General features: G+C 46.8%; 1 pseudogene; it reads right to left on the bottom strand.

The window, feature by feature from the left end:
- Positions 1 to 39,206: 39,206 nt before the first annotated feature.
- On the bottom strand, positions 39,207 to 44,905 carry LOC149342496 (uncharacterized; annotated as a pseudogene).
- Between the last annotated feature and the right edge of the window lie 27,184 nt (positions 44,906 to 72,089).

Consider the following 72,089-nt stretch of genomic DNA (forward strand, 5'->3'; position numbering starts at 1 on the left):
TTTTAATGAGATGGCCTTCACTTCCCTCCCTCTTCTTCCCTCTCTTCCCAGCGTACCAAGGTCCTTACGCTTCTTACGCGTTCTTGTCGCCACCGCGGATGGTTGGATGGTTTCGGCGTTGTTCCCCTCGTTTGACCGCGCACGGCCCTCGCCTAATTAAACTGACCGCGCCGTTGAAAGGCGAGCACTTCGATGGAGAACAATTTACGGAGCGCTTTGGAGGAGGAGCGCTAGGCACTCCTCTGGGAGCTCGTTCTCGCGTCTTTCAGGTAGCGGGTGTTGGCTGGCTCTCTGTGGACATCGAACTAGGTTGATTTTCACGTAAACAAAGATTGTCATTAGAGTGTAAAGAGACTACAACCACACGCTTAGCGAAAGCAGCGCACATAGGAACACAAGGACGAAAGAGATGGACTGTTGTTCAAGTATTGTAATTGCATCCTCCTGTTCTTTACGCTTTGCCTATGTATGTGCAATACTAAGTTTACGAGTATGCTGTGCCAACTAGCTCGGCAGTACGTGTTAAACTAAAGCAGCTTCTGCTATATTCTGGTTTGAGCTATTTTATTCATGCTTTTGGACCTTGAAGAAGCAGCATAAAGGTGGTGGTGAAAACTTTTGGTGCGAAAGCACTACGGCAGACGTACCAACCCTGAGCAAGGATCTTGTCTTGTGCGGAGGATAGGCGTCGCGCCACCGAGGTCACGTAACCCTGTGGCGTCCCGCCAACAGGATTCTGAGAAAACTGGCCACCGCAGCAGGTGCCAGATAAAATAATGATTGGGAGCGAGAGTCTGCTCGCGAAGAGCAGCACGGGTCGCACAATTCGTACCCGTGGATGTGATAGAAATGGCCATTTTCCAGTAGGACAACAGTACCGCTGCGCCACAGCGCTGGCAGTGGTATGAGGACTCGCCGCGACGTATGAATGTTAAGTAGAGAATGTAGCACTGGATCAAAATATTTTGCGAGCAGAATGTATCGATAAAAGTGGGCCGAATGCGCCCACTGCGAGATGATTGCTTGAGCCGCCAATAACATAAAACTATTTTTTCCCATTTGTAAGCCTAAGCGTTTGCCATTGTGCAGTGCTTACCACTGCAGTTGCTGCCATAAGTCACAAAAAACAGAACTGCGTTCAATTGCTCTCGTCATTACGGGACCCTTGTAGCAAGGTAATAAAAAAGAAAGAGAGAAGAGAACAAAAGAGCGATAGAGAAAAACAAAAGATAGAGGTCTCCGTTGGCGGGGCCCCAACCGACGGCCACGAGGTCACTCCTGAATGCTGATTCCCAGCCGTCCGCTTTTTCGACCCTTGGGCTTTCAGAGCTTCGATTCCAAATCATGCTCCCCCGCTCATCCCCAAAGAGGCATTGCAGCTCTGTATTAGCTCCCCCTCCCCTTCTTTTTATGCTTCATGTCCGAGTTGTATGTCTCCAAATGCCGCGCTTTTTAGCGCTCATTTTTTGCTCCGATAAGATTTGCCCCGCAGAGAGCGGGTGCTGCGGATGCCCGGACGAAATGAAAGAACCTTTCGAAAGAGTAGACGGAATTGAGCGAAAAAAAAAAACAATATAAAAAAGGGATCCAGTGACGACGGCAAGACGGAAGAAAATTTATGCTCACAATGTCCTCCTTTTTTTTATTTCATTCAGTTCTCTGCTGCGAGTATTTTGAAACTCGCTGCTGGACGGAGGAAACGAAGTTAAGTCAATCGAGCACTTGATGCGACATTTCTGCGCTGACCGAACAAACCGGTTCTTCCAACGTCCATTTCAATACCCTATACAGTCGCTCACTTTGCTTTTTTGCTGAAGTATTATCTTGAAATTTACCCGCTCTCCAAAGGGCCCTCTACTTTTCTATCTTCTGTTCCCTCCTCTCTTAACCCATAGGAAGCCAGGAACACCATGAATATAGTAAAAGAACGACCGCGAAGAACTGAACTCCATCGCTGTACACGCAATGAAAATCTGGAGGATAATCAGCACCGCAGAGAAGACCTACACAACAAAGGAAGCGGAGAGAGAGTGGGGGGAGGGGGTGAATAGAGGAAGAGGAAGGGAAGACTCCAGTGGCAAATCGGCGCCCAAGGTTAGGGGTGAAACATCCCGAACGCTCCTCACGTCTTACAAGCTCTCTTGAATTGCCTCACGCCGTCATTGGAGCGTGTGCCCTTGTTTTGCTGTATATGCTGGATGACGGATGAAGAAAAAAACTTTCGAAAACGTGGCGGCCGCGTTTTCTATTCGATGTCTGTGTCTCTATTTCGCTCGCAAATAACTTCTGTATTGGACCGCTGCCCTTTGAATCGCATTATGGCCGGTCCGCCACTCTCGGTGATCTCCTACCGTAATTCTTTGCAGAACGCCTAAAACGAACACCGTCAGGGTCCTATGGGGAAGATGGAGACACACTCATATGTAGACAAACAAAAGAACGCACGGATGGGCTCATCAAAGCAGAAGAGGCAAAAGAAAAAGATATCTATGTACGCTGAGCGTCCGTAGAAACCAGAAGCCTTGATGTATGCAGCTTCAAATTTGTTTTCTCTTTGGTAAGAGGATGCGTGAATGCGTAGCGGTACAAGCGGGACTGCTAGAAAAGTCAGCGTGGAAAAAATAGAACCGGTTAGCTTTGACGGCGATTACACTGAGTTGCGCCAGGAAGTTGGCCGCCGTAATGATCTCGTCGCGGACTTTTGTGCGCCATGAAGAAAGAACAAGAAAGGAGAGCCTGCGACGTCCCCGAGTGGTAAGCACATTCTGGTCATAAAAAGAACATATATGAAAATTTGATCAGTATGTAATTTTTCATCACAGAAAGGCGCCAAAGGCTTGCGGTTTGTTGTGCCCAGAAGCAGAAAAAAAAAACAGAACACCAGAACAAGGTAAGAAATGTGGCTTATCATCATAGACATCTTAAGGAAAAAGGCTTTTTTGTAATTGTTAGAGAATTTTTCTCGAGTTTAAATTTGTCACACTGGTTTTATAATCGTTAACTTGGCTTCACCTGAACGCTTCGTGCCCATCTAGTGGAAGAGGAGAATACTTTTTTAAAGCGGAATTTTAGGCGGAACATTTTGGAGATAATAATTGTGACAACGCCACTATCGCCTGTCGAGCTTTAGCATGCCAGTTCACAATTTTATCCACGCCTTGCTGGCCTCAAGTGAAAAAAAAAAAAAGATAACACACGCAGCTTTTCAGAGATGCAGCAAGACAGAATTATTCCTAGGTTTTATTGCTTCTAAAATCTGAAGATAAACAACCCCAGTCAGACAACCAAATAAATACACGACAGTATCGCGCATGCAGTGAGGCTGCACAGCAGTTGCAAGTATCGACGACTAAGAAATTATGCACAGAAGACAAAAGCAAAATAGTATAAAGGCGGCCATGTCAATTCTGGGGGAGGTTCTGTGTAGCAGAACCAGTTATTTCCGTGGAAAAAATAGCAGAAAATACCAGGTCCAGCTGCTGAAGGGGCATTTTCAATAAAGAGAAATGGCAGTAGAACTGCTGGGACCTGTATGTCTCACCATTTTTTGATTATTTCAAGTGAGTGGCACTAGGCTGCATAAATTACAGCTTCTGCAAAGGTGAGTATTTGGTAGCCAAATTTGCTGGCAAAAATTCGTCAGTGCCAAGTGACTGGTTTGGCGTAGTGCAGCTAGAACCTCTTGGCATTTAACTTGGCTCCCAGTCCCATAGAATTCAGCTGGTAGAGCAACAGCAATAAATTTGTCTTCGTTCCGATTCTTCCGTTGTCTTGGAACGAATTTGTCTTCGTTCCAGGTCATTATGGGCAGGTGAGAGAGGAGAGAAAGCTGTGCTTTTAGCTATCGGGATCGACTTTACAGGGCGAGTTACTCGTATTATACTGACCGACATTACAGACAAAGCGATTGTCTATCTTTTTTCCGCCACGTGCCGCACAACCCTGGCGTTTCAGATAATGCGAAAGGCTTTGCTTAGAGAGGTAAACGTATTCATTTTACGCTTTCATGAAACGGCTAAACCTGAAACTGGAAGGCAAAAAATTCGTGTTTCACCATGGTACGGGTTTATGTTGACGTCTTTACCTTCCGTAAAGGTTTGGTTTCGTTTATGGGGTTTAACGTCCCAAAGCGACTGAGGCTATGAGAGACGCCGTAGTGGAGGGCTCCGGAAATTTCGACCACCTGGGGTTCTTTAACGTGCACTGACATCGCACAGTACACGGGCCTCTAGCATTTCTCCTCCAAAGAAATTCAACTGCCGCGGCCGGAATCGAACCCGCGTCTTTCGGACCAGCAGCCGAGCACCATAACCACTTAGCCACCGCGGCGGCTCCGGAAAGGGGTGAAAGGGTTAGTGTGTGGAACCCCCTCCTGGCTGCAGGTGCGTATAGTTGTCGGGACATTCATGTGTGTGCATTGCGCGGGCTCATGTTGTAGTTTTGAGTAATCCCGAGCATATTATTTGCTTGGGCAAAAAAAAGAGATAATTGATGGCCGAGCACCCAGCATGCTTTCATCTCGGTCCATACCTTGCCTCTCCGCTTGTCTACGTGCCTTGACTTTGCCTGCCGCCAAGCACGCCATATCACTCTCTGCCCTCCCCAACCCTCTGTCCCGCTTGGACTACCTCAGCCCCGTCTGAAGTCGAAAATAAATCTGCAGAAACGTCGCTCGGCGCAAAATTGGAAGTGAACGCCGATTTAGCGACGCGATGTCGGCCTCAACAAGCGTGCGCCGATTATGAAAACAGGGACCGCCGAGGGCCAGTATGCCGAGGTATAAATTAGCAAAGACTGAAAGCGAGAGTCAAAAAATGTTGGAAAGAAAATTTTTCGTCGCAAAAGAAAAAAAGAGATCCTTGCCACAACCTCCAATAAATCTGTACTTGCCCTTATTGTCATTTATGATTCTAATCAAGCTTAAATTTGTAAGTAGACTTTCACTAGAGCAGGCGATTATCCTACAGGCCCCAATTAGCTGGGTAAAATACAAAGAGAAGTTGAGAAAATGTACATTGGAAACACTGCACTTGTATACGGACAGGTGGGAACACGGAAGGGAAAACAAGAGCGACGAATAAATGAAAAAAAAAAACGAATGAAATTGGCTCTCTCTTCACTGTTTCTATTTGTTGAGTACTTACGTGTGTCGCGTGACGCGCGTAATGGTGTAGTACATCCGTAGCACCGCATTTTTATTCTGAAAAAAATAGTTTTATACTGTAGCGCCGCTTTCTTTTCAGTTTAATTACATTTATAACGGAGTGAACTTCGAACCCCCGGACCCTGCACAAAGATTGCATATACGCGAAAAGGCATCATGTGACGATTTTCATCGAGATTTGCGACAGCACCTGTGAGAGGTCGCCAGCTGAGAACTATTTAGATAGCAATATAGAACAACAGAGCCTGCGCCCGGTGCTCTAAACGTGTTCTTGAAAATTATGGTTAGTTTGTTGGTGCCGTGGGTGCAGGCCAATCGTGACAATCTTGTCAACTGGCTCCGGCCAATTTCTTGTGTGCCTTTCTTAGCATTGTTTTGGTTCCCACTGGCTCACTGTCGCTCACATTTTTAAGATATTCAATTGTATTGAGACTAAACTTTTTACGAACTGCAAACAATATTCTATGGAACTGACAATTTATTTTGACAAGAAATTATGCATTTGAAAAAAAAAAGCATTTTCTTAAGCTTTCAGCTGCAACTTATACCAATCCAGCCAGAGTAATCCTGTAATTTCCGTTGTCGGTCACGGGAAAATCCGCGTCGGTACGTTTCTAAAATAACTCCAAAGAGCTCCATTCCGCACAGTTCGCAGGGAAGGTGCGATAGGCGTATCGCAGGCATCGCATGCTCGTATGATGTCGCAGCGCTTTCGGGTTGGACTGAGTGCGCTAGCCACGGAAAGCTGGCAACCTAGCCCACGCGCAATCATCCATAGAGCCGTGCCTGCTCTTTTAACGCTGGATCCATACAGTGGCAAATAGGAGAACGAGATGGGTTATCCACAGCGAGAGAGAGAGGCAAAGAAAGCATGCGAACATAGTGCAACGACGAATAAAGACGTCAACGTGAATCAGCGCATTCTGTCGGCAGTTTTCTGCATTATAGTTTCATTTTTTGGTCTCCTTCCAGCCTTCCCAGTCAGTATAATCCACGCCTCATGACTGCGACGACAGGAGGCACGCGGGGTCGTTTAATTGCGCAGTCGCGCAGACGCGGAGAGGCGCCAGCGCTAACAGCTCTCCTGGCGACCGCGCCGCTGCGGTCGTTTCCTATTATCGCCGCCTGTCGCGCTTTAGCAGCGGCAGCCAACACCCGCCGAACAGCGCGTCGCGAAGCTCCACACCCGCTTCACCCTTGGACGGTATACCGGCGAAGCAGGTCGCGTGTAATGCGTGCGCGACCTCTTCGTTGTCGGGGTAGAATGCCGGGACTCTAGACACCTCTCACCATCACCGGCCTCCCTCTCTACTCCCACCTTGCCTGGCGCTCCTTCTCCTCTCCGTAACCGTTACCCGCCGCACAGCAGCACCTCTCCACGGATACCGGCAGCGCCATATTTCACGAGGGAAGGCAATTATGATCGGCACCAGGAAGGGGACGCGGTGATGGTGCCTCAAATTGTCGAGCGACAAGGCGGAAAAGAAAGATGGGAGGAACGCGAGAAAGGATGGGGAAATGAGGAAAAGCGAGCGCTTCAGCAAACCTGCGAAAGAGTTTGTTCACCCCTTTGTGTGGCCCCGGGGCTTTCTTTCGGCTGCTCGAGCACTGCCCTCGATATGGGAACAATAAAGAGGGCCATTGATATATGTTCGCCCATCGCCGAAGTGTCTCCAGCCATCCTCTTTCTATGAAGTTCCGGTGTGTATTAAAGCGCCCTTTGTGTGCGAGTGTGTGCATAGTGAAACGGGCAGGAGGGGTGCCGCGTTTAAATCTGTAATGTACTGGTCTCCGTGTAGCCGTTTTTTGTCGATTTATGGAGCAGTATGCTGAGGCTTTCCGAATAACCAAGCGCATCTCACTTTCTCGCTTACTTGAGTGGAAACGGCTTTTCAGAGACGTTCACGCATATCGGTGGTTGTCACAAAATTCGGCGCAATTTTGGAAACAAAGAAGAAAAAACAGCGCAGCGCGGACGCTTCACGCCGGCGCGGGCCGAACGGGAGAGGAGGAAACCCCCGCGGAGCGCCTAGCCTGTGTGCGTGTGCTCCCTCTCCCCTCCACCACCGCTCACCGACGCGGCGTGCGCCGAGGAAATGAGTCATCCACGCCGAAGATTGCTCTCGAACATGCGAGTTGTTTCTACTGTTAACCGGGTTAGAGGGGGAAGCCTTGCGTGCGCTAAGACATGTCCCCCTCCTCTGCACTCGGACATCGGCTACGCCGCCACGACGGCGCCACGCTAGAACACGCTGGAACCTTCGCGAAACGACTCCTGACTTTAACCAATGAGGACGCGCGGCCGGCGAGAGAAAGGAAGGGAACCTGCACGGGAGACGATGCGTGTATTTGCGCGCCTACTCCGGCGCGTAGAACAAACAGACGTGCAAGCGCGGCTATAAAAAGGGCGTTGGCCGCTACCAGTCAGTCGTTCTCTGGAGAGTATCTGTTCTCGCTTCGGCGAGCGCGGCTTCGGCCGCTTCTTTTTGAGCAGCGTCCGCTCCGGCGGACGCAGTTGTTGCTGCGACGCGCGTCTTTTCTTTCCTTTTTCTCTTTCCTCTGATCTTTTAACTCTCCTCTATCTGCACGTGGCAGCGGTGGTGGCTTGGCTCGAGCCAGTAGCAGGCCGTGCAACTTCCTCTTCATCCTTCTCTCAGTCACAACAACAACAGTCCGGACCGCCGTTTAAGCTTCATCGAAGCGCGCCCGTTCGACTCCCGGGAAAACACCACTCGGCCAGCATCGGACCAACGAGGCAACGGTCGCCAGTCTGTGGGACGGCATCGTCGTGGAACTCTGGTCGTCGGACTGCCGCAGTGCCCGGTGAACAAATTGCGTTTTGTTTGTTTACCTCTCTCTCGTGTTAGTGCACTTTAGGTGCAATATTGCTTTTTTCTCGTATTCTCTCTCGAGTTTAACTTTGCACGAGTTGCATTGTGTTGTTAATCACTTTGTATGCGTCTGTACTAGTGATTGTGAAACCCTCTGTATCGTCTCAATTGCTGTATAAACTTTGTTTTGTTTGTGAACCTTTGGCTCCGACCCATTTTCTGGCTTGCGACCGGCGAAAGCTGGGCACCAAGCGCCCAAAAGCCTCTTGTCACTTGGTAGCTGGTCTCCGCTGAGCTTGCCACGCTGAGTCGAGGGCATCTCCTTTGAGTCCGAGACCGCTACCCCCACACGCTCTAAGGGTGTCTGGGAGCTTCCCACGTAAAAGTGCGCGAAGTGTGGGTGACAGTGGTAGCGAATGCAATGGCGAAGGCGTCAGTTTTCGCTCAGCGTGGCGTCAAAGAAAAATGGACAAACAGGCAACGAGCGGAGTTCTTCGTAATGAATTCTGTATCAGTACAGTTAGTCATGCAGGTTGGCAACGATTCATAATGAAAAACAGCGCAGGGGAAGAACGACTACAAGAAAAGCACACCTGACAACCCTGTCCTGTATTGACTTTTTTTCCACTGCTTCACCCTCAGCGCTGTTTGGCATTATTAATCAGTTTCTGCTAAGAAAAAAAACTAAAAGAAAAAGAAAAGATTTTTGCCTGCCGTCAAACAATCAGAACAAGCCTCTGGACTTGTTTAGTGGGAGCGGGTGGCCGGTGATACCGCAGCCTGTTTATAACGTTACTGTTTGACCATCGAATACAATATGTTAAGCGAAGCGGCGTGGTATTGAAGGTGATGACAAACGGATGTGAAATGCTAGCCACCGAGCAACTTTTAGATAAAGATTACGTTTCTAAACACTTACGGTTTCCGTAATGACATTTGTTTCATAAGCCGTGTGTTCAGCGGAGGATTTCAGGGGGGAGGAGCTTTCCCCAAGCGAGAAATTTTGCAAAGCAAAACAGTCCTGAATGCCATTTTTTCGATGAAAGAAGTCGGAGAAGTACATGGTTGCAATCGGATCACACCCCCTACCTTCCTCTCCAACAGCTACCCATAAACCCGGCATTGCGTGTGTAAACGAGTTCCTTATGCTGAAACGTTATATTGTCGTATATTTGGGCCGTTATTTCCATTTCGCTTTCTTTAGACACGTGTCCTGAGAAGACAGATTCCGCTGACCACTTGGATACTATACGAGGTAGCTTTCCTGCTTGGAAACCGAAAGGGAAAGCAAGCCAACCGTGGCGAATGTGTGTCTTATCATCTCCTCCGCAACTGGCATGCGGAAGCAATCGACTTGGCTTTTTCTCGGCTAGAGGGAATGAGTTTTGCCGTAACTCGGTATTGCGCAACGTGTTGTGGGGGAATTTGACTTAGAAAAATACACTTTGACCGATCGCACTTTCGCGAGTCAATCAGCATCCAGCATGGTATCACAGCTTGAATACAGTATAGCAACTTTGCGCTATACGCAGGCGAGCTGAAAGGAAAGCTCTGCGCACAAAAAGCCTCGATGACCTACGTGCATGCCGATGGGCACAACGTCACATTCGACGCTACATGGATAAACTGAGTCGGCAAAAGTGGCGTGACTTTTGTTCTACGCTGGATGTGCGCCAACCAGTAACCAACATTTGGCGGATAGTTAGAGGTATGCGCACGCCATTTCAACAACTCCACCCCTTCGCTGCACTCTCCCTTCACGAACAAAAATCTATAAAAGAAGTCTCAGAAGAATACTGCAGGCTACTGTCGACAGGGTCAGGGCATTCGACACTCTCCGCAGATGGTCAAACAGGCATCCCAAAGGCGGCAGTGCCAGCGTTAGACCTGCCTTTCACAATGGAAGAACTATCCACAGCTATCGAGGAGACAAACAGACACACGTCTCCGGGTCATGATGAGGTGACCTATGACGCTATTGCTAAGCTACCCCACACCTCCCGTCTTCGACTCCTGGAGTGTTACAATTCTTCCTGGATGGCTGGTGAGGTCCCCACGGAATGGAAGCTGGCAAAAATTGTGCCCGTTTTGAAGCCCTGTAAGCAGCCAACAAGCTACGCATCATTCCGGCCCATTGCCCTACTGAGCTGCGTAGGTAAGCTCACGGAGCGCATGATCTCCAAGCGCATAATTTGGTTCCTAGAAAGCCGAAATGAGTTCCCCCAAGAAATGAACGGGTTCCGTCAAAACAGGTCGGCGACTGACAATATCATCGCCCTCGTCTCATCACTTGAGGAGTACCTTCATGCTGGGTACATCCCGACAGCCGTTTTCCTAGACATCAAGGCCGCCTTTGACTCTGTCTTTCACCATGCAATTCTCGCAGCCTTTGGCAGTCTTGGCCTTGGAGGAAGGCTATACAGGTGGATTGGGCATTATTTAAAAGAACGGCAAATTTTTATGACCACTCCAGACGGTCCAACACGCTTTCACGCAGTGGAGAGGGGCGTACCACAGGGAGCGGTGCTCAGCCCTCTCTTGTTCAATATTGTCCTTATTCACATAACAAGAAACCTTCCGCGAGGGATCCGCATAACAATTTATGCTGATGATATCTGCATCTGGACCGCATCACGTTCGCGCTATATTACCCAGCAACGTCTTCAGAGAGCGCTATTGCACGTTTCGATGTACCTGGCTTCCAGAGGTCTTCGTCTATCGCCAGAAAAGAGTGTTGCAATGGCGTTTACAAGAAAAATGATGACCCGATATCCGCTGCTCCTAGGCGGACGATCGCTGCGATATGTACGATCTCAGCGATTCCTGGGTGTTGTAATCGACTACAATCTGTCATGGTCACCTCAGATCAAAAAACTCCGCCAGAGGATTACTGCAGCATCGCAAGTGTTCAGGTTCATGGCGGGAACAAGGTGGGGTAGCAACTGCCGATCAATGCTTCTGCTTGAAAAAGCCTACGTTGAAGGAACCTTGCGCTACTGTCTACCAGTGCTTCAAAGATTATCTACATCAAGCAATAAGACTCTCAATGCCGCACGGAACAACTGCCTGCGAATATGTCTTGGCCTCCCAAAAGGTTCCTCTGCGTCAGGAACAGTAGCGGAGGCAGGATGTCTCCCACTAGAGGTGATTGCCGCCCAGGAAACTATGCGTACCCATCTCCGCCATGTCCTGCAAGGGAAGAAGCACTTCCTACACCGCGTCCATCTAACTCACAGCAACTCTAGCTTTGGCCAGGCAGTACAGCTCCTGCCCCTTCCTACTATTAATCAGCCACAGAAGCTACTACCTCTGGCCTTTCCTCCATGGACACTCTCTCCTCTAAAGGTGAAGAAGTCTGTTCCAGGTGTGAATGCAAAGAGCCGCATGCCACAGGCAGCGCTTCTGCAAACTACTCTCGCCTACTTAACGGAGGAATATACGCAGCACATCCATATCTTCACCGATGGTTCAACTACTAAAGAAACCTCTTCTTGTGGCCTTTATGTGCCCTCAACAGACCATGCCCTTTCTTACCGGCTGCAGCGGAGGACATCCTCTACGACAGCTGAGCTTCACGGCATTAAGGAAGCTGTTTCTTACATCCTGCGCCGAACCGCCGGCCGTTGGGTTATCTTCACCGATTCAAAAGCATCTCAGCAGATCCTGGCCAACCTGCTGAAGAAAACGAATCACCAGCCAGTTTCCCTCGACATCGGGTATATACATCATTTAGCTATTGCCGCAGGCCACTGCATAACATTTCAGTGGGTACCTGCTCACTGTGGCATTCTGGCTAATGAAAAAGCAGATGAAGCGGCCCGTAAGGGCCATCAACATCGGAGATACATTCGAACTTTTTTCACGAAATCGGATGCGTCCCAAATGGCTAAAAGTTTTGCTTACGAAGAAACGTATCGGCTTTGGAGTTTGCCGACACATCAGTACCAATTTCTTCACTCAATCGACCCACATCTCAGATCAAGACTCTCACCCAGAATTCCTCGACAACTGGAAACACTTTATCACCGACTTCGTCTGAATTCTGCATATACAAACCGCTTGCGATACCGTTTTGGACAAACGAACAGTCCGCATTGTGACAATTGTGCCTCGATAGAAACTGTGGAACATATCCTACTTGTGTGCCCTGCGTATGCTAACGAGCGTGCGTACTATGAACATTGCATGCAGAAGCTATGCCCAGTGCCCCTAACAATGGACAAAGTTTTAGGTCCCTTAGCCTGCTTCAGGCAACAGAGACTTGCAATGAACTTTCTTTTTACATATTTAAAAGACATTGGACATCTAGATAAGCTCTAAATTCACTTGCACGTTACCTTCATGCATTCTTCATGCAGTGAACTTCGTCAGCCCATTTGTCGGACTATGCGCTCCATCATTCCATAGGTTACATCAATACTCGCTATTGCATCCTTAGTACCCATTTCATGGCCGCATTTTATCTTCGTTTTTTTTTTCTTTTACCTCTTTCACGCGGCTCTCCTTCTGTCTTTTTTCTCCCAAATACCCCTTCCTACGCAGAGTAGCATGCCAGCGATTTTTAAACGCCGGATAAATTCTCTGCATTTCATTAAAGAGTCTCTCTCTCTCTCTCTCAACATTTAACTAATACCTCTCGAGCCACCGTGCTCAGAATGGGGCTAATGAGAAGACACGGAGAAACTGGAACTTTGACCGGGTGAAAATATCGTGCTGCCGACGAGCCGAGTTGGTAGCCCATTTCTAGCTCCTTGTATGACGTCACGCTATAATGTCACTAGCGCCTCTAGCTGGAGGAGCGCGGCGCACCGTGGCTACCGGCCGCCGCTGCACCACGAGCCGAGTTGGTAGCCCGCCTCTCACTCCTGGTATGAAGTAACGCTGTGACGTCACTAGGCATGGTATGATGTCTGACGTCATTCTAAATGTTACGCGTGGCTACCGGCCACCGCTGCACGACGACTCGTCTTGGTAGCCCATCTCTCACCATGGTATAACGTCACAGGTCATTCTAAAAGTCAAACGTGGCTGCCGGCCGCCGCTACGCGAAAGGCCGTTCATGAGCGTAGTATTGCTTTCGCAGTAATAAATATACTCAATAACATGCCGCTTTCTTCGTTGTATGCCTCATCTATGTTTCATTTGTGTTTAATCCCTGTGGTAAACGCTATGCTCTGCGTAGTGCAGTGTTGACAGAATGCAACAGAATGATTGTCAACATAGCCGGATTAGCATAGAATCAGTGCATACAGAACCAATTCTTCGACGTTAGTTATCTCATTAACTGTCACACTCAGGGCTCAGAGCGAAAAACAGTTCGACGTTACTCGTGCAATGGCACTAAAGCCGCGTTCATGAGTAAATAATACGCTTCAGAGTATCATATGAAAAAAAAAACAGTTACCAAACTTTCTAAACAAAAATGTCAACCGGCATTGCGGGCTGATTCCGAGCGCCCTGCGCATGCAAGTGGCCATACATATTTCATTCCACATGATTTACCGCCGCGTCAGCTGCGAGTTTCTCTTTGTACAGGACACACCGAAAGCAAAAAAAATCGGCACGATTCTGGCGACACTTCTTCCTGGCTCGACCGAATCGCCTAAAAGAAAGACGGTGTTAAAGAAGGCGGTGTTAAGCGGCGCACCATTTGCATTCTAAATATATATTCTGCCCCTAACCTCCCATGCCCCAGCTAAATTAATTAAAAGCGCACTTGTGAATTCTGAGCGCGCTCTCTCTGGCCAGCTCCTGTCCAGCTGCTCTGAAGGCGACCCCTCATTGAGCGGAGTAGAAGCAAAAACAAAGGGTGCTCGTAAAACTTGGTGATAAATTATCTTTAGTGCGGTACATGACTGGCCGCCTCTTTTCCCTCCCATTCTTATATCTGCGCTCTGGCTGTCCGTTCTCGGGCTGTCCGCTGTCCCCGCAAAAACAGGTCAAATAATAGCGGGCATGGCGAAACTGGAATTGAATAGACCCGCGGCGCAGCCATAATATGGCAGCTGATAGAGAATGATCGCGGTGACGGTGGCTGTACTTGGGAAATTTATCATGCGTTCCTCAAGCGTACTTCAGATTATAACTAGACACGCTGCTTTTTTGTCCGAAGTAATGGCTTACAAAACAGTGGCAATGAACTGCGTGTGATGCAACAATAAACGCGCCTGTGAGCAATCTCCTATTGCCACAGCTTATCTGTAGTATCCAGCATGCTGGACGGCTGCCACGTTTGCGACATTGAGTGTGCCATTTCGGGATGAAATTGGCTTATTGCTAAGCCTTAAGAACACATCATCAAATAGCCCTGGAGGGCCCTTGTCGATTTTGCTTTACTAATATAATTCTGGTTAATGGCTGCAGTTGTAGGTCAGTGAAATATGTTCTTGCCGCTCTTGATAGCTTCGAGCTCGCTATGGTGCGAGCAGAAGCACGGTTGGTTACAGACAGAATTGCTCTACATTGCGTGTTGCAAAAGAGGTAGAAGTGCAGGGTGTATTTCGCTAAAAAATTATGCGTTGTTTTTTTATGCCACTTATCTAGACGAAATGCGGTCACCCTGTCACGTAGGTAAGTAGCCTTGCGGATGAGCCAAGGACGAAGCTCGAAGAACTAGGCGCCGCAGCGTTAGGGAAGAACAGCCGAGGAACCACGAGCCGCTTACTTCTTTTTTCTCAGAAATCTTCGTTGCCCTCTTCAGCGCTGGCAGCAATATTTTCAAATCGAGAATGCCGGAAATAAGAGTGAAAACATGCGACCACATTCCTTCGCCAAACGACAAGGCAAACACAAAAGATAAAACGATCAACTATTGCATATTAAGCTTTTGTTAGTCTAATACTTATTGCTATGTTTTGCGAAGTGTTAAGAATGTGCTGAATTCTGGAAGACAGGTTCTTCCAGCTTACTCAGTCCGGAAATCTTACTCACGTCATCCAATAAATTCCCTGCACGAGCGAAATATTCTCAACGCCGTGCTTCTGACGAGCAAAGATGCTAATTTTGCTAAAAGCCTTTATGCGCCTAGTGGAGCGTTGACGCATTCGACAGGCATTCCTAGAAAACAGCCAGGACTACCTCGCACGAAAAAAGGCAAATGGAGCTATGGCCGCTGACCCCATACGTTCCCATTAGCCCAACCGCAAACATTCGCGCCATAGAAAGAACACGTAAATATTGGATTAAATTTTGCACTTAAAGTGAATGAAGACCCCACCATCCCTGCCTCCACTCTCCTTCTATTTCACTTTTTGAAGAGAACAACGTAGCACGCGATTTACGAAATTCACACGGACCGGCACTTTGAAAGGAACACAGGGAGTGCAATGCTGGCAGCGGTGGCGTTCGCAGTCATGTGTTATGCCAAGCTGACCGGAGCTTCATGAAATTCAAATGCAAGCGGTCTAGACGCCGATAGGGGCGAAACGCTCCAGGAGATTATACGCGCTCTCACATATGCACGTGGGCAAGCGGGGCGAAGTGCATAAAGGAGGCGCTTTGTAGGAATCTGTAAGTCGCCATGGCACGTGCGACCGAACCAATGTTTCTTCGATTTGTTACCTGAACGCTGCGGTCGTTGAGCAAACACTGTTACAGGCTCTGCGATAGCGGCCGCGAACAGCGACAATGCTTCCACGCTGGGCGGCGGAGCAACGTATAGCCTACGAGTGCTGTATGTACGCGCGGACTACCGACCATCGACTTTGGGAGAGTTTTTATGCGCACTATAACACGATTCCCCTTTTTTTCGCTCTCAAACAACAGAGAGTAGTTCGATGTTCGCGATCAATTTCGAATTAGAGAAAACTGGTTACTTTCATGCCTTGAAATTTGTCTTTTTTTTTCAATGTTGAAGCTTTCTCTCCTCATTGGTTGCGTTAAACTCGGGAAGGCAGTGAGTTTTACACATTTACGGACATACTCGGGAATTGTTTTGCGCATGCGTTCGCGCATTCGATTCTTTAGTGAGCGCGCGTGCGTTTTCCTGCCTGTCGGTGTGCGTGCGTGCAAGCTATTCGGGAGCCCTTCGATATTCCCCGAAACTAGACCTATCCCTAGAAGCTACCTGGCCCGTGCGTAGGCCGACGAGGCAAAAAGGCAGCGCTCTATATTTCAACTAATGCTTTCCGGGGCGTGGCTCCAGAAGCCGGCGTTTTCCAAGAGCAAGGCGGCGCAGTGCTAATGATGGCAATGGCGCAGCTATGTGGCTCCCTCCAGTAGATATTAAACATGAATGAGCGAAAAAGAAAAAAAATGATATGAAAAGGACAGTACGATGACAATGAGTGCAAGGGCGGAATGGATTCTTCGTTTTTTAAGCTGGGATCTAGGAGCTCTCGCTCCATGTCATGCCGGCATGTGTTGTCAAAGCCGACGTCGTCGCTTTTGCGACGCTGTTGTTGCGATGCTCATATCTTCTTTCAATTTTTTCTTTCATATCTCTTTCAGCTCTCCTCTCTCTGGACGTGGCAGCGACTGCCTCAGCTGGAGCCGGTGCACAGTCCCGCGCACTTTTCTTTTCATTCTGCAAAAAAGTTCATTGCAAAAAAGTTGTGCCCAAGAAGCACAAGTGGGTGCGCGAGATTCTGCGGAGGTGAACAGGAGCACACAGGGCTGTTCCTGGGGCCATGCTTCCGTAAATAATTGAGGGCGCTAGTTGATGAGAGGTGGTGATGAGACCCTAGTGGTGGTAGGGTCAAATGGTACCCAATGGAAAACTTCGGCGCTCAGAGCTGAGTGCGTTGCAACTAGTCCGATAAGGAGACGATGACAGTGCAGTGAAGGCAGCATGGCAGGCTCGGTGCTTTCGCCGATGGAACGCTGAGTGCCGTCGATCATGGGGAAGAGGAATGGCGCGGTGTGGCGTCACCACCGAAGCAATCGCAGCCGAGCTGGCAAGTAGCGGATGTTCGGCGGGGGACAAGACACACACGTGACAGAGGCACCCATGAACGTCGTTGAAGGCGGTGATGCTGACGCGGACACTACGTGCACAAGCGGTGCCAGCTGAAAGGCGGTCGGTATTGAATATAGTGGCCCTGAACGGGAGGCTGAAGGCGCACACGATGATGCAGAAAAGTGCGTCGAATGTGCGTGAGGGTCGTTGGAAGCGGTGGAGTTCGTGGAAGGGGACGTTTGTTCGAGGTTCAGGAAGCGGGTAAATGGCAGAAATACGGGCAGATGATCGGCAGGGATCACTGCCAGGTGAACGATATGCTGCTGTCAGCTAGGGGTGCAACATTGAACTGTAAGATAGTGGTGCGGCGCTTTTTTGCCCTTCGACCACATATGCGCCTCCTTTGCGTTAGGTGAGGCTTGTAGCGCGACAGAGCTACTGTCTTGTATCGACTGCGCGCGAGCTCTGCCTATACGCCCATATGGATGTGCAAGATTCACGGCGACACCTGGCCTAGCTGCGTACTCTATGACGTTGTGGGTAGTGTGAGCCATTTTGTATGATGAGGCTGGACGTCCCCTGGATGGCGTCTCTAGCAACGTGTACCCTGAGGGTTGCCGATCTGAGCGGCGATCAGTGTCACAATAACTCATGAAGTTTTTAGAGGGCACAGGCCTAAGGGAACAGCGGTAAACACGCAATAATTTAAATAAGTGACTCAGGCACAGCAATTGTCGGCATACCGCTGTAACGCTAATACAATCCGTAAATTCAACCCAGCACCATCACCGCCACCAGTCGTAAATACTGCATCTAATAAGGCAGTGCACTTGTAGTGCACTTCACAGCCTCTCATTTATGCGATTCATGGTATGTGAGGTAGCGCCAGACGGGACAAGGGACAGAAAAAGACGTACCTGTGTTAGCGCCTGTGCTGTGTGCGTCTTTCGCTGCCCCTTGTCCCGTTCTGCGCTACCTCACATACCATGAATCACAGTTACCGACTCGCCCAAGTTTCTACCCTTGTGAGCTCATTTATAACTTTTGCCACTTCTTGTCTCTGTGCCTGCGGAGAGGAATCAATTTTTATTCAAACCACACAAGCAAAGAAATGCAAAGCAATCACTCACGCAACTACCTTCTATGAGAGAACAATCTGTGGAGGCATACGCATTGCAATCGCGACGAAAGGCTGTTCATATATAAATAATACCACGTGTTCTTTTAAAAAGATTAAAAAAGGATTCGGGGGGGGGGGGGGGGGACGTCGCACATAAGCGAAAATTTGGTTTTGATTGCTTTCGCGGTTAGTTATGATAATCCCCGCTATTTCACGCAGCTGCTTTTTACTGCATTAGTAGAGGAGCTGAAGGATCAAGCAAGAATGGGGGCTGCAACAGAAATATTTAATCGTGCCGGGCATTGCAGTCGTACCATTACTCCAGGGGTCGTCGTCCCAGCTCGCAATCGATTCACACTAAAGAAAGGCAGGAAATGAAAAACATTTTAGAGAGGAGAGTGGGCATTTAATAGCCCGCCATGTTCTCTAGTGCTCAACTATTTTCGCCGCCCAGGGTCTCGAAGCCTTAAGGCTTCGTGTTTTTCCTCTTGTGTGCCATGGCTGCTAGTGCTCGTCAGCCACCACCTCTACAGCGCGAAAAAAAAAGGAAAGAAGACAGTAAGGCGGAAGTGCGGAAGCGAGGAAGGAAGACAAAATAATCCAAGAAAGGAAGCGGATGATAGCCGAGAATGAAAAAAGAAAATATCTGGTGTTTTCGGAAAAAAATATTTTGCCTTTTGCACTTCTTTTACTGCCGACACGGTGCAATAAATGGCCTGCACGAAAACAATTACATGCGTGGAGAGCTAAATTTAAAGGAAGGCGGTTCGTCTTAAGTCGAGCTGCGTAACTAACGTGAATACTGGCAGCTACCACAGGTTTAAATGCACACGCACCATTTTTTCGGCTGCGACGTGAACGTCTGACATCAAGCAGGGCAACATGTTTGAATTAAAGAAAACTTGTTAGTTTTAAGTTCGGAATTTTGTCTTTTTTTACAATGCCGAAGCTTTCTGTCCTCATTTCTGGCATAACTCGATCGCTGGTAGGTTATTGCACGTGAAGATACGGAGGCTATGTAACGCACATGCATTCATTCAGAAACATAACTCAACCTTCAAAAACTACGCTGTTAGTAACAATCTGCTCAGACTACGTGCCGCAGCAGCTCTGCGGCTATGGCGTTCACCTGTTTAACAGGAGGTCACGGGTTTGTTGACGGCCTCGGCTGTAGGATAGCAGTGGAAGCGAAATGAATATACGTTCGTGAGCCGACATTTCTGTGATTGGGATTGTAGGGAAATCTTCGAAAGGCGGTTATTTGGTGACCTGATGGTTTTCATAGCCGCTTTTGGTATCTAAATCATCATGCAAAAAGTAACAAAAGCGCAGCTGGGGCTCTCAGCTTCCAGGAAGAGCAACCCACAAACAGAGATATCGATTCTTCATAAGACCAGTACTTTGGCCACAGAACTTTTAACTTCAATAATACTCGGTAGATTCGAGCTTCTGATTAATGCATTAGGACGGCTCAGAACCACACTTTAAAAACACCTTACTGTGGCACAGGCGCGGTCGTTAAAGTTCGAGAGGAACGTAGCTAGCGTTTCCTAGACGTAGTTGCGTGCAACACGTGAGGAAAAAACGTCAGCGATGACACGCGATCGGCTCGTAAGAAGTAAGCATAGACGATATTGAGATGCGGTCTTTGTCTAAGATTACTCGCTGCACTTAGCTGGCGTTTCGCCAAGAGAAAAAAATAACGGCAAGCGGTGCAGCCGACGCAGCACGCACCAGTTTTGGTAATGCATGCGGATAGCATTGCAGGCGAGAACGAAGCGGACCAGCAAGCGAACAAGCCCGCAAGGTGTCACATTAAAGAAAACATTTTTCGTGAAGACGAAGGTGTGGCGGCCGTGAGACGAGCCGCGCGGAGTCATCGAGTTACTCGCGCACCCCGATCAACGAGATGTGAACGCGCTAACCGCAAACACGGTCGCTTTGACAAACGTTTTTTCACTCACGGCTACATATCGATCAAGGAGGCGGCAGTGTCCACTTTCATCATGCAGTCGCTTTCTTCACTGCGGCCCGTTCCCGCTCCTGATCTTTCGGCTCCGTCACGGCTGGCACCCACAGCTACAGCCTTCTCTAGGAATGGCTTTGCCTCGCTAAGCCTCAGTGTGCAGAGAAGCACGCTTTGGCGGGACAGCCCGAAGAGCAAGCAGAGGTGCGACAGTGGCGACGAGACGGGGAGGGGAGGGGGATATCATCGACTCGTTACGTTCCCCCAACACTTTGCGGGGAGCGGAATAAGTGGTGTCAGCTGTAACCATCTCTGGAGCCGATTGCGACAGCCGCCCAGCACTGTTCCACATGTGTCGTCGCTGCTGCCTCCTCCGTCGGTCGCGCGCTGCCGCCATCACTCCCGTGCAGAACTCATTATCGTCGGCATCGCATGCGCTCAGCTGGGCCCAAGAAAACTCCCTCCGTTGAAACATAGATGTCCTATCACCGCCCCCTCTTTCCACAGACACACGCACGTACATAGTTCGCAGCCGTATTCCTTCGTTACTTCGATGGATGTTGATGGAAGAGTGAGTATGTAATAAACCGACTGGGTGCGGTAAAACAGGGAGTGCCAAGTATGAAGCAATAATGCCGCTGTTAACATCAGTGAAGTTTTGCGATCAAAGGAAAGCCATACTGAAGCAAAGCTGCAGTACGCAGCCAAATAAAAGTAAGACGTATGCGACAAGTTGATGAGGCTTGAAACGTAAGTAGCATCAATGTATGACTGCCTTTCAGGCTAATCAAAATATTTTTATGATCAATTTTTCAATAAATAATTTATATCTGTTGCGACCACCTTTCAAGTGCAATAGTGCAGTCCCTACATTGTCAACCTGTATGAGCTCTCGTGTTAAGTCTTTCAGCTTAATTCCAACCACAAAACATTGAATGTTGCAGCACACAAAGAACTTAGAGCATTATGGGTTCTTCTCAAGAATGTGACCCGTTTGTTAAATAAAGTGGAAATTCCGCTTAATCATATTTTCGCTTTTGGCAGTAAAAAAAGAATAAAAAGAAACATCACACTCTTGTATATTATGTTTACCTTCGAAGTCACGGCTATTCACAATGAGATGACTTCCACTACAATGAGGAAATAGTAAAATGCCCCGCGCGACTCTTGGTCGTCATTTATTACCAAAGCGTCCTTGACTCCCTGAACTTTTAACCACACCTTCATCTAAATATGTTTTGATATTCAAAATTTCTGACGGATGTTTAGTTTATGAAAAATATTTATGTCAATTCGACTGTTATTGGGACCTACTAGTCAATCAACGCGCAATTTCATAAAGTTCAGGCATGAATAGGATCTATTATTGCACGCTAGGGATGAGGACATCCCAACGCGCACTAACGTCGAAGCTGTCATATGCCGCTTGTTTATAGCGAGACTAAATGAAAGAAGTCCCGAAGGACTCACACTGCTGTCTCGTCGAGGAGCGTTTTCGAATCAATATTCATCTATTATTAGCAAGTATGCGAGCTCAGAAGGTATCACCCCGTCATCAACAAAGAAAATGCGTATAAGAAGTTTTGCAGACGTACTAATATTTGACATATATGTGCATAATATATAGCCACATGCGTTGCTGAGGCTTTACCCTAGGAGCGGTCGGTCGTCGAGCCGCCGCGGTGGCTCAGTGGCTATGGTGCTCGGCTGCTGGCCCGAAAGACGCGGGTTCGATCCCGGCCGCGGCGGCTGAATTTCTTTGGAGGAGAAATTCGAGGCCCGTGTACTGTGCGATGTCAGTGCACGTTAAAGAACCCCAGGTGGTCGAAATTTCCGGAGCCCTCCACTACGGCGTCTCTCATAGCCTTAGTCGCTTTGGGACGTTAAACCCCATAAACCAACCAGCCAAGAAATCACCGTACAGCAGCCGCTAAGCTGGCCCATGTGGCTCACACACCGGGCGTCTAACAAACTGACTAGCAACCTGCAGTTGCTATGGCGAAAGGCCGAATCTCCGTGATGACAGAATCATCAACCTCAAAGAGCTTAGAGGAAAACATCGAAGTCTTTCGGAATCTTTCACTTCACTTAAGTAAAGAGGCTGCAGCCGTCGTTTCCCAAGCAGAAAAATAAGCCTTTCTGGCAGAAAACATCTAACGCGACATTATTAGAGTTATAACGCCCTGGTAAATCCTAGACAGCGTCACGTTGCAGTGACGGCAGTCCAGCGGTCAGGAAGACACAAAGAAGTCTTGTAAACGAAGCTCTTTATTTGGGCTGACTTGCGCCCGCAAAAGAACTCACCCCATAGGTGAGTATCATACCGGTACTCACCTATGGAGCAGAACCGTGGAGGCTAACAAAGAGGGTTCAGCTTAAGTTAAGAACAACGCAGCGAGCTATGGAAAGGAAAATGCTAGGTGTAACGCTAAGAGATCAGAAGAGGGCGGAGTGGGTGAGGGAACAAACGCGGGTTAATGACATCTTAGTTGAAATCAAGAGGAAGAAGTGGGTTTGGGCAGGGCATGTAATGCGAAGGCAAGATAACCGCTGGTCCTTAAGGGTAACGGAGTGGATTCCAACAGAAAGCAAACGTAGCAGGAGACGGCCGAAAGTTAGGTGGGCGGATGAGATTAAGAAGTTTGCGGGGATACAGTGGCGGTAACTGACAAAGGACAGGGTTAATTGGAGACACATGGGAGAGGCCTTTGCCCTGCAGTGGGTGTAGTCAGGCTGATGACGACGATGATAATGATGATGATGACTCGGCGGCGGCGTAAGCAACAAACGTGCTCGTCAGTCGTCGAACTATGAATGCCCGCTGCTCGCGGCATCGTTCAATTTAAAGCCGGCAAGGAAACTTCGAGATAACAGGTCGAGATCATCTAGAGTAATCTGAAAACACGTAGATGCAGCTGGGCATGGCTGTGATCAATCGAGATTAGTCCGGCCGCTTCTCGCGTCACGAACAAAAATGATAACACCCCTTTCCTGCGGCCTTGCGCGGAGGAACAGACACTACAATGATACGTGGCATTACCCCCCTCCCAAACAAGCATCGTCTCGATGCTTTAAAATGACAATAAACACGGAGAATTCGAACTTCGAGTCCTTTAGCGTTCATAATATGGCTTCAGGCGTACGACGTGTACGACTTCCGGGCGTGTGCGGCGTCGCTGAGATGCTGTCGTGCCGTCGGGGATGACTTCATAGTCGAGGTCACCGATGCGACGGAGAACCCTGTACGGGCCAAAGTAGCTTCGCAGCAACTTTTCACTCAATCCACGGCGGCGAACTGGCGTCCATATCCAAACACGATCACCTGGCTTGTAATGCGTGTCTCGTCGGCGCAGATTGTAGCGTAGGGCGTCGGTGTGCTGCTGGTCTTGAATGCGAAGCCGCGCAAGTCTTCGGGCTTCCTCAGCGCGATGAAGGTAGGCGGCGACGTCGAGGTTGTCTTCGTCAGAAACGTGCGGGAGCATTGCGTCGAGTGTTGTCGTGGGCTTCCTGCCGTATCACTCGGTGGCGGTGTAAGCAAGAAACGTGCTCGTCAGTCGTCGAACTATGAATGCCCGCTGCTCGCGGCATCTTTCAATTTAAAGCAGGCAAGGAAACTTCGAGGTAACAGGTCGAGATCATCTAGAGTAATCTGGAAACACTTAGATGCAGCTGGGCATGGCTGTGATGAATCGAGATTAGTGCGGTCGCTTCTCGCGTCACGAACAAAAATGATAACACCCCTTTGCTGCGGCCTTGCGCGAACGAACGTACACTACAATGATACGTGGCAATAGTAAACCCGTAAATGTCACCTTCGAGTCTGCGCCGGAGTTATTGTGAGCACAGAACATAAGCAACACGAACTGCCCAAAAAGGTGCCCGCGTATGTACTCATTCACCCTGCCACAGACACTTGAAAAAGGAGCTGGAAAGAAAGGGTCACTGTGGATGGCCACAGTGAATTCATTCTGCTTTCACCTCTTCTGAACGGGTCAGTATTGCCCATGATAAGGGGCCACTGTAATGCGCAAAAGATGTAAGGTTGATAAATTTGCTTTTTTTCTCCATCCGTCTCTCTCACTCGCACAAGTTTGTTCCCCCACACATTACCCGCTGCAAATTCGGAAGATAATAACTGATCCAGCGCTAATTTCTCGCCGTTACTCACTAACTCAGGATGAAAAGGTACGTACGGCAACTCTTGGAATAAACGCGCAATGAATGCTACCTTACTTTGGAGCCTCAAAAGAAGCTACATGAAAGCACGGTAGAATACGGCGAGCGTCATAAGAAACTCTCTTATAATCTCAAAAACAGGAACCACAACAGTATCACCTCTGCTTCTCGCAGAAAGCCCCATGTAATAAAGCAGCGTGTGTGCAACACGCTGCTTTTTTTTATTTCTAGACAAACATCCTTTACTTAGTATGCATTACCAGCAAAGTTCGGCGAGTACATCGCCCCCTCTCCTGTTTTTTCATTTCATGTCCCATCGCAAACAGCAGTGGCTGCCACAGATTTAAGAGCAGTGTGCGGCGTGCGTGGAAAGTGCTTATTAGGCGCGCAACTCCATATACCGCATGTATTCGCACAGCGTGTGAATTCCTTTCGAGCAACTCAGCACACCGCGCGCAAACTTCTGCGGGCGACCGTCCTAGCCTAACCCCTATCGCTGGCCGGTTATTCCAGCAAACTAACGAAGCTTTTTACTCCTTGCCAGCACGCGTACGGAGTGCTGCGCAGCAGCTAATTAGGAACACGTCAGCTTTCCGGCTTGCGATTTATTTATTTTGTAAGGCTAAAGAAGATGCGTCTGATGGTTTTGCAAAGACGAAGACGAAGTGACAGTGCTCTCGAGAGTCTTTGGCCAGCGCTACGCTTGTGTGCCTTTCGCCGACCTGATCCCGGACTGCTGCCGTTGCCATTCCCGTCGCCCCAGTACCTCGTACTAAACCCCCCGTTACAATTTATTTATTTATTTATTTCAAAATACTGCAGGCCAGCGTTGGCCCAAGCAGGAGGGGCATAAGATAACATAAATTACAACACCACGTGAAAACATTTCATGTGACGCACAGCAAAAATGGAACTTAAAAGATGAACATAGCAACGACAAAGAGAAATACATGCTTAAAATTGAATACGGAAGAGTCACTTCCTTTTTACTGAAGCAAAAATGTTTTTAGTGCCTGTTCTACGTCAGGAGAGTTAAAAATCGATTCAGGGAGTGCGTTCCAATCTGCTATTGTTTGAGGGAAGAAACTGTGCTTAAATGAGTTCGTTTTAGCAAAAAGAGGCTGTAAGGAGTGCTCCTTTGTATGGCGGGTCCTTCGAGCAGTTGAATGCTTGATGAATGGAGGGGGAGAAATGTTAAGCTTGCCTGAGATAATTTTATGAAGGAAAGAAATACGGTTAAGTTTTCTGCGAGTACGAAGCAATGGAATGCTATTGTCTTTCATGAGCTGTGTTGGGGAGTCAGACCTTCTATATTTATTAAAAATGAAACGTACTGCCTTCCTTTGGATGAGCTCTAGTTGATAAATATGTTTCTTGGTATGCGGGTCCCAAATTTCAGAAGAGTACTCAAGTTTGGACCTGACAAAAGTTTTGTAAGCCAGAAGCTTAATACCTCTAGGAGTGTGTTTTAATTTGCGTCTCAAGAAACACAGCTGAGAAAAAGCGGCTGAACAGATCTCAGAAATATGAGTACCCCAGGTTAATCGGTTGTTAAGAGTAATTCCTAGATACTTGTACTGTGAGACCTCTCGGATGTGACTGTCGTGAAGGCAATATTGGTAATTACTAACTTTTTTTTTTCTCGTAACTCGGAGAAGCGCACTCTTATCAATGTTTAAATCCATGTCCCATTCTTCACACCAGTGACATATTTTAAGCAAAGAATCTTGAAGCAATTGATGATCTGCAATTGAGGTTATTTCTTTGTATACAGCGCAGTCATCCGCGAACAACCTTATTGACACAGACGGAGGAATGGTGTCTATTAAATCATTTATATATATTAAAAACAACAAAGGTCCTAACACACTGCCCTGAGGAACACCGGAAGTAACAGGAAGCGATTCAGAAAGAGTACCATTCACATCAACACACTGAGTTCTACCGCTTAAGTAAGCTCTGACCCATTCAATAAGATAGAACGGAATACCAAGTAACTGCAGTTTATAAAGGAGCTTTGCATGTGGTACCTTATCAAAAGCTTTCGCCATATCCAAAAAAAGAACATCGATCTGTCCCGAGTTGTCCAGAACTCTAAGAAAATCATCAATAGTAGTAACTAGTTGAGTGATGGTCGACATTCCCTTCCTGAATCCGTGCTGAAAAGGTGACAGAATGTTTCTTTCATTTAAAAAGTCAATTATAAAGTGGGCCACGATGTGCTCTAGAAGCTTACAGGATGTAGAGATAATTGAGACCGGTCGGTAATTAGTCACGAGTAACTTGTCACCTTTTTTATGAATCGGCACAACACGAGCCTTCTTCCAATCTTCTGGCAACTCACTGGTTTGTAAAGATAAAGTGAATAGTTTAGCCAAATGCTCCGAGATCTGGAGCGCGTAACGCTTTAAAAACGCATTTGGAATGTCGTCTAGACCATGGCTCTTCCGAATATTTATTTTACGCAGCAAAGAGAGAACCCCTTCTGTAGAAATAACGGGAACTTCGTTAGGATCGAAGGATTGTTTGGGTGCATCAACAACTATATCTAAAGGTCTCCCGAAAACACTTTGAAAGTACCTGTTAAAGAGTTCAGCTATTTCCTTTATATCAGTGACGAGGTTCCCATCCTCAGTTCTAATTTCTTTGAAGGTTTCCTTTTGTTGACCAAGGTATCGCCAAAATTTGCGCGGCGATTTTGGCGCCGCGCAAAATGGCGCCGCGCTTCTTCCTTGCAGGAAGAAGCGGCAGCGACTGGTCTTGCAGGACACCACGCACTTTCGGACTTCGAGTCGTGTTCGTGGCTCTCGGACCCTTGGCGGCGGACTCACTCTTTTGGCCATCTCGGGAGCGACCCGAGCAGCTTGCAGTCAGCAAGACGCCATTTCCGGTCGGCCATAGCGCCATGCACAAAAGAAGCGCCAACCAAAAACAGCTGCTGCGAGACAGAGGGAGAAAGAGTGCGAGACGTTCGCCCGCGCGTTGCTAACTGGTTGAGTTTGGGTCCATCTCTTGTCCATGGAGAGCGCATGCGCCGATTAGGGTTTAATAGAAGCCACTGCAAACAGCCGCGCTTTCGGCCCGCTCAACCTGAACGAGAATGATTTGCTCGCAAAGAAAGCTAGGAATCAACCGCTAGCAGTCCTTTTAGGTAACGTATAAAAGTTTCCGTTTATGGGCGCTGCGTGTACTAGGTGCAGTTCAGACGTTTATCTAGAACTTATTTGCTTCAGGCATCATCATTACAATTCGAAGCCTGAAACTAATATTGCCAGCAAACCGTCTTTACATTAAAGCTATTTTCTTGAGGTGAGGTAGCGTTTTTGGCGCATTGGCTCTCTGGGATGTCATTGCACTTTAGCTTCACGTCCTGTAAATTATTTATCAACAGATGTCAGGCGAGCTTTCGTTTCCGTGGCATTAGCTCTCTGTGATTCCTTAAGCGGGAGTAAAATAGCAGTGCCTTACCTGCGTCGTTTAAAGGTGCCTACTACTGAATTTTTAGGACCAATTTTTTTCTGCATTTCCACTCTGCTGTAAAAATTCCGCTTTGTGGAATATAATTAGCGGCGAGAAAAATTCAGAGCCTAGATTTCTATACCTCTATCTCTTTGCGCTGATTCAGGGTATTATTATGATGAAGTTGAGGGCATAAGAAACTGAAACATAGAAGCTTTACCCTTCAACAATAAACTGCAACTTTTTACATCCTGTCGGTTGCAAAACTTCGGAATAAAATTGACGCAGACACGCATAAAACTGAACAGTCAGGGAAGGTACTGAGGCCTCCGTTAAGGATTGAAACATTGCACAACTCTTCTAAGTTCCTGGCTCCGCTTCTCTCTACGGTATAATTTTTGCCCCGTGTTACTCCATCATTCTCTCCTTTTCTTCCTTTACATATTATTCCTCTCCATTTCTCTTCGAAGCGCTTGGAAAAGCTTGAACGTAAGTTTTCACAAGCCTATATTTATTGTCTCGTCTTTCCGCAGCGTAGGGTATCATTTTGGTCAGGCGAATGAAAAAAAAAAGCGGAAGACCATTGACCTCGATAAAGCACATATCACTCTTTTGCTGGTTACTCACACCACTGACGCGGAGCCCATAATGCTTGCGAAGTAAGCTCCCATAAGCACTGCGTTCGGGACAAGGACCGATGTGGCTACAGCGCTAAACAATCTCCGGTTTAGGAACTTCACGACGATATACAGCGAAAGAAATCTTACTTTTGTCCCCATCGGCCGCAGCCGATGACGAGGTAGCTGAGCCGAACCTTTCAGCTGAAATTTTAGAGATTCACCGCAAACTTGCCATTCTAATCGAAATGAAAGTTAAAGTAGATGCCTTGGAGGAAATAAAGGACACAGTATTAAATGTCGAACAGTCAATGCACGAGATGTCCTCAAAATATGACGAGGTCATCATTCAGATGAAGCAGCAAAATGCGGACATCGCAAGCCTACGTAAACGTGTGGAGAAGCTGGAGGTCAAAGTAAATGATCAGGAAATTCATGAGCTGCGGCAGCAAGTAAATGACATCGATCAGTACAGCAGACGGCTCAATCTAGAAGTACATGGTCTTCCCTTACATGAAAGTGAAAATCTGCTAGAAAAGCTTAATCGTATCGCAGACGATCTGCAGCTTCCGCCTCTCTCTGGATCAGACATTGAATCCGCCCACCGCCTTCCCCTGAAGCCACGATCTGATGGAACTGATGTCGATGCTGAGAAAGCTAGTACCGACAGGAATGTGAAGTTTCCACCCGTTCTTGTCCGCTTTACTTCCCGTAGAACAAGAGACGCTTGGCTCGAAAAAAAAGCTGCACTGAAAGAATCAAGAAAAAACATTTATTTCAATGAAAACCTCACAGCACAAAACAAAAAGCTTTTCTGGCACATGAAGGCACGAGCAGATGAAAAAGACTATGAATTTGCGTGGCACAAGAATGGTAGACTGTTCGTACGCCGTGCCGGCCGCTCTCGGGTTATCAGAATTGTCACGATGGAAGATCTCGATAAAATAAGGTAGAGGCAGTCATCTGTGCCAGTTTCTTGGTTTATTTGTGCTCAAAATGACAATCCCTTCTCGCGAATGCAAGTACTATGACACGCAATCCTTTAAAGAAAGCAGATCATTTCGCCGTGGCAACCGGCTTTCTATGTTTCACTTGAATGCACAAAGCTTAAAAAGTAAACATGAATCTGTTTGCTTGCTCCTAGATGAATTAAACCACGAATTTGATATTATGGCTTTTTCTGAGACATGGTTTCGTGATGAGTCTGATGCGGTGCACTTCCCAGGATATAGATGTGTTTCACTGCCCAGGAAAAACAAAAGAGGGGGAGGTGTAGCTTTTTATGTCAAATCAAACTATTCCTTTGATGTCATTCGTGAGTTTACGGTTACGCTTGATGACTACGAATCACTGATGATTGAATGTGCTAGAACTATATTTGTCGTTATTTACAGGCCACCCACTGGAGTCAAATCTAAGCTGCTTGATTTTATTGAGCACATGTTTGATTACTGTTCACATCTTGGCAAACGTGTCGTTGTCACTGGGGATTTTAATATTAATCTACTTTATTTGGAGCATCACGCGCAGGCATTTTTAGATGTGTTCTTTTCTTTTGGCTACGGAAATGTTATCACTGTTCCTACAAGGGTGACGAATGAATCTGAAACCCTACTTGACTTGTGCTTCACGACGCAAACAGCTGGTCTAGAGTCGGGTGTCCTAATATCAGATGTAAGTGATCACATGCCGATATTTGTATTTTTTAACCCAGAAACAAAAATACACCGACAACGCGAACATGACGTGCGACCACCATACAGAGCAATAAACGAGAGCACGATGGCTATTTTTGAAAGATCAATCAGCAAACTAGACTGGTCTTGCATTTACAACATGACGGATCCTGTAGAGGCGTTCTGCCGTTTTGCTACAGTATTCAAACAGCTTTATGAGGAGGCATTTCCTTTAAGAGAGACTAAATGCAATAGGAAATGCAGAAAACCATGGATTGACAACGAGCTGTTAAAAAGAATAAAAGAGCGAGAACGACTTTTTGCTGCTTTTATAAAGACAAGGAATCCGGAGTACTTAATAAAATTTAAAAAGGTAAGAAACAGACTGACCCGGGATGTAAAATTAGCACGCGAAAATTATTATGAGAACAAATTCAGTACTATTCTTAATGACCCCAAAAAGGTCTGGAAAACTCTAAATGAACTGCTTCCTCATAAAAAAGAAAGCCCTGTTTCTGAGATAAGCGATGGCGGAACAATATACACCGGAGTTTCACTCGCGAATAAGTTTAACCAACATTTCTTGAAAAGTGGATCCTCAAGTGCTTCGGACACTTGCAACCCTACGTATAGATCGTATATCTCCGCTAGTATAAGCAGGTCTTTATTTTTCACACCTACAGATGAGACAGAAATATGCGATCTTCTTTCCAAGTTAAAGAACTCGGCAGCGTGTGGTATCGACGGTATAAAAGCACAGCCTGTCAAAACAGTTGCCGCATTCATTAGTAAACCCCTTTCATACATATGCAATCTGATATTATCAAATGGTATCTTTCCAGACGAATTAAAAATCGCGAAAGTATCCGTGATATTTAAAGGTGGTGACAGGAATGACATTAACAACTACAGGCCCATTTCTATCTTGCCAGTTTTTTCAAAAGTAGTCGAACAGGTGATTAATAAACGTTTATTAAGTTTCTGCAATATAAATAACATTCTGACCGATAAACAGTACGGGTTTCGAAAACAACAATGTACGGAAACAGCACTACTACGCATTAAAGAAAAAATAGTTAGCAACTTTGAGAATAAACTGTTCACAATAGGAATATTTCTTGACTTTAAAAAGGCGTTCGACTCTATCAAACACGATATCTTATTGCTAAAGTTAAGTGAGTATGGCATAAGGGGAATTGCACTTAACCTAGTGAAAAGCTATTTAAGTAATCGGCTACAGTGCACAGAAATACTTAAATCGAGATCCGCACTAGGAGATATCAAATATGGTGTCCCACAAGGTTCTATTCTCGGTCCGCTCCTTTTTCTTTTGTACATAAATGACATTATTAACGTGCCCCTAACAGCAGACATCATACTATATGCTGATGACACTAACGTATTTTTTTCTGGTGCAAACTTATCTAATGTTCAGCGCGAAGCTAACATTTGGCTAAAGAACATTTCTGAATGGCTAAGAATAAATAAATTAGAACTTAACATTAAGAAAACAAAGTACATTGTTTTTCGCCCTCGTGGTAAGCATATTGATGAAAACATAGCGCTAAAATATAACGGTGAGACCATCGAGCGCTCCATTTCTCATAAATTTCTGGGAGTTTTGTTTGAAGAAAACTTGAACTGGTCAAATCATATCGACAGCATAAAAACCAGTATTGTGAGATCTATTGGTATTATTAATAAGTTAAGAAACTTGCTACCCCAACAACTGAAAATTCAGCTTTATTATAGTCTAGTGCATTCACGCCTTCAATACTGTTTATCCGTTTGGGGAACTACAACAAAAACCAACTTAGATAGGTTATATACATTGCAGAAACGAATAGTACGCATTATAGAAAATGCACCTTACAGGACTCATTCTGCCCCACTTTTCAAGAAGAACACTGTGCTAACTATCGAAAACCTGTTAAACAGAAAAACTGCAATTGCCATATTCCGCGCAGTCAAGCTTAATGAAACTGAATTTTTCCGAAAATATCTGCTGAAAGAACATAGCTACAACACAAGGTGCACAGCTTACAACATATGTAAAATACGCACAAATTATGGCATGCAAAAGCAATCCTTTGTTATACCCGATTTGTTAAATCGTCACCCAGCCATCATGACAATTGTAAATCAATCACGGTCCATAGGGGTTTTCAAAAAGAAGTTGAATGCCTACTTAATGTCATAGTAGAAAGGACTTGACTTCGTACATTTCTTGCTTTTTGAGTGCTAGTTTCTTACCTTTGCATCACGTTTTGTATCGCTGCATGTTTTTTTCTTTTTTTTTCGATTTTTCACCTGTAATTCAGTGCCTGCAACCGTTTTCATGTCCACATTTTCCTTTCTTTTCCTTCACCGTATGCTGAGGTGCTGTGTGTATTGAGAGGCTGACACTCGTCAGGCACCTGTGCCTTTTTGTCAGCCTCTTAGACAGACCTGTACATTTGTATCACGTCTGCCTGAAATAAATAAACTTCAAACTTCAAACTAAGTGGATGCGCCAGTGATAACAAGGCAATCAAGGAGAGAAAAGAAAGGGCGGATATTCTGGGAGCCTTTTTTTTTCTAGCAATTGAATTGCTAGTTATCCGTACAAACAGGCCTACCGACGAATAAAGCGTATGGTGTGAAAGCGAACGGAAGTGCAATTGACTTCGGAGGAGCACCTGATATGTTTTCGATTTTTAAACTAAACTAAGTCAGACCATAAACGCAAAACAAGTACTCTGTTCTTATCATGTGTCTCTCATTGTCATCTTCCAAATGAAATCAATATTTCAATCGCGCTGAGTCAATATTATGTTCCGGATGTCATACTTAATATAACCAGGATAGCTAAGCGGGCGAGTTGGTGATACATTACGCAAAAAACAGCGCGAACAAATGGGGACAAAAGGAAGAATACACAGGAACAAACGCTGACTCTCAACTTAGTTAAGAGTCAGCGCTTGTTCCTGTGTATTCTTCCTTTCGTCCCCGTTTGTTCACGCTGTTTTTTGCATAATTAATATAACCCATCTTCCTAATATGACTAACTCTGCGCCCTTTCTTAAGCAAACCACTGTTTCCTCGGTCATCCTTCGACAGTTCCAAGAGTGTTGCAGTTTTTAGCGACACTTTCAGGTAAAAAAGACACAACGGTTTATTTTCTCCAAAAAATGCGTTCAAAGAATACAGTGATGCCACAGTCTGACATGCAACAACTACAACAACTGGCCTCGATAGTAACGGATGTGCTTCCTCGGGGAACAAACGCATCCGCAAATCACGAATTCCAAAAAAATGTGTCTGAATGGCTTGAAAATAACATGAAAACATGCGCAGGTCATGCACTTTCCATTTGAAGTCACGCCAACCTGGAGACTCAGAAATCATAAACAGGGTGTTCGCAGAAATGATGAAGCCGGACTTAAGCGGTTCCCGTAAAAAACAAAACAAAGAAAAATGACTGGGCAAAATATCGCATATGTGTCAGCGAGGTGTGCGTATTTAGCGATACCTAGAGGCTGTCTTTCAGACAAGAGAATTGTGAAAACGGCAAACGTGATACTGCTAGGAAAGTGAAAACACGCGGAGAAAAGCTTGCTGATAATATTGAAGACTAGCAGTCCTTACTGCGCAGTGAGTTCCTGATAAAAGATTCTGAAAGAAATTTTTATGTCCGCAATGTGAGAGCGTCCCAAAATACAGGAAAATTACGTGCAATGTCAGAAGTGCGTGTGATGTCTCGGTCTCTCAAGCTGTGATGAGGGACCAAATTCTGTTTCATTCCTTTCGGTCCGTTTTTTCGGCATAAGTCAGAGCCCCAATCGATGCTGAGGCCGGGAGAATAGAGACATTGGTGCTTCAAAATTGGACAGCCGATTAAAGCAGATGGTTCCAAGGAGACTGCTCGCAGAGAAAGCATAAATATGCAAACACAAAATACACTACCAAAATTAACCCATAAAACATACCAAGATATTGTACACTTCTGTTTTCTTTTCGTTTCATTTCCTGCACAGAACTGAAAACAATTCTTTGCTAATAAGACAGGCATCCTCGGGAAACCGCGCACACGTCTCGCCGTCAGCATGGGTTTTGTTGTTCAAAGCAGAGTGTCATGAAGAAATACCAACGCACGCGAGCGTGCGAGCGCAAATAGTGGGAAGTGGCTGCCGCAGTTCGACAGGAACCTAGTAAACGCAGATTCCGCTCAATGGCACCTCAGACGCAAAAGAGTTCCCGTCGGTCTCCGTTCTCCAATGAATAGTTTGGTCCCGTTTCATTACACAGATAGTGCGGTGCTACTTATCAGCTCACTTTCATAACGCCTCGTCAGTATCAGGAACACGAACTTGCCTTTCGAGTCTCTGATGATTTTTTTCTTTCTTCTTTTTTTTCCGAGAAATACACAATCAATTTAACGCCAACTGGCGACCATTCCGCTAAGAATCAGAGCTCGGAAATGGCCCTGAGGGCAAAGTCATGTTTCAATAAAATCGAGGGCGCAGTGAGCGACAAAGTCACAGATCGTTAAGAGATGAGCGCTCAAGGCGCCTTTCATCTGAAGATTAAGGGGCAGGGAATCGACATATCTTTGGGTACCATTGCGCGACACCGCAATCGCCTATACAGAGCGCTGACAGCTAGATCTGAAAGTCATTGCGAGATAAACTGCCACAGTGGGCCTCTTTTTTGTATTGAAGTTACTTGACTTCCTGTCAGCTTTGGGACTGTCTTTGGTACTGACATTCGGTTGGTCGCTTACCGTGCAAGTCGCTTTCCTGCGTGATAGTCCCTAAACTGTGTATTTAATCATGACCATTTGCATGATGACGAAAGTAGCGTTGATTATGAAGACAACCACGGCGATAACAGTCTATTCTGCTCTATCTACTGCGTACGTACCATGAGCTTCTGCGGCAGAAGAGAATTTTTGTACCTTTTACCAGTTTGCTTGCCAAAGTGCAAAAAAGTGTTTACAGTACACGGCCCGCCAACCTCACTTTCCACATTCTTACAGTTATTCGGTTAGTTCATTCCCCGTATCAGATAACGTATGCAGACCCTGTGGCAGTAAATAAATCGTAAAGTGAAGAGCGTCATGCGTCCACCAAAGGAGTCATAATTGTCGTTGGACACCGAGTTGCCGGTCCTCACTTACCACAGTCGTATTTCCATCCCTTTGTTGTCTTCCGCTTTTCTCGCAAACGCCAGCTACGGCACGTGGCTGCTCGCAAACCTCAAGGGGCGCAAACTCATTTCTAACTGGCGCCACTTCCATATTTCACGCTTCCGTCATCGCCTAAGGCCGACGACTAAACAAACATAGGTTTTCCTGGCGCCCAGTGCGAATGATAAATGCGGCCCAAAGTGCCAAGGGCAGTGACGTCAGTCCAGTGAGTGTACGCAGGTCATCTTCAGTGGCCTCCAGGAGATTAGGGCGAGTTTATGGAAGAATGGAAGCTGGCACGACGCGAGATCGAAACTCTGAGCAAAAGCGCTTCGCCCAAGGTAAAGCAACTGGATCCGCTACGACCTGCGTTACTGCGCTAATGAGACCAAAATAGCAAAGGTCCTCGTGCTCCCTTCGTTTCCGCACCGTCGGCGCCCGCACGCGCTCCGGTTAATTGCGCCGGATCTCTGGAGGTTGTCACGCCAGTCATCTTTCAGAGCTAATCCAATTCGCACCAATCGGATCGGACTTATACACGGCGCTGCGCGAACTGGGATGGTTTTCATGTATGCGCACTGATGCGCCCGTTAATGTCCATTATTAGCGGATACCAGGTCAAAGCGGTGAATCGAACTTGGTATCGTTCGTGTGCGGAAGCAGTTTGGCAGCGGATATCTTTTAGCTTTTAATTCTTTCCTTACTCTCCTTGTTGTTTTCATCGTTTTTTTTAACAGTTTTCTTCATCAGTATGTGACAAGGTTCTGGTCGTTGTTCGATGAAGAATACTTTGAGCTACCGACCGAATATTGAGTAATATTATTGGTGTGGTGAGGGAGATGGTAAAAGAAAGAGCGATCGAGTGAGGGAGTGTGAGTGAGAGATTGAGAAAGTAAACGAGATTGAGTGAGAAAGCATGCGAGCGAGGGACTGAGTTAAGGATGAGTGTGTGAGCGAGCGAGGCAGTGAGTGAGTGTGTAAGAGAGTGAGTGAGTTGTTGAGAGAGAGAGTGAGTGAGCGAGCAAGTCAGCGAATGAGCTAGCTAGATGGCCAGCTCTCAATTGTAAAAAATACCTATGAATATTGTCAACGGTGAGTGAACCTAAAGTGATTTTTCTTTAAATCTCATCACTGCGAATCTGTGCAATCTTTTTGCAGGGATTCCGCCAGATGCCGTTGCTGAATCGACCGCCGACAGTGCATTAGTCAGAATGGTACTTTGGCTGGAAGTAAGTCACTTTTATTCTGGCAAACCATTCAAAAGGAGACTACACGTGTTTGGAGAGTTTCACCAAAGCAGGGTATAAACTTTTTTGTCACTCTTCCTTAACCGTGTATCAAACAGCGAGTTTTTTTTTTTTAGGAGGAGCACAGTATATCAACACAAAATAAAAAGAAAAGCCTCCAACAACGTGCGGTTCACTGTGTCCCCCAGAAGAGAATAAATTATCCTAAGCGAGACTTTTGTTCATGTATGTGTATAAATAGGTATATTACGTACTTATTCCCCATAGAGTGTAAGGAAATTGTTGCGCGAAAGTAGAAGACATAATCTTAGTGCACCTCACGTTATAACATTCAAAAGGTGGCTCTTAAAAATTATTTAAGAGAACAAAAGTTTATTTGAATGCAGGAAGCAGCACGCGATACCAGCAAGAGGTATAGGATACTGCAAAGTCACAAAATAAACTGCCGGCTCGCCTCACAAGACTGAGTCTCAAAGTGAGGAAACGCCGATGAGAGCTAAATGTTGGCTGTTGGACATTTAGCTTAGGCAGCAGGGGTTGAACCTGTACAGGCGAGCATATTCCGTCAACTGAGGATGGAATGCTTGCAGACGGCCTCAAGAAGGACTTACGCAACGAAACAAACACATTCAGCGCAAGCATAAACTGACACCAGCCGTAATTTTGCAGTCATGTGACACTATATTGCTTGCTAAAGAATAGGCTGCATGACGTATAAGTTAAATTTGCTTTTTTTTTACCTCCTGAAGTACAGGGCGCCAGGAAGCACTTTCGTTTTCTCTACTCAAGAACAAAAGCTTTCACACCTTAAGGGCTGCATGGTGTTCCTGCCCTTTTTTTCTCTACTGGGTACGTTGAGAAGGGGTGTCATTTAACGCTTTTGTTGAAGAAGCGAGCTAAATGTGTCATTTCTTTCGACCCGGTGAAAAGTTAATGTTACAATGTTGAGCATGTTGAGCTCCATGTCGTCATCGTTTCGGAGTTTCCTTTTTTTCTCCTTATACTATGGCTTCTGCTCTTACGAGCACAGTTTTCAGTGCTGTCTAAGCCTGAAGGCCCATAGTAGGCTTCTGCTCTTTAGCGGAGAGATGCCCTTTGAACACGGTAAAGCCTGAGCTAATGGGTTCTTCAGAGGGGCTTAGAAACAGAGCTCCGCGAATGCCCGTCGTGAAAGTCGCATCTGTGACATCTTTTTACAACCCTCCGGAGGAGTTTTGGCTCTCGTGAGTAGGGTTCAACCACAAAACAGGTAGTGCCTCGCCTTTCCCAAAAAGAAACAATTAAAATAACAATAGCAATGAAAGCTTGTGTCAAGCATTCCAAAAATTTGCCAAAACGAGAGCAGTTTAATGGCCACTCCGCGGATTTTATATCGGCCATAAAGTGCCCCGAAGGGAAATAAACTTATGTTCGCGAAAGAATACAAAAGCAGTGACGAAACAAATACAAACTGGAGAAATATAAATTGAAGTCCTAAAGAGGTACATAGCAAAAAAACCAGCAAGATGAGCCTCGAGAGGAATGGTTCCTTCAAATCACGGTTATACGTTCATGTGCCTGCAAATATTCGCGGAATGATTGTTTCTGACGAGTGAAAGTGCACTGTTCGGTTGCACAGTGGCACAGGTAACAAGTGGCGTTCCTTAGAAGGAGTAAAAAAAATCTCAAAATGATGTCGTGTCAAAGTTCACCAAAATGTTACAGAAACACGAGCCGAAAGCAAGAACACGCCTTGCAGTTGTATTAGGAATGAGAGGCGGTAACCATAGTGCCGTTGCAACCACCCATCTCGGTGAATTTCGCACGTTATGCACGGGGCACAACATTTTTGCGATAATAAAATGTGGGCTCACAATCTTGTTTGGTTATTTAACCAGAAGAAATTAAATAATAAGAAGGGAGTAAAGATTCTTCGAAGGAAGGTTCGCAAACCCTTCCTCTAGTTAATTCGGCGTGAAGGAAGACCAGGAGGCGTTGTTTCTCGTAGATGATGACAAATATAAGAGAAGCATATATTTACAACATATACAAGGAGCAAAACTGGAAAACAGCAGACATGAATTTACAAAGGGAAAAACAAACTGCGCTACTTTACTCTTCGACCCCGCAGGTTAGAGCCTAGTAGCAGAATTTTACATGCTAAGCATGGAGCCCCAGCTCAGGCTGGTCTCCATCCGTTTACTTCGGTTTTTATAACCGTAACAAACAAAGAAATGGAGCGGTCATTTTAAGTGGCCCGCCCCAAGCATCAATTCTCCAATCATTGACCTACCCCGTGGGTTGAGCTCAGCCTCAAACCCAGGGGCTCGCTAAGAACATAAAGAACAAATACAACACTACTCTCCCGTTGGAGAGAGCATGCACGTCCTCTCCCGTTGGGGGTCTCCTTCTGACCTGTCCCAAGCAGACCGCCGCCCCCCCCCCCCCCCCACCCCTTCTCCACTCGCACTGCTCGTCAAGATCTTGGTACAGATGCGCACCCCCTGTCCTCAGTGCTTAAACAATAGATGAGAGAGAAGCCGGTACGGCACAGACGGTGGGGCGTTCGGACAAGCGTGATCGATGAGCGGGCGGATAAAAGTGAGGAACGCATGTCGTTCCCCACGTCGCCAAAAAATGCTCGAATCGTGCTTTCCTGGGCTCTCTCTGTCAGTTCGGCAGATCAGCTAGGAAATGGTTCCTGTTTTCTCCCACAAATCGACAGAGCCATCGTGAAGATAACAGTGCGTACCAACTCCTTACTGCACTGTGCTTGGAGGGGCTTTTGTTCATAATGGGACAGCCCCTTCCGCGGGGGCAGCGCCCTGCACCGTGGTAGCTGGAAAAGAGCGTTGACTCTTCAAGGCCGCTGTGGGCCATCAGGCGCCTTTCCGACGTTAGCGTATGCATAAGGGGGGATAGGGGTTGGGGGCGCCCTGAAGGTAGCGGCGGTGCTGTCGTTCACAATGGACAGCCACCGCCGCGAGGGCAGCGCCCTATACCGTAGTTGCAGCTGGAATTAGCAGCGGCCTTACACGCCCCCTCTAAGAGTATAATCTAGCTTGCTATCAGCTCGTTTATACTGACTAACAAAAAGGCCGCAGCACGTTTACCGCCCGCACTGTCGGTCCTCCCGGGACACAGTTTCTCCGGGTTACCTCGACGCTTCGAGAACCATTCAAAGCAAAAAAAAAAAAGAGTATAAAACACAACACCGGTGCATGCTGGCGTACAGATCTGGCAAATATACGGCCACATTACACTGCGGAGAGTCCACCTTCTCGCGCACAGACACACACCGCTTCACTGCATTGTTCACAGCGGTTCACAAGTCCGCGCACAACACTCATTAACACAGCTGAGGGTTCTCATATAGTACACTTTCACAAGTCTCGTCATCACCACACAGTTCCGTGCACCAACCACGTCGGCTGAGTGGGAACATTCACGCCTGTCTAGGCCGGCATGGTGGTACCGCTAGTTCCTGACTCCCATGTTAAATTGGGGAGCCTGGATAGCGCATCTGCGTTTCCATTCTTAGCGCCCTTTCTATGTTTCACCGTTATGTTATAACGCTGGAGCGCCAGCGCCCACCTAGCCAATTTTGCCCCATGTGGAGTGCACGTTGTCAAGTATGCCAGTGGGTTGTGATCAGAGACGACATTTACCACTGCGCCAAAGAGCCAATAATCGAACTTTTTCAGAGCCCACATAATAGCAAACGCTTCGCGCTCTATGGTCGACCACCTCGCCTGAGTCGCATCGAAGCGATGACTTGCAAACGCTATAGGCCTTTCATCGCCCTTTTCAGTCATTTGTGCCAAGCATGCCCCGGCCGCCGTCGCTGATGCATCAGTGAAAAGCCAATACGGCTGATGAGGTTGTGGAGTGCTCAACGCCACTGCTCTACAGAGCGAGTCTTTCAGGTTTTCTAATGCGCGCTGCGCATCTTCTGGCCACGGGATCAAGTTGGGTACGCCCCGCTTTGTCAAGGCCGTTAGGGGACCAGCTATTTCAGCGTACTTGGGTACATATTCCCTATAATATCCGCACAGTCCCAGTAAGCTTCGCAGCTCTTTCTTTGTATTCGGCTGCACTAGGCCTTCTATGGCGGATATCTTTTCAGGGTCGGGAGCATGCGTCCCTGAACCCACTATGTGTCCTAGATAGCGGATGTGAGGCTGTCCCACTTGACATTTCTCTGGGCTAGCCTTTAGTCCCGCCCTCCTAAGCAGCCAAAAGATGGTATCGATGTGTTCCACATGTTCCTGCCAAGTATGCGAGAAAATCGCTATATCATCCAGGTAGGCAGTGGCGTAGGCTTGGTGCTTAGATAAAAGCGTATTGACCATTCTTTGGAAGGTCGCTGCAGAGTTTTTTAGCCCAAAGGGAATCACTGTCCACGCATACTGCCCCTCATGGGTCACAAATGCGGTAAGCGCCTGGCTTTGCGGGTCCATCGGTACCTGCCAGTAGCCACGCCTTAAATCCACTAGCGTGATAAACTGCGCCTGACCAACCCTAAAAATTAGCTCCTGGGAGTTAGTCATTGGGAATGCGTCTGAACGAGTCCCTGCATTCAACGTTCGGTAGTCAATACACATTCGCACTGACCCATCTTTCTTACCCACGCACACAACTGGGTGTGCGAATTCACTCTCTACAGGATAGATTAAACCTAAACTAAGTAGCTCATCCACTTGGCGGCTCACTTCTTTCTTGAGCAGTTCGGGCACTCGATAAGGGAACGCTTTCTTTGCTTTGAACCCCTCTTCTAAATCAATTCGATGCCTTCCTACTTTCGCCCGTCCAGGCTTGCCATCGAAAAGTGCATGGTGTTTTCTGAACAACCCCCGAACTTCGTTCTGCTCCTGCTCACTCAGGTGGGCTAACTTTTCTAATGGTACTATGTCCTCGTCTGGTGGAGGTGGTGCAACTCGTGGTGCGCACTCTACTTCCCCAAACTCATGGTCTTCATCAAAAACCACGCCAATATGGCTGACCCTCGCGTAGTACGGTCTCATTCGGTTCGCGTGCACCACTGATCTTTTTCCTTCTTCCGTTTCTACCCAGTACGAATGCTGCCTTTCGCAACCAATGACTGTGGCAGGACCAAGCCACTTAGGAGCCATCTTAGTGGCGTGGTCTGTGTCGAAAATGAGCACCTGATCCCCCACATTAAAAACTTTATTCCGCGTTCTCCTATTGTAAGCTTCTGCGTAACTAGCCTGTCGCGCAGTGCTTGTGAGTCCAGCCACATTGGCCGCTATCTCAAACTTCTCTTGCAGCTGTTTTAAGTACTTAGCAGGTTCCTCCCTGAGCGTTGCTGGTACACTGACTTCTCCTGCCCACGTTTGGCGAAGAACCGTAAGCGGACCTGTCGGATTTCGACCATACAACAGCCGAAAGGGTGCTACGCCCGTGGTATCGTGGGGAACTTCGCGGTACGCCCACAACACAAAAGGGATCAGCTTGTCCCAATTTTTCGGGTCCTTTTCTATCACGTGAAATAGCATGTTCTTTAGTACCCGATTCCACCTTTCCACGGTCCCGTTGCTTTCAGGGTGTTCGGGGGTGGAAAATCTAGGGGAGCAACCTAATTTTTCTAGCATCAGCTGGGTGAGTTGAGCCTTGAAATTTGTTCCCTGATCCGAACAGACCGTCTGAGGAACCCCTGTTCGACTGAATATCTCCAACAGAGCGTCACATGCAGCCCTTGCAGTCAGGGAACGAAGGCACACGACTTCAGGCCATCTCGTGCATAAATCAACCACGCACAAAGCATACTTGTGACCCCTGCCAGATGGCGTATCAAGAGGCCCTATGACGTCTACATTGACAACCTGAAAGGGGTGTTCAGGTCTAGTCAATGGGGTAATGGGTATGTTGTCAGTGTGACGCCGGTCTGAGCGGATTTGGCACCCATGGCATGACTGGCAGTACGCCGAAATCTCCTTTTCCATACCAGGCCAATAGAAGTTATACTTTATGCGGGCCTTGGTCTTCCTTGGACCCAGGTGCCCACCCCACAGCGATTCATGCGCCAAGGACAGAACTTCCTTTCGTCTCTCTTGGGGAAGCACCAATTGTCGCACTTTAGTACCTGCTATTGAGTCGCAATGGTGCAGCAATCCCTCGGTAACAAACATACCCGCCTTTCCGTGCTGAGCATTTTCCCATGCTTTCCTCAAGGTCTCGTCAGCGAGCTGCGCCGCTCGAAACGTTTCTCGCTGGCTAGCCAGCGAAACTGGATCGTCCTTATCGCATGGCTCTCCTTCCTCTCGCGGAACCTCGTCATTTGGCGCCCTGCCAACCTCGCATGTCAGTGCCTCGCCATTCTGATTTGCCGCGCTTGCAGGTTCTTGGTTGGACACCAGGCTGACTGCAGTACTCCTACTTGTTGTGTGCACCTCATCACTGTGCTTTTTAAGTAGCTGCCAGTCTTCTAACGATAGTAAACAGTCCACCCCATCAGCCAGCTCATCAGTGAGGGCACACACTATGCCTATCTTTTGATCGTCTGCGACTGTTCCTGGTTGAGAAATTCTTACAGGGATCGTCGCCAATTTCGCCTGAATAGATCTGCCGAAAGCCGACACTAGCCTCACCGTCCCTGATGGTTCCGTCCGCGCCTGCGGTAATATGCTCTCCCTTATTACCGTGATTTCACTACCCGTGTCGAGTAATGCCTTTGTACCGACATTTTCGCATACAAGGAGGTCTACGAACTCGAGTCTCGATGAAGCCGCCCTCGAACCTTGCATTGGCACTTCCACTTTCGCAGTTAAAAGTGTGCTTTGGTTTACCGCCGCGTTCTTTACTTCTGTCTCATCCGCCAGCGTGACCCTCTGCACCCTCTGCTTGTGCACATATGCTTGTTTCTGGCGCTGTTCACTTCCTGTTGCTCGCGGGCAATTCCTAGCAAAATGGCCCAGCCCATGACACAGATGGCACTTTATTGCGGGCTTTTCATTACTGGACTGTTTTTGGCCCGCATGCTGTGCTGGTGTCGTAATCTGCTTTGTAGCGCGCCCTTTGCCTTTTGCCTGCTCAAAGGTTTGTAGAGCCTTCGATACTTCTTTAGGCTTCAGCCAACTTTCTCCTTCGCGGAGGCGCACATATTCAATTCCCTCCGGGCTGAGGCTTGCCTTAATGCGATCGGAAACCATGAGATCCATCAAAGCCTCTTTTGAATCTACCCCTCTAGACTGGATGTAGTACGCTAGGTAAGTTTTCACACGAGACGCAAACTGAGCCCACGTCTCCTCCTTTCTTTTTGCTGCTTTCTCAAATCTCTCAAGATACTCCGTCGGAGTGAGTTTTAATTCGCTTAGAACCGCTGTTTTTACCGCCTCATAGTCCGTGCATTCCGCTCCGTCAAGGTTACGAAGCAAGTACCTGACTCACTCTGTCAGTGCCGGCATTATTAAGTGCACTCGGCTACTGTCTGAAATATTGAAAGTAGTGAACAGCTTCTCCACCTCCTCAAACCACAGTGGCACATCAGCATCACATGGCATTCCATAGCCCTCCAGGACTTTCGCACATTGCGCTATTGGGTCTGGGCCTATACACCGCTCATCGCTTTGTCCCGACCCAAACGGTGACAGTCGACCATTAGACAGCCCAAGCTCCATCTGCTTGAGTGCCAATCGCTCCCTGGATTCAATTTCGCGCATTCGTAGCTCCATTTCCACTTTTAACTCCATACGGCGAATAGCCATCCTCTCTGTATCGGCTGATGTAGCGTCTAGTGACAATGTCTGTCTCTGGTCGCCGGTCTGTGACCCGCTCTCCCCACTAAACTCGTCCTCCAGAGTTGCTACCTCTTTCTCATCCATCCCCGTTTCTACACCGCCCTCTGGCGATTGCTGCTCCTGGCGAGGATTCGTCCTCATTTCGTCCTCAGGATTGGGTTCGCTATCTTTAGCAGCTAACTGTTTTCTCGTCTCAACCATGAGCCTCACCAACTAACCACCATGCCTGCTTCAACAAAACGCAAGAAATCCCACTCACCCGGCGCAGATCTTCTGTTGTCTGCCGCCCAGAGCCCGGATGATGCGTCCGTTCCACCAGCTGGAGTTGTCCCTTGACAGCTCCTCGCTGCTCCGTGTCAGATGGCGTGTGGCTGTTGCTGCGATGCCAGCTCCTGGAGATGAGACGTGCCGAATCCTGTCGACTGCGCCAGTAAAGATTCTTCGAAGGAAGGTTCGCAAACCCTTCCTCTAGTTAATTCGGCGTGAAGGAAGACCAGGAGGCGTTGTTTCTCGTAGATGATGACAAATATAAGAGAAGCATATATTTACAACATATACAAGGAGCAAAACTGGAAAACAGCAGACATGAATTTACAAAGGGAAAAACAAACTGCGCTACTTTACTCTTCGACCCCGCAGGTTAGAGCCTAGTAGCAGAATTTTACATGCTAAGCATGGAGCCCCAGCTCAGGCTGGTCTCCATCCGTTTACTTCGGTTTTTATAACCGTAACAAACAAAGAAATGGGGCGGTCATTTTAAGTGGCCCGCCCCAAGCATCAATTCTCCAATCATTGACCTACCCCGTGGGTTGAGCTCAGCCTCAAACCCAGGGGCTCGCTAAGAACATAAAGAACAAATACAACACTACTCTCCCGTTGGAGAGAGCATGCACGTCCTCTCCCGTTGGGGGTCTCCTTCTGACCTGTCCCAAGCAGACCGCCGCCCCCCCCCCCCCCCACCCCTTCTCCACTCGCACTGCTCGTCAAGATCTTGGTACAGAAGCGCACCCCCTGTCCTCAGTGCTTAAACAATAGATGAGAGAGAAGCCGGTACGGCACAGACGGTGGGGCGTTCGGACAAGCGTGATCGATGAGCGGGCGGATAAAAGTGAGGAACGCATGTCGTTCCCCACGTCGCCAAAAAATGCTCGAATCGTGCTTTCCTGGGCTCTCTCTGTCAGTTCGGCAGATCAGCTAGGAAATGGTTCCTGTTTTCTCCCACAAATCGACAGAGCCATCGTGAAGATAACAGTGCGTACCAACTCCTTACTGCACTGTGCTTGGAGGGGCTTTTGTTCATAATGGGACAGCCCCTTCCGCGGGGGCAGCGCCCTGCACCGTGGTAGCTGGAAAAAAAGCGTTGACCCTTCAAGGCCGCTGTGGGCCATCAGGCGCCTTTCCGACGTTAGCGTATGCATAAGGGGGGATAGGGGTGGGGGGCGCCCTGAAGGTAGCGGCGGTGCTGTCGTTCACAATGGACAGCCACCGCCGCGAGGGCAGCGCCCTATACCGTAGTTGCAGCTGGAATTAGCAGCGGCCTTACAAAGGGCTTAACACCTTCTTAGAATAAATGCTTGTTAACCAGAAGACTCAGGCGTGATTGCTACGCTAGGAATTAAGAGACATAAGAAGAAGGCCTCAATGTACCCGGACTTTCCGCCTATGCACAGAAACGACGATTTCAGTGCAATATCCACCACATATCGCTGCTGCTACCCTGGAAAAGCATTTCACTATAGATCTATATGTATGAGCAAGCTGCTTGACTGCGAAGCTCATCGGCATCTTCTTAGGTTGCAGTTGCCCTAACCTCTCTTCTCAGCGCCTAGAAACTACCGTTAAAACAAAGAGGCGGTCGAACGGCGGAGTTACCGTTGGCTGGTTAGGCTTCAGGTCCAAAGAGCGCCCACCTGCGTCCCCCGACTAACCGCCACAGGAACGCGGCGTGGCGCCCCATGTCGGTTAATGCGTGGCATTAGAGCAAATGACTCGGAGTAGACAGCGAGCGAACGAACGAGAGCGCGAGTGGGCTTGAACAGAAGGGCTCCGAGCTCCCTGCTGACATTTGCTGACGTAGGCTGCAAGAACGCTGCATAGCGGCCACCTATAGCAGCGCCTGCTAGCAACCCGGGCAGCAGCGAATCATTTTTGCAGAGAGCGCGTCGACCTCCGAGGCACGAGGCTGCTGGGGGAGTGAGTGAAAAAAAAAAAAAAAACGTTTAATGCGTAGAATAAATCGAGGTTAGTTCGGTGAGCCTTCAATCCAGGAACCCATTAGCTTTTGCCGCCACTCTAGCCCAGTTCACCAGCTAAAGCTGCGGCTGCGACAAATTGAGTTTCGGTGGGAGTAGCGGGATTACAGAGGACGAGAAGATAAGGGCGTTTGACTCTCCTAATAACAGGTGCACATAAAATAAGGACGCATCAGCTCCTGCTGCTGCTACTGCCGCAGCTACGAGCAGAGATGCCGTCTGCCCTCTCACTCATCCAAGTGCGGTATGTCACAGGAAGGACGAGCGCCCGCAGGTGACGTAACGAGATTAAGAGGCTGGAGGGTCGCCGCGGAGGTCTCCTCGTTCTCCTTCTCGTCCTCAACTTCAAGGCCGCAGTGTTGTGCAGTGGCGGCAGCTGCGGGTGCGACGAAGACAACGACGTCGAAGACGACAAAAAGATTTTGCGAGGATGGATGTAAGAGAAGTAAAGGTAACGAAAAGTGCAGAAGAACTTAAATCACGGTCACCGTCGTTCTCTATATAACAATGGTAACTTCTCGCCCCGGCCTCGGTCCAAAACGACTTGTCTCACGCTCCGGGCCAGAAAGTTGTCCTGCGCCCTCAAAACTAATATGCCATTGGCGAAAGCTGTATTCCTACTACACCCTGCCTCCCTCTCTGTCTCACGCTCTCCTTGCTTCTGACAGTCCCTGCCTGCATTCTTTGGTTAGCCCCCATGGCTGACAAGTTTCCAAGGCCAGCTCTGGCATGTGTTGTTTAGTCATGGTTGCTAAGAGGTAAAAGAGGTGCAGTGGAGCGACGCGCCTTCTTTACACGGTGTTACGCTTACGAAAAATGCGCTGTCGCCGTAGTTGTGTGATTTCAATGATACTGTGCGCAACGAATAAGATCATAACTCACTCGGCTGTATTCGTTAGCGTGAACAATTGCATTTCATGCATGTAATCCGCCCGCTATATAACATGATGCCTGAACACGCTTTTAACACTCATCACTTTCTTCTTCACTCAAACTTCTGTTTATTTTGGCGTAAGCTTCTTAGCAGTTATCGGTCTATCAACCGCCATATTTAGACTGCTAGCTGCAAAAGCAACAAACGGTGCCGGCATTTGGATTGTAAATTGTGCACTTTCAGCGTTTTGTATTGACCGCATGCTGTTGTGACTGCCGTGGCCCGCCCACAAGCGCTTGCGCTTCTGCGGGCACACGCTATGTACTGTGTATATATATATCTTGCAATAAAATTCTCGCTGTGCGCGGGCGCGTGTGCGTGTGCGTGTGTGCGTGTGTGTGTGCGTGCGTGCGTGTGTGTGTGTGTGCGCGTGCGTGCGTGCGTGCGTGTGCGTGCGTGTGTGTGTATGTATGTATGTATGTATGTATGTATGTATGTATGTATGTATGTATGTATGTATGTATGTATGTATGTATGTATGTATGTATGTATGTATGTATGTATGTATGTATGTATGTATGTATGTATGCATGTATGTATGTATCTATGTATCTATGTATGTATGTATGTATGTATGTATGTATGTATGTATGTATGTATGTATGTATCTATGTATCTATGTATGTATGTATGTATGTATGTATGTATTTAACGCTTTTTCTGATTTTGTACTTAGACTCTCTATCCAGGCTGCTGTCTAGAAGCTAGATTACTCACAACCCGGTGGGCAGGTTGTTATGACGTCACAAAGTCTTGTTTCCTCTCTCGCCGTATCAGCGAAATTTGTGAAACCGGCCATCGGCGAGGTTTAGTATAGCTATAGCTCTTATGCTATTGCATTAAAAACGCAGTCGGCACATCACTTCAGCCACTTAGTACTGTGCTTCGGTAGACACTGCAGCTCGGGCACGAAGCCCTCCGGCAGCAGCCATCCACGTATGGGGACATGATTGGTTCGGGCCCCTGCAAAACAACAGGTCATTATAAGGGACGCTGCTCTTGTTTCTAACGACACGTGATTAGAAGAGAATCGGCCCTGGAGAACGTATAATAATCTCAGCCTCGACTTGAGCGCGCACAATGAGCGAGCCAATTCTACGAAGGAGAGGAAAAAATATTTATCCTCGGTTATTACTTCGATGCTTTTACTCTGAGCCGAGGCTTCACGCACGGGGCATAAATTTTCTGAAGGTTGAATGTGGGTAGACGTGGGTGGTAGGTGGCGCTTCTGGAAGACGGAGGTGTGGTGGGGAAACGGGTCTAGGAGAGGAGGTAGGTGGCATCTTTCTGGCAGTGGGCTGGCATGGAGGGGTGCCTAGTAGAGGTTACTTCAGAAGGGCAGCTGTCTTTCCGTGCGTCTTTGAATTTGATTTCGCCGTCGCTTTCTTGTTCCGCTCCTACGTCGACTTCTAAAGGATGGAGGTCCACTGTAGCGCGAAGGTAGGTGAGCGTGGGCTGAGGAGCAACGAGGTGCGCAAGGGAAGTCACTGGTGGGTGGTGCTCCTGGGGATGCTAACTGGAGGGCTGCTGCAGGCTTCATGCTTAGGCTTCCCACAAAAACCGTAATTTTACTTCGATAGCATTAGACTTCACATCATGCGATTTCGCGTCCTGCATCTGTTGCAGACTTCACTGATCGGTCTAGGATGCCACGTGCCCTTGTCACAACACAACTTGCCCACCATGGCAGGTGACATTTTAATTAATTCAAGTAAATTAAATTTTATTGCCGCCTGCCTACTGCGGCGCGAAAAGTCAAAACTTAACAAGGTGGCAGCGTGCTACCGCGAATGGGTGAGACAAGCAGATTGGAACAGGTTCTCGGCGGACTCACTCAGGACATGGTTATGTGTGTGCAAATAAAGATACGATGACAGTGCCAACGTTGTGTATGGGGTGAAATAACTGACACAGACACATAAGCAAGCCGAAGAAACGTTGCTTATACCCCATTTCACTCTTAGGGTGACTTAAGCACCCCTTAATTTTTTCGGTAGCCACACTACTGCTGCTTTCGCAATAAACAAAAAGACAAGGAAAAGGCAGATTTAAGCTGTGTAGGCTTCGAAAAAAAAAAAGGAAGAAGAGATTGTGTAAGGAGAGAACCATCAACCCCGTCTCCGCCTCAAACGCACGAACGCACGCCCCTTTTCACTAATTCAAATGGGGGACACCATCACGTCACTATACACGGCGAGCAGCATTGCAATAAAACGCGGGCTTCTTTCACTGCATGTATATTTTGTGCGGCCATATGAAATTGCTGGCGGCTGCCGTAGTTAACGCGTCGTGCCCAACCAATGCACTGAACAGCGCTCCAACGACCACGAGCACCGCGTACGCCGCAATCGCTTGGCGCCTCGTAAATACTCCGTGCAGCCGCTGCTTCTCACAGGGTGTAACATCTTGTCTCTATAAAATAGCGAGAGAAATGGAAACAAAAAGTGGAAATGGGCACAAAGCATTAGAAGTAGTGCGTATAACTTGTCTCTCTTTGTATGGAAGAGCGGCAGCCGTGCTCTTTGGAAAAAGGGTCGCGGGTAGTTTCTAAAGAAGAACAACTGCCAAGAGAACCGCACTGCCTCCCAGCATCGCTGTATGTTACGTTCTTTTGCACATATACGAAGCGGGCGTGGTGCGCGATTCCTTCCCCGACGCCATACACCAGCTCCCTCCGTCTTGCCGCCGCATATTCAGCAGCAGATACTCGCTGGGGCCGCCTGGCTGCGTGGATGCAGGTGTGGCTGGTATATGGCCCCGCGATCCGGAGAAACGGACGCGGTTTACGACTGGCGCGTGTGGCCGAACATGCCCTGCATATCTTTGCTCTCTTCATTTCTCCTCCGTTTTGTGTTTCATTTGTCTCGACGGCTGCTCCAACAGTAGCTGCAGGAGCGGAAGCAGCGGGAACATGCAATCCTACGTCTCTCGCGTTTGCAGTCTCGCAGGAAGGAGGCTCACCACGAGTCTCGGGAACAGGCGTTGGAGTTGAGATGAGAAAGAGGAGGAACAGAGAGAGATGAGGTATGCGGGAAGAAGAGTAAACAGAGAACGAACGAGGTGCTTAGAGCCTCCTACGGAGGAAGAAGACGCTACGGCTGCTTCGCTGCTATGTTCTCTCGATGAAGACAACCCGCTGAACATTTTGCGAAGCGTAGGCTTTCTGTTTTGCTGGATAGCTACCCACCCCAGAGTCTAGCTGGCTGCTGCGCATAGAGAACAGCTAAACAGGCCAGGCGAGTGACCACGTAGCACCCTTTTTATGAGGTATTAAACCGATTTTAAAATGTAAACAGGGGAGGAACCAGTGAGTTGTGTGGGACATGCGCGATTAGGAGGGCCACAGAAAGAGCTGCCTGCATTTCCCTGCTCCCTTCTACCCCCAAACTTCTGTTCATTCCAGAGGAGGACCCGTGGCAACTGATGGAAACGAGACGAGACCGTAATCTCGAGGTGCGCTCCTTCTTAAGGGGCCTGCCCCACTCCGCCTCACCACCCTCAGGCAACCCAGCCGACGGTCAGGAATGGCAGATGTTTACGAGAGACGCGAGAAGAGAGGCTCACTGGAAATGAGATTCCAGCTTCTGCGTGAGCCCCGCCGCATGTTTGCTGCGCGTCTGAGGACCAGAGTGCTTAGCGCACGCGCGTCTGCGTTAGCAACCTGCGTCTGGTCCTGCTTGCTCAGCGGGAATATTGCGCTGTCACTCTTCCGCCCCCCCCCCCCTCCCCCCCCCCCCCATCAAAAGAATCTCGGGTGCCGAGCGTCTAACTTGGGGCTAGCCCTCTGGGGAGGTTTTCGGCCTGGCACAGCTAGCCTTCCGGGCAAATAAGCGACCCTGGGCTAGAGTACGAGAACTCCGGTAAGCAGCGAGAATAAGAAAACAGTGCACATTTTGCGTAGCCGAGACATGCATTATGTGTGCGCACTGAACACGTAAGGTGAAAATAAGCAGTCGAAAACTGCATTTCAGAAAAACTAATTCGATCACCTCTGAAAAAGCAAACGTAGTTTGAGAGCTGATGCCATGCTAACGTGGTTCCTTGTCGCACTCGGAAATAATTTCTTATTTCTTCTTTTTACACAAACCTCTTCTCCCTGGTCCCCTTGCTTTTTTTCCCCCTTATTTTCCCTCCGCTAGCTCTCTCAGAGCCTTATCTATAGTTGTTCATGTACTTTTTCGGCTCCTACGTTAGGAGTGTCATTATGAGCTACCTGCGCCTGCTTTGAGCAGGCATTGTGAATCGATTTCAGTTCGTTCGAAACTTTTTTTATTTTCTTCATCCTGCACAACACACATCTTTTGGTGCTATCAATCATTTTTGACCTTCCCCGCGTATAATAGCCGTCAGCCTAGTGTGACTAGCGTCGAGTTATCTCTACCACTTCTTACTATAAAGTCACATCCAAATTTCATACTTCTTCGCTTATTTTATAACATTCTCTACAGCCTCAAAGGAAGCACGCTGCCTTTGTCACAGCTACGCCGTACATCATCTCGCTTTCACAATCACATAATCCTTATGCTCATTTTTGGTCATACCTAAGCATTTTACATGTCTGCCCCGCCACGCACCATACACCATTAGAATAGTCTTCCAGGTAACTTCCTTAACACCTTAGACCCTTCCGCATGTAGAAATATAACAACCAACCGCATTTGTCTAATGATTTTACTTTCCTGAGTATTTCCACTGAAAATGACTTGTACAAATGTATAAAATGCATACGTCCCAAAGCGACTCAGGCTATGAGGGACGCCGTAGTGAAGAGCTCCGGAAATTTCGACCACCTGGGGTATTTTAACATTCGCTGACATCGAACAGTACACGGGTCTCTAGCATTTATCCTCCATCGAAATGCGACCGCCACGGCCGGGATCGAACCCTCGTCTTTCGGGTCAGCAGCCGAGCACCGTTAACGCTGAGCCACCGTGGCGGGCTGTATATAGTCCCGTTTGAAACATTTCATAATCGTTTCCTTTAATTTAATTTGAGTTTAGCATTCTAGTTAATTACTGATAGCAATTTTATGAGGCTCTACGTTAGCCTTTGATTTTGCTTCAGTACTTGGTAACCTCATGTGAAATCATTAGTTCAAATAAATAAATAGAAATCAGGCAGAGTTTTTGCTCAGCAGGTCGTACACCAGGTGCACAAAGGCCCCTAGAAGGCAGAAAAAAAGACCACAGTGACCCCTAATTGCACTAAAAGTTGGGAATTCAATACAATTAGAGGCTGTTAATGCCTTGACATCGAGTTTTGTGCCATTCTTGCAACGTGGTTCTTGGTTGTCCGCAGACAGACGTGTAGGGGTCAGACGTCTACACCCCTTCGAGTCATCTAGCAGGTGGTTGGAGGTTCCCCTGCAGCCGTCCAGAGGCGACACGGACGGACGCACAGTTGCCAGTTCCACTCTGGAGGAAACGCTTCCCTCCTCCCAGCGTAAATTATCCGGTCTGGGAATGCCACTTCCCTTCAGCCAATTAGTAGATTGTATTATCAACGGCACAGTTGTTTTCCCCAATGAGGCATCTTGTACTATCGCATAATTAAGTTGTGTGAATGGAGTCAGGTGTGTGGCTAGAAAGCAGTCGCGAAAGCGGTTGTAGCAGTTCAGGAGAAGAATCAAATTAAGGCGCTGCCACAAAAAAAGCTAGATAACACGGGAGGAGGAATGAACGAGCACTTCGTTGGCAAGTTCATTTCTTTTGTCTGTTTTGTTTCCGAGAAAAACATTTGTTTGCTCTCACCGCTTTCTCATTGTCGGTCATCTTTTTCTTTGTTAATTGAGGTAGAATGTTGCCTACGCACACATATAATTCAACTACTGAACTTTTCCTAAGGTTTACGTTCAATAGACGCGTCCTCTGTATCCGACTGTAAATATTTGTCTCGGGCATTTGCCAAAAGTGGAGTGAAACTCTTTAAGCGCAGAATGATTTTGCTGCTCAAAAACTGCAAGATCGGGGTCTTCCGGCTACCTCGGCGCTTTTTTTTTGTCTTTTTTTTTTCGCTGTTCATGCGTGCACACTTCGATTACTGATCTGCATTTGTTCGATATTCAAAGTTCTGCGCATAGTTCATATTTACAAAGAACGCAATCCGCTCCCTATCTTGCCGGCCTGAGAGAACCAGGTAGGCTGAGCGATATATCTGACTTTATTCGCGTCAGAGCTTTCCAGAAATCGAAAGGAACTAAATGGTGCCCCGTATTGACGTTCTGAGTGGATCGAAGCTAGCGTTACATAAGTGTATCCTGCGGCATCAGTCTCCCGGGCCTCAGTCAAGCTGCTTCAGCAGGTTTTAGCTTTCTGTGTTAAATTCAGTTGTTTTCGATCCGTCAGTAAAAGAAAGCGCGTTGAATAATCAGCCGAGATTATATACACATCCATTACGTATGTCCTTCTGGTGGGTATGTAAACACGTGGGTAGGGACTTGTCAAGCTGCTGTTCAGCAGCTGTTTTCTTTCACCTCTTCATCTTTTGAAGAACCATGAAATAAACTGTATGTTTACCTGTAAATTTGCCTCTGAGATACGATGACACTGGCATCGCTAGAGTGCCAGCTCTGCCATGCGAAAGAAACACTTGCAAAAAAACGTAGGCATAGTCAACTACAAATACGTCGTAAACGAAGCGTGCACGTGAAATTTAGCTCATTCTGCTCAATCTATGTTATATGCACCATTATCGCTCTTACTTGAGATATATTCGTCATATGGTCAAGTCTGCGCAAAAATGTATGCCCTGTGACGAGCGTCTGTGAACTGATGTGCGCGAAATTTTGCGGCTCTCTAAAACAAGCCCCAAAGGTTTAATTAGGACAGTCTCAGTTTCAGCTTCATGCGAACGACACTTCTAAAAGGCCTATACTGCTAAGCGTGGCAGCCATAATTAAGCGGGATCTACCGTAGTATCATAAAGGCGACATGCACAAAGTGCAGTACTGCGCCGGTGCAAGATACAACTTGGAAGAGAGATAATTGAGGCTAATGAGATAGGAAAATCGGGTAACTCGTGTGTCAGCAATCCTTCAATTTTGCCCTAAAAAAAAGAAATCAGTTATCTTGCTCAGAATTAGAGCTCGAAACATGCATTCACTCGTGCGATGATGGGATCTGTGCTGATCTGATATATATGTAAGCGAAGTCTCTGCTTTCCCTCTTCTTGTTTGATAAGAGCAGCTGCTGTATTTAAGCAAATGTTCCGTCATAAACACCTGAGTTGTTAGTAAGCGCTTGTCCTGTCTACCTCGTTTCTTTTGTGTCCTGTCTTTCGCGCAAAAAAACCAGAATGCTTAGGCACCAACTAGCCCGCAAAAACATACTCGCAAGTTATATTCTCTAGTTCTGCAGGCGTTCCTTTCCTCTATTCCTTGTATCCGTCGCAACTTGTTCCCATCATTGCCCATGTGGCTTGCAAGTCCAGAGAACTTGGGTTCTGTATCCGAAAAAAGGTGCTTCCTGGCGAAGTTATAGCGCTGTTTGGCGGCTGCACACCTTCGCCCGGGCACGGAAGATGAGATAGAGGAAGGTACGGATGTGGAGCAGCGTGAAACACTGGTTACACCTATGACCGTATGGTTACACCCATGTTACACCTATGACCGTGACTGGTTACACGTATGTCGGCAGCGACTCCTGGGTACTCTTACGTTTCAAAAGACGAGGATTCGCAGTTGCAAGGTCATGTGCGTCCCAGGAAGCGACCGCATGTAAACGACGTGACAGCAGCCGGTTGAAAGCTCAAAAAAGCCGCCTTTCTTGTTTTTATGCACATAGTGGTAAAATGATCGAATGGATTAGACACAACCAAAACCCCAACGCCATCTGAATCAGTGTCACTCTCCGGAAAATGAAAAACGATTTCTTGGTCTTTTGCTCTATTGAGACGACCATTCTGAAGAGAATAATAACTTTACCAATAGCAGAGCAACAAAGGCTTTCTGAAACACTTTTTTTTTATTTCCAAGCAGAACTCTGATAAGGAAGAAACGTACTCACTATTCATGCTTCTATTAAAAGTATGCACCTCCTATAACGAGACAAACTGTTAAAACTGCTTCGATGCAAGGTCTTAGGTCGACAACTTAAATATTCTTTTGGTGCCTCGGGCGTTGTTCTTAGTTACGCATTGATTCACCTTTTAACATGACACAGTTAAAGGCCTCGTTCTGCAGAAGGTCCGGTCTAGGCGTTGTTGCCGTCGGGGTTGCAAAAGAAAAATCCCGAAAGACGCAGGTTCGATCCCGACCGCGGCGGCTGGAATTTGTTTGGAGGAGAAATTCGAGGCCCATGTGCCGTGCGATGTCAGTGCACGTTAAAGAACCCCAGGTGGTCGAAATTTCCGGAGCCCTCCACTACGGCGTCTCTCATAGTCTTAGTCGCTTTGGGACGTTAAACCCCATAAACCAACCAACCAAAAGAAAAATCACGAGCACGGCTCTGGCAGGTTGACCTCTGAGAGCAACCTAGGAGGCTAGTGAGCCACCTAGGCATAGCCAAAAGAGCTAGCTCTGTCTAAACTTGCCCATTGTTTTGTTACATATGAGGAGACTTATGGAAGAGATCAATATATAGCAATTTTTCTGCGTGTGTATGCATACGCACGCATACACATCTTTGCACATGCTCTGAATATATTACGTTCATGCCTTCAATCTTTTGCAAGCGGATCGCTAACCCATGAAGATAAAGCAATAATAAACAGCAGGCTTCTTTTCTATTAGTTTTCGAATGCATGTATTCAAGCCGGATATCTGGTCTCCAGAACAAGCTCTTGTCTGATAGAATGTAAATTTTCTACGTGAATATGCAAACGAAAAAGAAGCAACTTTCAGTTGTACCCGGAACTCTCCCAAACTGTTGGCTCTAACATTTAGCTTTGCTTTAAAAGCTATCGCTTCAGGGCTCCTGAAGGATGGGAAAAGGAATACCGTTTCCGATCGTCTCGCATAGCCGACGTTCCACAGCTGCCGGATCGCGCCGTGGTGTTCTGGGAACATCGGTTTTGTTGAACGATCGCGGAGCAACTTTCGCTCAGATAAGTCTGTACTCCTTACTTTTTTTGCACAGCCAATTTAGTGTTTCTTCGCAGAGTTCGGATACGTGCTGTGTTCTAAATGACTGATATCGAAGGAGTGGTAAATTACGCGGATAATTTTTTAGTGATATCGCCTTTCTAAGACCAAGAAAACGCCGGAGCGAAACCATACAGTTCTGGCTCCCAGGCACTGGTATTGGTTAGCTTTTTCACCTACGCCGCAGCCGAGCACAGCCCATTAGCCCTAAAGCACCCACTTTTCGACGAAACTTTTCGAAACCTCTCACTAATTGATGCGAATCACGCATAAATACTCTTGTTTTTCTTAAGGCGTTGGAACGGGGAATAAATTTCGTGGAAGTTCATACATCCTTGCTTCCATCCTCTAGCTTCGTGCGAAGCTTCTGGCGCCGAGATTTCTTTGTTTCTACTCCCTACTGTTAGACTTCCTCCCTCTGTTTGCTCTCCGCCCACAACTTCACGAGCAAGACACAACACTTGAAGCACCGAAGCGGTATTCAGACGCTAATCCGCTTTATGTATTTGTTAATTTGTTGGCCTCTACATGCAAGTCTCCGATGAAGAATGGAAAAAAGAGAAAGTGTCTGCCATAACTGGAGAGCTGCCAATGAACTAGCTACTTCTTGCGCAATCCTTTCTAATCGCCCCCATTTAAAGTGCGTCTAATTTAATAAGGTAAAACTCGATGTTGCTATTACGGCGCTTTCAGGAAAAAGAGTTCGCGCCGATAGTGAATGGGGATAGGGGTAGGGGGGGGGGGAGATTTCATTGAATAGAGTCTCGCTTCAAGTATATTAAGGATACTAGGGAAAAAATGCTTCACAGAAGTTTAGAAGTTCCCGTGCAGCAGAACTGTAAATAAAAAAAAATGCTCTTACGTAAGTTCAAGAGGCATTTCCGCTGCTTGATCAGATTGTCCGCATCATCATACTAGTAAATCATTTTTAGCTTAGATAAATTTGGGTTAGTTTATCATATACCGTAGCGAAGAGCTATAAAAAGTAGATTAAAATACAGCTGACTTGCCATTAATACCGCAGAGGAAAAACGGAAAATAAAACATGAATGGTACGTAGGAAATTTAGATAACCAGATGGCGCCGTCCTGTTTAGCCTGCTGAGAGGAGTTGTTTTGTACACTTGAGAGAAAAATCGATTTAGTATTGAACCTCAAAGTTTCTTATGCACCCTGTCCCATATAATAGAGCCAGTGGCCCGGCAGGGAATCCAACTAAGCAATAAATGGCTAGGTAGTAGAAGAGGGGATAAAAGGGTGGGAGGGGGGGGGGGGGGGGGCGATTTATTCACTTCTTAACGACCCGCTTCTGCTGTTTTTTTCTCTCCTTAGGACCTATGGCCATCTTATTCTCCATCTGAAGGTGTGGAAGACGTTATTAAAGAAAGATGATATAAACCTGCTGAATACGTTCAGGGCTACCACGGCTTTTGAAGACGATGCTCATGGACAAGCTTGGTGCTCTGCTCAGCCCTCGCCTTTCTCCCATCGCTGATAGGGCTAGGGCAGAGCAATCACTAAATAGAGAAATTTTGTACTGCGTAGGTCCCCTTGAATTCGTGCTCAAATTCTCTAAACTTGGTCCCGGCACAAACTTTATACTCTTGTCTGTAGATGTGTAAATATGACAGCAGCGGCTTGGGAATAGAAACTGCATTCACCATGCTCTAGGCTCAGAATATTGCGACACTTTATTTATGTTCGAAATTCCTTCTATCGTGCGATCAATAGTAGCTTCTATAGTAGCTTTCTTTTGCCTTAAATTTTCTTCTCTTGGTACTCCATCGTTATCTTCGTTTTACCATTTTTTTCCCCCCTGTTCAGGTCTAAACATATTCTTGCAGGTAGCAAAGTCTCCACTTTGCTACCTGAAAACTGGGGAAACTGAGATAAATTAAAATTAAATGAAGTTTAATTCGGTTTCTTTATTAAGCCAGTTAATATTAACTCACTAAGTAATTCAGCTCTTACTGCTTACGCTGTGGATGCCATGGCAAAATGCACGGCTATATGACTAAGCAAAAGCTAATACTTTTTAGATGTAAAAAATGCCGCCACCATCTGGAAGACGTTGAAGTAACGAGCGTTAGCTGTTCGGTAGCGCCATCTATAGTCCACGTGAGGTATTGACACGTCATCAGGCTACTTTTGCATACCTTTCATTTCATTTCGCTTTATTTTTCGAGAATGTAAGTTACATCCTAGAGAGATGCAAGGGCTAAAAGCTGCTAAAAAGCAGCTTGACGGGGTCCAAGCACCTCAAATGGCAGTACACGACAGAACGCAAAAAAAAGGTTTACAAAGATATATAGGTTAGAACAGGCAAACACAACGAAGCAAGTGACATATTGATTCAATACAATGAAAAACAATGGCAGTTTACAGACGCATGGAAACAAAGAAAAGACCCCCCCCCCCACAAAAAAAAAAAAAAAAACTCATTGTGCATACATGGCACCTGCAGACAAACAGACGCACATAAAATGCAACCGGGCTATATATTAACAAAATACATTTTCAACTCACTTTGTTTAACACCAGCCAAAACTTTGTACTTATTAAGAGTGGTCGGTAAATTGTGTTCAAGCGTTTGAAGTTTATAATTATTTCGAAAATATGCAATATACCAGGGATCGGTGTTTCGGGTGTGGGTTTGATTCGAAGCGGTCCTTAAATGGGCAGTATGTATGAGGAAATCTCTATAAGCAGGAGAAGAATGGTAAAAAAATCTCAAAATGCGAAAAACAAACATATGTTCAAAACGAATTATTTTATAATTAATAAAGGCACTTCGTGATGGAGAGAGATAAGGAAGGTTTGCAATTAGCGAATCATTTTCTTCTGCAGAACCTGTATTTTTATCACATTTGTTTTTGTGGTAGTTGCCCAAACAGAGTTACAGTAATTCAAAACGGAACCGAAAAGAGCATGATAAATTTGAATTTTCACGTGAGTGGGAAGAAGCCATCGACATCGTGATAGAACACCTGCTACTGAAGAGAGCTTTTTACAAATATTTTCCACATGCTGATCCCAGCTGAGATGCGACGAGAAAGTAACTCCAAGGATTTTGTGGTTGTCAACAATTTTAATTTCTTGACCTGCGTATTTAGGAGCGCGTTGTAGTTCGAATGGCTTGTTCCTTGCACGGAAAATTATTATTTTAGTCTTTGTAGGGTTTATTTGGAGGCAATTAGAAGAGGACCAGTTTTATAGTTTCGTAAGGATTACATTGCACTCTTCTATTAACTTGTTTATGTCGTGACCAGATATAAGTATACTGCTATCATCGGCGTATATGATAAATTTCGCTTTATCATGAATGTGCACAATGTCATTTATATAGATGTTAAAAAGCAACGGGCCCAGAATGCTGCCTTGAGGCACACCATTTTGTACCGCCAGAAAAGAAGACTGATGCTTTTCGATATAGACGGACTGTTTTCGATTTTGTAGGTATGATTTGATCAGGTCTAAAGGTGTTCCACGGACTCCGTTTTGAGAAAGTTTATGTGTTAAAATTTCATGGTTTATGGAATCGAAAGCCTTACTAAAATCAATGAAGAGTCCGACAGTGAGAATACCCGCTTCAATGTTTTGCAGGACACATTCCTTCAGTGATAACAGTGCTAATTCTGTTGACTTGCCTTTTCGGAAGCCAAATTGAGCCTCAGACAGAATTTGTTTTACAGTAAAAAAGTTCACTAGACGGGAAAAGATTACTTTTTCCAAGCCCTTTGAAAAGACTGGAATCAGAGATATTGGTCTATAATTGGACACTATATCTTTATCTCCACCTTTAAACAGAACTGTCACTCTTGCTTTCTTCATTTCTTCCGGGTAAACTCCCGTTTCAATTACCAAATTAAAGATGTATGCAAGCACGGGTGCAATAAAGCATAGTACATATTTGACTGGTTTTATCTGAATATTGTCAACATCTAAGGCTTTGCTATTATTTAAATTCATAAAGGTTGTACATACTTCGGTCTCATTGGTGGGCTCAAGGAAAAGGCTTTCGAAAGGGCTACAAGATGAAGGAACTTCAGGTAGATGCGTCATAGGTAAATGGGTAGTTAAAAAATTGCTGTTAAAATGGTCAGCAAGAGCCTGACCGGATAATTCAGAGCCCTTATAGATTATTCGTTGAGGTGGCGCATTTTTCGTATTGCGATGTAACAAGTTATTGACAACTTTCCAGACAGCGTCAGAATTTTTCATTCTAACATCAGAGAACAGTTTTTGATGATACACAATCTTAGCACGCCTAATCTCAGCATTTAGTTTATTTCTAGTTTTTTTGAATAAGCTTAGAGATTCTACAGAGCGGTTATTTAAAAAGGCATGGTACAATTTGTTTTTGCGTTTTATCATTCCTTTGAGCTCTGGCGTGATCCATGGCTTTCTTATTCGTTTAGACTGCTTAATGTTCTTGAAGGGAAAGTGCTTAGAGTATATGTCTACAAAAACCTTGATAAACTCTGAATATGCCTTATTTGAATCTTTTATATCGAATATAAATGACCAGTCGTATAAACCAATGTCGCATTTGAAAGATTCAAGAGCCTCGTCTGATATGTACTGCACTGTGTAGGTTTGAGTTTCGTCATTTTTGTATTTTGTTTCTCCTTGATAAGAAATAAAGATGGGGCAGTGATCGCTAAGGTCATTTACAATTCTTCCAGCATCTGAAACATTGGATTCAATATTTTTAATCAGGAGATCAAGACATGATAACGTAGACACTGTGATCCGAGTAGGGGACGTTATTAAGTTAACAAAACCAGTTGACTGAAGTACGGCGGCAAAATTGCGTGCTGTGGCCGATTATCTAACATGTCTATGTTAAAATCTCCCCCGCATAACAGCTGTAGTTTGTTTATGCGAACACAATCGAAAAAGTTTTCAAAGAAGTTTAAAAATTGGGTAATATTCCCGTCGGGAGGTCGGTACACTACAGAGATGATTTCTGAATTAGCTTGTATTGTCAGTATTTCATAACTTTCATTTACCGTGGAAAATTCAGGAATCATATGACATTCCAGGCGTTTGTCAATGTAAATAGCAACACCGCCTCCTCGCCTATTAGTCCGATTTATAAAGAAATTGTTGTACCCAGGAAGATCTAGCCTTTCACTGTGACTGTTATACCATGTTTCAGTAAACATGAGAATGGTAAAGTCGAAATGGAATTGCTTAATAAAAGCATGAATTTCGTCATTTTTATTTTCTGGTTTAAGCCTGAGACGGTGGGGAAGAATGAGATCATGGTACCTCATTCTGAAGGACTAGTTAAATTTGGCTCCTGAAATTCGGCAGATGCACCTCCGCTTATCTTCAAAAGGTCCCGTTCTTCGGAAATGTATACGACCTCAGATTTTTCAGACCTTCTTGCAAGGATTTTTCCATTGTTAGTCCAAACCGACTTCCATTTGTATTCGTGCTTCCTTTTCACAGCCATTCCGAGAAGTTTCTTTTGAGCTCCGCAAAGATGCTCATTTACATAGATAGGGGTCATGTCATTCAGTCCTACGTCACTGTTGTTTAGTCTTACTTTCTTGGCTTTCTTCAGAGTTGAGTTTCTTTTTGCCCGTGATTTAAATTGTACAACAATACTCTTTTTGTCGGAATTCCGCGCAGGCACCCGGTGGCAGACCTCAATGTCGGATTCGCTGATGGGCTCATTGATTGCAGTTCCAATGTGAGACAAAATGTCAACAATGCTTTCATTTTCGGTTTCAACGACCCCCTGGATTTCAAGATTTGAATTCCGCAAGTATTGTTCTAAATGAACCAGTCTTTACGGCGACCGTGCGCATACCACCTTGAGGTCGGATATTTTCGACCAATTTGGACCGAAAAAGTTTTCGCCTCTTTGGAGGGCCATTTTGCTTTCCTAAAGGCGGTAGGTGCCCGGTCGCCATAAGGTATGAAAGCGAGTACTGACGGCATGGCCTCCATATTAAACCTAACTATACGTAAATATTAACCTAATTAGACAATATTGGTGCCTGACATGTCCTACTCATCAAGCCTGTTACCAATATCCATTAGCTGAGATCATGACATTTTCAGTTAGTTCAATATAAGCAGTTAAACATAAGCATGATCATAACTATTGACTTCATTAGTTAATTTTGGTCTCTAACCTGTTGTACTCATATAGTGGATTCCAAATAGTGGATTCGGGCGAGCAAACCATTGTGTATGTGCGCCCTCTGCGTTGAGGGCGCCTCATAAAAGTCAACAGAAATGAAAGACGAGTCGGGTTTGCTAGCTCTACGGCGAGTCTTGGGGCGATTGTGTAGTTTATTTCTAAGCGCCCTAATCATCTCACTGTGGCATTGCTTATAGCACAGTTGATGATGTTATCTCTTTATTTGAGTACGTCTTAAAATTCCCATATTTTTTTTTCATATGCTAAATACTAGACTTTAAGTAAGTAAGCGCTCTCCACTAGCACCGCGCGAATCTCACTCAGTCCTATCAACGTTCAACACGCCTGCAGCTTCCTTCCTTCCGACAGCAAAAGCGCCAACCGACACTGTCTCCGACAGCGACATATTCTAATACTGCCACGTTCGAAGAGAGTGGCACAGCGTTCCTGCAGTACCGGTTTTGGACCTTGTTTGAGCATGAACTCCAGATAACCCTTTATTTACTACCGATCAAAGCCGAAGTACTCGTACGTTGTACGAAGCGCTGCTGTCCAAAAAAGATGCATATTTCCCACATTTAGTATTAACGAGTTAGCGTTAGTGGCCCCGTTCCCCAGAATATCCGGCGTCGGCGTTGTCGGCGTTGTGAGCGAAAAATTGGTTGGCGCAGGGTGGCCCAGGTGGCCGCCTACTGGAGGAGCAACCCAGGTGGGCCACTTTGGTCACGTGACCTTGGGGCGTCACCACAACCTTCTCACTGAATTCTGAGCAAATGCACTACTCTGGCAGGTGGCCCTTAAATCAATGATTGATCGCGAGAGGTTGCTCAGCAAGAACAACCTGGGTCGCACAACGCCCACCGGTGGCAGCGCCTCTCATTCAGTAGCGCCGTTGCTACGGAATCAGAAGAAATTAAAATGGCAAAATACACAATCTCAGACTTGGAACAGTTCGAAAGCCTTTTCAAGCATTGGTTTCTTATCACGTGACTCTAACTGTGCCATAAGATTGCAGTGCTGCCGCATGCTGTCTTTATCATTACTGTTGGTATTGTTCCGGTACGGGTGCGGACACACGTGGTGAGGCATAAGAACAAATTCTTCATGCGGCGCTAGGCTAGCCAGGCCGAGAAAGACTCCGAGCGCTTGAGTGGTGGCCAGCGGAGCATGTGAGATGTGGTCTGTCCACGCTTGGCGCGTGGTCTCAAATAGTAATATGCAAATTTACGAATTAGCGCTTGATCGAGGCTAAAATGACCGCGACCACTCGTAAGACAAATAGTCCGAGACAACACAACCTGCCCAGCAGTAGTGACGCCTCAATTTGTCTTGTGCATCGATGAATTACGTTGGCAGAACCCTCATCCCCGTTACACTCCTCTCTTTCTATTATTTTCATTAGTGGCTTATTTAGAAAGCTAAAACGGAAATAAAAACATTTTGCTAGCCGCGACATCTGTCGTCGAAAACTGTCTCAGGCCGTTTTATTGAATGTTTTCTTTTATTCTGGCATGGAGCTGTGCTTTCTGTTTCAAAAGAAAGAAATAAACTACGAAAGAAACGAGGATAGAAAGAAAGAATAAACAAAAAAAGAAAACGGGAAAGAAGAGAAGAAAAAAGAAGACAATAAAAAAGGAAAAGATAAAAGAAGAAAAGACAGAAAGAAAGAAAGAAAGAAAGAAAGAAAGAAAGAAAGAAAGAAAGAAAGAAAGGAAGAAAGACAGGAAGGAAGAAAGGAAGAAAGAAAGAAAGAGAGAGAGAGAGAAAGGAAGAAAAAGAAAGAGAGAAAGAAGGAAGGAAGGAGAGAAAGAAAGAAAGAAAGAAAGAAAGAAAGAAAGAAGGAAAGAAAGAAATAAAGAAAGAAAGAAAGAAAGAAAGAAAGAAGGAAAGAAAGAAAGAAAGAAAGAAAGCAAACAACGTTACAGACCATTCCTGCCTATGGCAGTGCGCCATAAATCAGCGCCACAGAAAACTATAAAGAAAGAGACGGGAAGTAAGCATCGAGAAATCTACAGAGATGAATAATGGATCGAGCGAATAGGTGGCGACCCTGTGTATAACATTCGGGTGCGTGCTGCCACTAATATACAGCGTGGCGGGCGTGACGGGCCAAGCCCAAAATTGACCCGACAGCGGCTCATATGCATATACGGGCACGTATATGCAAAAGGCGGCCCAATGCGCTGCCGATTGCGTTGTAGTTCTCCGGCGCGTATTAGAGCTGCCACCCGTTGTATGTCTCTGTCACTCAATCCTAGCCCATTGTTATTCATGGCGAATGAAGAAGCACGTTAGTGTGACCCAGTAAACGAGCTTCGTCCTTTCTTTTTCTTTTTTCTACCTTCTATAGATGCTTCAGCATGTTTTTATACCCTTTGTTTCTTTGTGCTTCCCTGTCTGATTAGGCGTGGACTTTATGGGCGCAACCGTTGTGAGGTGGCTTGACGAGGATTGCACAAATTGCTGGGAGCCAAATGGTCGCGTTGTCTCAAGAGGCAATGTACAGAAAACCCTCTCGTTATATTAATGATCGTTACAGGCCTCAGATCTGTCTCTCTCGAGCACGGGTGTGGCGGTCTCTGCCGGCCGACCGACAACAACGGGAGGGCGTTGCAATTTGGGTTCCAAAACGCCCCACCTGCAATGCCGCTCTTGCTCTTTGGTTGGTTTATGGTTTATGGGGTTTAACGTCCCAAAGCGACTAAGGCTATGAGAGACGCCGTAGTGGAGGGCTCCGGAAATTTCGACCACCTGGGGTTCTTTAACGTGCACTGACATCGCACAGTACACGGGTCTCTAGAATTTCTCCTCCAAAGAAATTCTAGCCGCCGCGGCCGGGATCGAACCCGCGTCTTTCGGGTCAGCAGCCGAGCACCATAACCGCTGAGCCACCGCGGCGGCGCTCTTGCTCTTTCCGTCTCTTCAGTTCGCAGGAGGCCGCTTCTTGGTTCAAGGTGAAGCGCGATTTCGATAGCCACCGCGATACCTTTCTAGCGCGCACACAAACGCACACAAAGAAAACCGAAGGCCGAATCTCCTAGCAAAAGGGACAGCGAGACATGGCCTCGCCCGACAAGTGGGATACCCACACTCTGTATAAAAGACAGCGCTTTATTGCGAAGCAAACGAGAGCTTCCAAAGGGCCCAACTTGGTACGCAACAGCGGGGCAGATCATGCGGCCATAGCTCTCGAGAGCGCAATACTGTGGCTACCTCAAAACACTTGCTTGGATCAGCGCGCCAAAACAAAAATACACCATGGCGCGATTAGGACGATTCGACACAAATAAGGCCTAGAAGCGTTGGAAGAAACCAGGCTGCCGACGTAGCAGCCGCTCGCGCGAAGCACCAATTTCAGCTTGACAGATATTGCTTCCATCATATGCATCTTCAGCCTGGTACGGTGTGGCTCGTGGCACGTGTATACATCGCTACGGCTAGTGCTGGCCGCCAACAGCACAGCACGCCTCAGCAGCACTCCCGCCAGAAACCTCACCTGCGTCACTTTCGCGCCCTTATCAGGTCTGATAGCTGCAGCAGTCACACGTTACACTACGCGAGCAACGTTTTGCTCATGTGCAGCAGAGGTGCACCCGCACTCGAAATAGGGAAAGAAAAATGCCTTCTGCTGACCAAACACTCAAGGAGGTGTCACAAAGGGTGCATCTGCCTCCAAGGGGGCAGATTAGAAACTTTTCGAAACGATATTAAAGAAACATGACGATTGTTTTTCTAACCTGCGTTACTGCCGACTGATCTATCACCCAGACCATCGCGGGCAGCCAGCCAGTGCTGAATACAACCCAGCGAGAACGATGTTGACAAATTACCTATACGCGTCACCGAGTGAAGCAAAGCACGGAGTTAATCAAGTTCGACGTAGCTTGTTTTCTTGCCGCTTTCGTGGTGTTCACATAGTGCAAATTTATCTGAAGCATTCGTTGTGTGCATAATAGCGAAAGAACACAGAAAGAAAGGAGAAGTAATGAATAAATTTCTGAGCAGCGTTCCCCGACGGTGGGTCATGTGTTAGCTAGCTTGCAAGCATAATACCCAACATGAAAGTACTTTACCTCATGCGCAATTTCAGCCGTAGCTCAATGAAACACGCAAACCACAGCGCCGAAAGCGTACTAGGTGCTCGTACATGCGCTGGTGTATTGACTGCAGGGCGCCGATTTCGCACGGGGACGAAAAACAAAAACCTAAATAGAAAATTAATGTTCGCGCTCCTGCATGCTGCATAAATCGGACAATGCAAGCAATCAACGTTTCAAGTCAATGTTCATGCTATACTCACAAACACTGATTTGGCGGCAGGTCACATAAGCAGAGCAAATCGAAAGGATACTCTTTATTCACTCTTGTCAAAGCACAAGTACTAGCCAAGCGTTCGCCTCTGTCTAACTAGTATTGAGGCTGCGTGGTTGTGAAAAACTTGCAATTGATTTGCTGTAATTATAAATGCAAACCAGTCCAATGTGTGATGTGGGGCTCCTTCGTTGTTTTATGCCTCATAGCTCGGGTCCTCTTAGCACTTACTAATGACGAAAGTACATAGACTTCGTACCGACATATGTTAAGTCATATGTTAAGACATATGCTAAGTCAAAGCATATTAACACAATATCCAATAATGCAATGCCGAGGCTCGGGTATCTAAAACGTACACTTTGTGTTGCCCCCCAAGAAACTAAATTGGTAACATACAAAGCTTTAATTCGTCCACCTTTGGAGTGGGTCAATAATCTGGAATCCTCATAAACAGTCCGATATCAGTAAGCTGGAATCCGTCCAAAACAAAGCAGTACGGTTTATTTTCCGACGGTATGACAGAAATTTTTCACCTTCATCCACTCTTCCTGCCATAGGCCTTTCCCTCCTTCGTACTCGCCGCGACAATGAGTGTTTAAAATATTTTCATAGTGTCGTTAATTCATACCGCTTTGCTTCATTGTCTGAGTATTTGCATTCTTCAGCATCTTCATCTACAAGGAGCTACCACCCATTGGATGTAGCACCCATTCACGCGCGCAATGATATGTTCAAATTTAGTTTTTTTCCTCGTGTTATCGAACGATGGAGTTCTTTACCTGGTGATACACGCTCCCTGGAACCATACCTATTTTTCAACGTTGTTGCCAATCTGTGATTAGTCTGTTAAATTACTGTTCTGTATTTTAATGGTGCTCACTTCTGAATATGTTGTTCCTCTCTGCCTTTCATTTTTTTATTTTTTTCTTCTTCCTGCCACTCCTGCAGTAGCCCCATCGGGGCTGCAGTATAAGTAAATAAATAAATTCCATACGTAAATGTCATTCCGTGTCAGACATAAGTGTCATGCCGACCACAACAATAAGCCACAATTAATCAATTATCTGCAAGGCTACATAGACCTTCAAGCTCCTGTAGTTTGGTGGTGAAAGACCGTTGCAACGCATCGAGAAAACCGTTTTTATCGAAGCGTACTTATGCTCAGCTCCGGTTTGCAGCTCATAGAAGCTATTGATCGAACAACTTTCTACGGACACGTAGAAGTGCACAACATGAACAGTGACGTGGTGCTGAGTGAGCAGACAATGTAAGGATGCCTTTTGCGTGTTGAATTTTTGTCTATAATTAATGGAATCTGCACCACTCACTCCATTATTTCTCAATTTTCCTTGTTTTTTTTCACAGCGATTGATGACGTTATATTGTTCGCGAAAATGAGACTTCAGTGAAAAAAAACAGTCAGTTGAATTCAGCAAAACTAAACTGACTAACTATTTACTAGGTCTATTGTGGTGTCTTAGAATTAATAATTTCACCAGGGTGTGGAAAAAAGCACGTAATTAGAAGCCAGACAGAGGATTTAAAAGAAAAAAATTATTATGGCAGGAAACTCTCCCCCTAAGGCTCTGCTAACGAAAGATCTCACGTTATCGCACGCTGGATATATTACTTTCATTTTGCCAGGCTTCTCACTACGCGAAGCAGTAATAAAAAGCACAGATAATGGTTTTGCTTTCTCTTAATAAAGACTATGCATTTGTAATCGTGTATTTCTCAACTTACGGTGTTGCATGTAGGTCGCAGGTTGCCTCGACAAAAGTTCCTCTGTGAAGGGGCCAGGTTCGTCCGCCTGTGCGATGCTGTCGCAGTTACCGCCTGGACGAGCTGGTGTCGGACTGAGGCACTGGAGCCAAAGCATGCTAAAGCTTGAACAGTGACGCAGAATGATCAGTGCGCGGCTGCGTCCTGAAGAGTATTCCTCCCAGCAGTCTTGTTACAGCCGTAAAGCACAATAAAAGTTGAACACTAGTTTCCTGACATTTTTCTACACCTACTAACGGGGACAGAAGTGGTCAAGACGAGCCGGCACTGGCTTAAACACATCGCCGCATCACCAGAGTCACCTAGTGATTCGAGAATGGCGCGTCCATTTCACGCCCCAAGAGGTGCTCGTCTGGAAGCGTCTACTCTTAGGCTTGTCGCGACAAGCAGCATAAACGATGACTCAACAAGCAGGCACGTTTACCGGCGTTTGTCGCTCCGGAGCGTTGCTTCACGCATCAAGCTGAAAGATTCGAGCACATTCCCGGGGACATTCTCAAAAGACCCCCCCCTTCAAGTTGGAATGGGCACGACGATGAAAAGATATGCCACCGCTAGCGATATGTTTTTTCGCGAGCGTCCGCGCGTCCGCTATGGAATATTTCGTACAGAGCGTAGCAATGGGGAGTGATTGATTTGATTTAATAGGGTTTAACGTCACGAAGCGACTCAGGCTATGAGGGACGCCGTAGTGAAGGGCTCCGCAAATTTCGATCACCTGGGGTTCTTTAACGTGCACTGACGTGGCACAGTACACGGGCCTCTAGAATTTCGCCTCCTTAGAAATTCAGCAGCCGCGGCCGGGCTCAAACCCGCATCTTTCGGGCCAGCAGCCGAGCGCCGTAACCACTGAGCCACTGCGGCGGGTAGCAATGGGGAGTATAATGTCAAACGAGTATTCGCTTAATATGTCGCTCTTTAATAAAGTGCTTCTCTTTCTCAGTTTCCGAGGCTTCGTAGATTACAATATGAAGCGTTAGCGTTAAAGGCCTCGGTGTCCAGAAAATCTCGTCCGTCGCTGTCGAAGTTATCAACGGCGCCGTTGGCTTTGGCGACTTCGGTGTCTGTGTCGGTGTTGTCGACGTAGGCGCTGTGAGCGAAAAAAATTCGCTGTGGCTTAGCTTGGTTAAGCCCGGTAATTGCGAAAGCAATATCCGTACCTACGCCATGGTTCAGCTGGTAGTGTAGCTGGTGGTGGTGCTTGTGGTTAGACTTGTGGCGATGCATCTGTTATACAATTCAATCCAATCCAATGTAATCTAATCTAATCTAATTCAATCCAATTTAATCTAATCTAATCTAATCTAATCTATTCTAATCAAATCAAATCCAGTTCAGTACAATCCAGTCCAGTCAGGCCGCCGTTCATGTGCACCGCCGTCGCGCACGGACGGTGCGAGATCGCGAAGCATTGTTAAGCCGCTGGTGGTTGGCACAGCTACTGCTTTCTAGCGACGTGAGTCGAGCTCTTCAGCGTAACGCCACAATCGCGCTCCTAGCGGAGAGCGCAGGGGTTAGACGCCGGTGGTGGCACCGCTGCGGCTTGCGACGGCGCGAGTCGGTCGCCCTTCTCTTCGGCGTGACGTCACAAAGCACCTCTTGCGCTCCTAGCGGAGAGCGCAGGAGTTAGGCGCCGGGGGTGGCACCGCCGCGGCTTGCGACGGCGCGAGTCGGTCGCCCTTCGCTTCGGCGGGATGTCACACATGACGTCACACAGAGGTCAAATAAAGGTCAATGGTGGCACCACCGCGCCACGGCAAAGGCTGAAAGTGCAAGTAGTAAAGCTTTCGCTTTAAAATCATGAGCATGACTCTGGCAGGCGGTTTCCAGACAGCAACTTGGGAAGGCAGGTGGGCCACCCAGGTCTCGTGACCTGGCGTCATCACAACCTACCCTCCGGATACTGAGCAAACTGCCCATCAATGCAAGTGGCAGTTAATTTAAGGATTGCTCACTCGGGATGAGCGACCTGGGTCGCATAAGGCTCACCGCGGGGAAAAGCTGCCATCGCAGGGAATCGGAGCATCACTTAACCGCCACATCGCTGTGCCAGGAAGGGTATTAGGACTGGCAGGTATCTATGAATGTAAAGTAGAGAATGACCTTCGTCATATACGGGAATTAATTGTGCTATCGCGTCATACTCTTAAGGCGGAGCTTAAGCGTCCCCCGAATTTTTTTTCGAAGCTGCAGGTTATTATATACGCAGAGAAAAGGATGATATCAGTAGTGGCAACAAGTGGAATTATAACGTCACAGATTGGCACCGCTGCCGCAGAGAAATTAACACCGAAAACACATGCAGCGCCGATTTCTCCACCACCCTTGTTCCAAATGCTATCGCGGACACGGGGCGCATAGCAGAGAGGGCTGGGCAGCAATCACAGCTCAGAAGCTGTCCGAGCTCCGGCCTTGCCATCTTCACCAGCTTCAGCAGGGATCAGCTGGCAGACAGCTCCGCCGAACGGTTTGAACTGGTGCGTCCCGCGAACGCTACTACTACTCTACGTGCACCGTTACTAAAAAATTTAGTCACTAAAAATAAAAAAAGCTTAACGATGGAAGCACGTAATGCATTGATTCGACAATTTGGAGAACTTTTCCTTTTTCAAGACTGAGGTTACATGGTTCTTCATTCTCATAATGTGACACTGGCGTCTGAGCAGATGTGCAACACAAACAGAACAAGCAAACAGAGAGTCAGGCTCAGTCGTAAGAAAAAGTTCAGAGAATTCACTAAGTAACTACTAACCAGTTACTTGTCACACAGATCGCTACCTTCTTAGTAAATGGAGGTAGCAAAAGTAGAAGTAGTGAAAGTGACTACATCAAGAAGGTAGTGAAGACCACTACAGTCGCGAACAAAAAGCTAGTAGTATTTGCTATGAAAAAGGGTAGAAACTTTTCGCATATGTTGCTCGGCTCTTCGTTCTGTCGGCTGGCGTACCTTGGTAAATTTATACACAGTGAAAAAAAAAATTGGTTTTTCGGGCAAAAAAATGGCGCAGTATCTGTCGCATACATCTCGGTGGACCTCTGAACCGCGCCATAAGGGAAGAGATAAAGGAGGGACTGACAGAAGAAAATTGTCAGTGGCTTAGCTCAGCTATGCCAGGATATACGTAGCGAAAGGTATAGTATATCCCTGGTTACGCCTAGTTGTTTTGCTTATCGTCATGACTACGTGTTAGACGTTAAAGACCAGACACGTGGTGAAGGCTGCACGTCTTAAACTTTTTATTTCGAAAGCAATACTACTCGCACTTTCAAGCCTTCGCGTGACCCGGCCGCAGTTACGTTTGACCTTTAGCGGAGTGAATATGGCGACCAACTCGCTCCTTCAGATAGCCCTGCTGCAGCTACGCCGCGCCGCGCACCTGTGTCGCTACTGCCGCTGTGACGTCATATCAGCTGCAGATTATGGGCGACCAACTCGCTCCTTCAGAGAGCCCGGCTGAAGTTACGGTGTGTGTTTGCCGCGCTGCGCACCTGTGGCGCTACTGCCGCTGTGACGTCA

Source organism: Amblyomma mixtum, chromosome 5 (genome assembly GCF_055824585.1).
Source record: "Amblyomma mixtum isolate Tamu chromosome 5, ASM5582458v1, whole genome shotgun sequence".
NCBI classification, from domain to species: Eukaryota; Metazoa; Arthropoda; class Arachnida; order Ixodida; family Ixodidae; genus Amblyomma; species Amblyomma mixtum.